The sequence below is a fragment of the Alnus glutinosa genome, chromosome 6 (assembly GCF_958979055.1).
Source record: "Alnus glutinosa chromosome 6, dhAlnGlut1.1, whole genome shotgun sequence".
In the NCBI taxonomy this organism is placed as follows: domain Eukaryota; kingdom Viridiplantae; phylum Streptophyta; class Magnoliopsida; order Fagales; family Betulaceae; genus Alnus; species Alnus glutinosa.
This window is the reverse complement of record NC_084891.1, coordinates 17,352,986-17,425,074: the sequence shown is the minus strand read 5'-3', so window position 1 is coordinate 17,425,074 and position 72,089 is coordinate 17,352,986. Positions and strand designations below refer to the sequence as shown.

Sequence of the window (72,089 nt, the reverse complement as noted above, 5' to 3'; positions counted from 1 at the left end):
GGAAATGTCATAATCTAAATGTCTGCAAAGAAATTATCCAAGTTCGTCTCCCTACCTAGAGTCCTGTCTTGGAGGATGTTGACGGTCATCGTTAGATGTGCTAGCGTGGATCGATCAGCATCCAATCTACTTTGCTCCTCTATGAAGGTGATGACTTGAGCATCCAACGTCGTTTGTACCTAAGTGAAGTCAGTACGAAATATGCCTACCTCGCTGATCACCTAATCCCTTTTGTTGATGCACTCTGCTGCCATGGGGATATATCCTGGCCTAAGAGTGGTTGCTAGGGTTCTGTCGCTCCGTCTGATGGTTGCTCAGCTGCAGCTACTGGTACCTGTTCCTTCTATTGTGCAGCTTCTTTGGATAAGTGGCCTAAGCTCATGTTGATGAAGTTCTTTGTCAAAGGTCCTTAGGGTTTCTGGACATCTCCTCCGTCTGAGGCATTCACATTGACCGTTTCTGCTAGCCACATGATCTGTCCTTCAAAAGGCAAGGTGGAGTTTGTTGTGACTCGGTGGACATGCCACATAATCCTAATAGCATGCAACGCGAAGTCGATGGGAATATGATGAAGCAATGCATGCATAAAATACGCCCTCTCAGGTGCAATTGGGTCGGTGCTGTAGATGGGGTGGAGGCTTGTTGCCACAACTCGGTAAATAAGACAGATGTCTATTGGAAGAGTCTTGAAGGCATAGCAAGTATCGACCTATATCTTTCTGGTCTCCAAGGTGATGACAACCTTATTGTGGGGTGGGATCTACTCGGAGGTCTAAGGATATGGCGAGTCACCAATCATGGGAATGTGGGTGAGCTCGCTGATCAAGGTGGGGGCGACTGTGATCTCCTTACCCTGGAGCATCGAGCGGAAAGTGTCATCCCTAAGATCGCTCATATTAGCGTAGAACTTGTGAACCAGAGTGGGGGACACCCTGACTGACGAGGAGAGCATCTTCTCCCATCCCTGCTTGGTGAAAACCTCATTGACTCTAGGGTAGGATTCTATGAAGTCACTCAACACCAGTCCCTTCTCTATGACAACGTTCCTTTCTATTATAGCTTGAAGAATGCATCGAATGTCCAAAGAGTACGACATCTGGTGTTGTCAAACCTTGGCCGTGCCTGGGGTGCTTGAGACAATTCAATTGGTGAAGACTGAGCTACTGGCGAAGTAGCTGGTGGGGTTGATCTTGACTCGGACTTTGTAACCTTTGGGTCCTTTGAGTCGTGACTGGTCTTAGTGGCTTGGGTGTCCTGAGAGGTAGAGCCCTCAGCTAAAACGTGCACTCTCTTCCTTACTCTAGTCATATCTGCATGTTACAAACAAAGGAACAATTTTAAAATTCTAACCTAGTAACCTTAAGTCTCCTATCTCTAATCAACATAGAGCGGAGTACAAGTCTTGGTTGTGATCCCCGTTTAAAGTTCGGGTGGTCTTAAAAAGTGTGGAATTTAAACATTGGTTATGATATTTGTGTGAGGAGGATCCCTTTCACGAAAAATGTTAGCCCTAACGAGGGAATCCTCGTCAAACGGTCATAACAATGACGAAATTACCCATATGGGCTTTTCCTTAGGCTTCATATGGGTTTGAGGCCCAATGATGTCAAAATAGTTAGATTGAGTCAAATGGTTTTGGGGAACTCATCGAGCTTCGAAATATTTTGGACATAATCGGTTTCAAAGTCAATAGGGTATTAAATATAACTATAAGGGTTATGATCGTGAATTGGTGATGCCATGGGCATTTTCGTCATTTTTGGACTTTTGGGCAAAAATGCCCAAAACTGAATGGTGAAGCATGGGTTTGATCACAACATTTCAATGAGGTCTAATCCATTGCTTGAGCAAAAAAAAAAAAAAATCAACTAGAAACAAAAGGGTTTTTTGTTTTTTGGTTAAAAATTCTCTACATCCGTATGGGTTGACTCTCAAGGGTGAAAAAGTGTTGAAACTAATCTACCCACGTACTAAGACTACTCAACAACAATCCTAGATCATTCATAAGCTAAGATTTAAGTAAGAAATCTAAGTAAATCAAGATATGTTTGAAATTACGAATCTTACAAAAATCATTGAAAAAATAATCGGTTAAAAAGTAGCATACCTTGTTAGATTCGTGAAATGAGCTTGGATTCTTGAAAACTTGAAAGTGGAAAATTGAAATGACTTCTAATATAAACAAGTGTGTGTGTGCGCAAAGTGTTAACAAAATATCAATGCAGAATTTAAAAGACACAAGAATTTTTGTTAACGAAGTAGAAAACTCAATATGAGAAAAACCACTCCGGGGCAGCCAAACCCAGGATATCCACTATTTAGAAGACAAGACTAGTTACAAAGTAGTAACACTCACATACCCCTGATTCAGTGGTCGTACCTTGCACTCTAACATGTAACCCAACACGAACGCCTCCCAACCAGGTCTCCTACCTAAAGGGGTCTTTAATGGAATCATTTACCTTAGAGCCAACCTCTAAGATAGACTTCAAATAAGCGCAGCAACAGCACACACAGTAACGGCTTTAGAGAGACAGCTCAGCTCAATAATCTCACAATATAACTCTCTAAGCACTAATGGAATTCAATACCGAATTCTTGATTTTCTCAAGCCTAGATGCCTTTATTTATAGGCTGAGGGCTCAAATGAGCGTCTAGCTTGATAAAACCTAGGCGCCGTCAAGACGGTAGTCATAGGGCCTCCAGACAGAAAATTGTGCGATCAGCTTTCTAAAAATTTCGCTGAAATTCTTTCCTGTTTTGAGCCGCGTCCGAACGGTGGTGTCCTGTTGTCCTGACGGTCGCACTTCCGCTGCAAGTAATTTCCATACCAAGGCTTCGCGTGTCCGGACCAAGGGAATGGTCACCCGGACAGTTGATTTGATGCACGCAATTTCCATATCTGATGCTCGGGCGTCTAGACCATGCTGACTAACATCCGAACGTCTGGATTTTGAATGCGGTACTTGCCTTATGGATGAGCGCGTCTGGACTGGAGTCCACGTCGTCCGGAAAGTGGCAGCAATCTTCCCATAACTGTGTTTTGGAAGGAAATCCTATAGCTGGTCGAACACTGAGTGTCGTCCGGACGTGCTGTTGAAACGTCCCGACGGATGCAAGCTAGAGTAGTTCAAAGCTTCTAGACACAGAGGAAGGTCCGGACAAAAAGTTCTCGTCGTCCAGACGGATGATGCTTTGGACAATTGGGCGTCCGGATGGTATGACATGTCGTCCGGACGGCTGGCAGGGAACCGAATTTTCTGACTTGTAAATTGTGCAGAATCTTCTGGAAGCACTCTGAATAGCGGAATCCCTGTTAAAAAGCATCATTACAAAGAAGTTATTTTGTCCAACAGAATGTGGCCAATTACAAACTAACAAACTCCCACTTTGGCCATTATGGGACAAAAATCACTTGATTGGTTAAGAATACAATCCTGGTCCACATAAAAATTACTCCCCCTTTTTGTCACAAAGGGACAAAGGGTAAAACATAGTAATGATAAAAACCACACAAAAATTACTCCTCCTAACAGTCTCAGAAGGACCAGGTTAAACAGAGTAATAAAATATCCAGGAGATTAAACAAATCTAGCAAAGTATCAAAAAGATAACACAAATGTCTTAAAATAAATCACAAACTACAACAAGAAAAGAAAATCAGGATGCATCTGCCATCGGTGCATCGTCCTCGTCATCACTGCTGGACGGGTGGTGGAACTTGAGACACTCCCAGAGATCAATCTAATTTTGCTCCACACGAAGGTTGATTGAGTGAACCTCCTGTTGCATGGTCGAGATGGACTACTGCATGGATGACATGGAGAGCTGCATAGAACATATTCCCTCCTGAATAAAGGCCAATGCCTCCATAATCTGAGAATAGCTGACATCCGGCTGTGGTGGCGAAACAATCTGAGAAGAGGATGCCACATCTGGTATGCCGATAGGAATAGGAGGAGGCGGGGGCACATCATCATCCTGATCATCTCTCCGCAGTTGAGCATTGGACTTCATCAGAGTTTGCTTGCTGATAGGATCCTGGATCTTCATCTTCGGCTCACCAACAATACTGATGCCTGACTGTAGAATAATCTGTGTGAGCAGGCAGCCAAATGGGAGACCGATATTGCCCTCATCACGGGCCTCTAGAATAACGCCCAAAATATGATTGAACAGGCAAAAAGGCAAGCGAAGACTAATAGCATAGACAAACTGGGCCCTCTTCAAAATTAGATCACTGAGCCTGACAACAGGCCAAAGGTTGTGCTGGACAATCTTGGCTAGCATGCGGTGTGGGGCAGATAAGGCACCGATTCTGATGGTAGTGGCACGCTCCTCTCCTTGGGGAACAACATGAAAGAATTCTCTGAGATCATCCAGAGAAGGAGGGATCACCACCTCATTATAAAGGTTGCCAGGAATCTGGAGAATAGGTACTCCTATGAACTGACTGATGATCTGGGGATCAACAGTGATAGTATGCCCGCCTACAATAGACTGAAGCACCAACCTGCGGTCATCATCCTGAACCACCTCGAGGTTGTCATCGAACAGTCGGACCAGCCTGGTGTACACAACACAGGCACAAGTGTGCAGATATCCCCAATGATAGGTCTGGATAGTGTCATGGATACTGTCCAGAGGAGCTACCATGATATCTGACCGAACAACATTCCTCTTCACAATGACTGGTCGATCCATAATCTTAGCTTTAAAGGCTGCTCGATCTCCCTTTGTCCTCTGTCGAACTCTGCGCTGTGGACTGCCTACAGACATGATTCTACAAAAGAAACCAACAAGATTTGCCAAAAAATAATCCAAAAGAAATAATCTTGTTAGTGCACATAGAAAATCCAGCATTATAACAGCAGTAAAATGGACTTTTCCAAAAATTACAAACAAGAAATATCACAATACAGTCCACAATAATACCGAACCAGATAATCCCAACACAACAGACATCTCAAATATACACAAAAGAATATTCTAACATTCTCAAAAGAAACTCAATAATATTCACAAAATTATCACTTATTCTAACAGTTTAAAAAAAAAACTGAAAAGAATAAAGTTAACTAGGAAAAAATACTTGGAATGTGGAGAGTAATGCACAAAAGGACAAACGAGGGCGAGAAAATGCAAAAACTCGCGAGAAGTCACTCACTAGAAGCCAAAAGAGATGAGAAAATTGTGGAGTAGCTTTAGAAATGCGGCGGCTAGGTTTTATAAAGGCTGTGGGGTCCCCGTCCGGACGGCTCATTAACCCCGTCCGGACGCGCGTTGCCTTGTAAACATGAGGACAGGCAGGGCGCGTCCGGACGTGGAACCTTACCATCTGGCCGTCGGAGTCGCGCGCGTCCAAACGTTTAACATAACTGTCCGGCCATCTTAGTCAAACCCTTCCGGACGCTTCACACTGAAAAGACAGAAACTGAGGAAAAAATTTGCAGAAATTATTTTTCCCAAGGTCAGCTTCAGAACACACATGTCTAATCAACAGATAAACCAATCAAATAGCATCTCAGAACCATGTAGAGATATAAGAGGGAGTTCAGAGTTCAATCAGCACAAGGATTTTCTTGTAGACAGAAAATTTAAATAGACGACTCAACTCATGCAATGCATGTGTGTGTGTGTGTGAAGACTTTTCCCAAAAGGTATGACTTTCACTTATATGACAAAAGGCAACCAGATTTTCTAGATAAGAGAGAAAATCAGTGAAAGATTAATCAAAAGTTAAACCTTATAAGTTACTAGGGCCTAGCCACCCTCATCTGATACACTCCTCCTAAGCTGCAGCATCCAATTGTTTTACTTGTACCATAAAGGATAAGGTAAATATTTTACTTGCACCATGAACGACAAAGCATATTTTAGCACATAAGCAGAAAATATACATATATAGCGCAACATTCATAAGAGTAACTGCTTGATTCTTTTGATGCTGCAACCTAGAGAAAATGCCAAAAATTTTAGGTTCTAGGTTCAACTAGCATTTTGGTCAATTTGGTCATCTTATCAAAAACCTCTCCTCTTATCCAGAATTTTTTGAAGCAAAAAGTCAGAGAAGGAAAGATGCACCTTTAGGGGAGTCTTGGATAGTGTACATTTTCATCGCATGAGGAAAGAAACTATCCAACTTTTGCATATACAGGAAAACACTTGGCAGATGAAGTCATAAACTCTCAACCATATCTAAGCAAAGTAAATTAATGCCTAAAGAATTGAGATATCAAGTGAAAACACATGCAATATCTGACATGCCAAGAACAAAAAAAAATCCTGCAAATTTCTCCCCCCCCCCCCCCCTTTTTTAAATAAACAACATGTTATATAGAAATGACATCAAATAACATGCAAGGCATTATCAAACCTGTGTAAGCTCGATGTTGACAATACAGAAAAACAGTCGCTCGACCTGCTTTTTCTGTCTTCCCCAAATAGTACTTGCAATATTCTCTCAAGAGAAAATAGGGGGCAAAACAAAACTGGTTCCTAGATTGCATAGTGAGCACAAAAATATAGCAAGTAAAAGTCAAGCAATCAAACCTAATGCCTTAGGATTAGGAACCAAATCCTAGGCATGTACACCTTCTCATACTAGGTGCGTACATTCCCCCTCTTAGGGTGAACATCTCCCTTCTTTCTGATCCAAGCCCGCCTTCCTATGGTTGGTTGCTGGCAGGACTTCATCTGTTGACCCATCCACTCCATTATGCTTTGCATCCAAATAGGTGGCTCCCTGTAGTATTGATCATCTTCCACCTTTTGCGACCTTTTAGAGTGCTTTGATTTGATCTTGGATTTGCCACTATGATTGGCAGGTTCAAATCGCTGATGAGGCCGCTGATGCTGTGATGCCTGGTGCCAAGGGGCATGAGACCAAGAAGCTTGATATTGAGGAGACTAATGCCTTGGTGCTTGCCTCCATGGAGCTTGGTAATGATCCTGATGCCATGGAGCCTAATACGGGGTCAGAGGTCTTGTGCCATAATTTACTTGCCAAGGCACTTCTTTCTTGACTTTCGCTTTCTGGGCTTTTAGAAGAAAGCACTGGGGTCGGACATGCCCACTTAGACTGCAGTGATGGCATATAGGAGATCTTCTGATGGAAGGGGGTTCTGAGTGCCCGGAACATCTCCCTTAAGCTTGTCCCTCCCTTCATCTTCAACAGTGGGGGGAGGATCTGGGATTGCAGGATTAACAGAGACAGTCCTGGAAGTAGAGGGAGTGTCAAAAGGAGGAGCTACATACCTGAGACCAGTCTTGTCGGTTGGGCTCTTCTGAATTGATAGCATATGAGTCAGTTTTTCATCAGTGACTCTCTCTAATTTGAGCTATGTCTCTAGTAACTTCTCTTCTAGCTCTTGTATTTTCCGCAGCAAAGAACTCTTCTCAGTCTGCAAACTATTCAGATCATGAATGTGCTGCTTACGTCCTTCCCTTAGTTTTTCATACTCTACATAGAGAGTTTTGTACGCCTCTTTAAGTTCTTCCCCATTATCACTGTGCTCCGAGTAATAAGAATCCTCCTCTTCTACATGTGGAGCCACAAAGGCTAGAAAATTTTCTGACTCAGGAACTTCTTCTTCTTCTGACTCATTACTAAGAGTCACATTGTATGCCTTCCCTTTGCCCTTCTGGAGGTTCCCACAATCAACTCGTATATGCCCAAATCCTGAGCACTCAAAACATTTCGGACCTCTGGAATCTTTCTTCTCTGCTTCCTCAGGTTCAGCTTCTCTGGGAGCATTCTTCATCTTTTTAGAAAACTTCTTCTTGATCCTGAAACGCTCAGGCAAAGATCTTAGAATCTTTTGGATGAGTTTCACATCCGAGATGGGTTTCCCAAGACTCACCATGGAGTTTCTTAGGTCACTCATTTTGGAGTAAAACTCTCCAAATGTCTCTTCTTCCAACATCTTAATTTCTTCAAATCTGGAAATCAACATTTGAAGTTTGGCAGATTTTACAAGTTTTGTGCATTCAATTGTTGTTTCCAAGATTTGCCACGCTTCTTGAGCAGATTCACAGTTTGAAATTTTTGCAAATTCAGACGGTGAAAGTGCTTGACATAGAGCATTGAGGGCTTTATCATTAGAAAGTCGTGCGTTTTTCTGAGGGACTAGTTCGAGTGCTGCATCCGCTGGTTTAGTCCAACCAGTTTCAACAATACTCCAACAGTCAATAGATTTTAAAAAGAACCGCATATGAGCCTTCCAATAGCCATAGTTCGTATCGTCAAAGGCAGGAATAGTATTAAAAGTTTGAGACATTTTAGATAGAAGTCAAAAAAAAAATATAACACTCAAGAATTGAATCTCAACAGAGTGTACCAAGCTCTGATACCATATGAAAAATTGAAATGACTTCTAATATAAACAAGTGTGTGTGTGTGTGTGTGTGTGTGTGCACAAAGTGTTAACAAAATATCAATGCAGAATTTAAAAGACACAAGAATTTTTGTTAACGAAGTGAAAAACTCAATATGAGAAAAACCACTCCGAGACAGCCAAACCCAGGATATCCACTATTCAGAAGACAAGACTAGTTACAAAGTAGTAGCACTCACATACTACTGATGCAGTGGTCGTACCTTGCACTCTAACGTGTAACCCAACACGAACGACTCCCAACCAAGTCTCCTACCTGAAGGGATCTTCAATGGAATCATTTACCTTAGGGCCAACCCCTAAGATAGACTTCAAATAAGCGCAGCAACAGTACACACAACAACGGCTTCAGAGAGACAACTCAGCTCATTAATCTCACAATATAACTCTCTAAGCACTAATGGAATTCAATATCAAATTCTTGTTGTTCTCAAGCCTAGGTGCCTCTATTTATAGGTTGAGGGTTCAAATGAGCGTCTGGCTTGATAAAACCTAGGCGCCGTCCGGACGGTAGTCATAGGGTGTCCGGACGGACAATTGTGTGATCGGCTTTCCAAAAATTTAGCTGAAATTCTTTCCTGTTTTGAGCCGAGTCCGAACGGTGGTGTCCTGTCATCCGGACGGTCGCACTTCCGCTGCAAGTAATTTCCATACCAAGGCTTCGCGCATCCGGACCAAGGGAATGGTCGTCTAGACAGTTGATCTAATGCACGCAATTTCTATATTTGATGCTCGCAAGTTCGGACCATGCTGATAAGCGTTTGGACGACTGGATTTTGAATGCGATACTTGCCTTATGGATGAGCGCGTCCGGACGGTTGCAGCGATCTTCCCATAACTGTGTTTTGGAAGGAAATCCCATAGCTGGTCGAACATTGAGTGTCGTTCGGACGTGCTGCTGAAACGTCCGGACGGATGCAAGCTGGAGCAGTTCGAATATTCTCGACATAGAGGAAGGTCCGGACGGAAAGTTCTCATCATCAGGACGGATAATGCTTTGGACAGTTGGGCGTCCGAATGGTATGACACGTCGTCCGAACGGCTAGCAGGGTACCAAATTTTCTGACTTGTAAATTGTGCAAAATCTTCTGGAAGCACTCTGAATAACGGAATCTCTGTTAAAAAGCATCATTACAAAGAAGTGATTTTGTCCAACAGAATGTGGCCAATTACAAACTAACAGAAAGATTTGAGGAGACATTTGGCCGAAAATCCCAGAAGAAGAGAAAGTTTGAGAAAAAGTGGGTTTTGTCGTTTGAAATTCAAACTTAACGTATTCTAGGTAAGATCGAACGCTTGAAGGTCGTAACGATCATTCTCAAGCGTTTGTTCGTTAATTCTAGGGAACGTTCGTTTACCCTCAATGCATTTTTTTTTGGGAAAAATACATTTTACACCCTCTCCCCCAAAAGTTTGACCACTTTTTTACTTTTGCCTCTCATGTTTAACAATTGCAATGTACTCCAACAAGTTCTGAATTTTTCAATGTAAGCACTCCGTTAACCATTTCCATCTTCCTTGACAAAAAATGGCTCATGTGTGCCGCAGGTGGCTTTTTTGGTACAAAATTTCAAAAACTGCCCTATATATATGTGTTAATTACCAAAATGCCTTCCTTTTAAAAATGAAAGAAAGAAAAACAAGAAAAAAAAAAAAAAAAGAAAAAAAAGAAAAGAAAAGGTGATCGTAGCCACCCAATGGGCCTGCAGCCACCCTTATGAGCTATTTAAGAGTGGTCGAGCCACCCCATCTGGCTGAAAATAGGGCTCATCAGCCTCATTCCGACCAGATGAGGGTGGCCAAAACACCCTCATGGCCATGGGGGCGGCGAGCCACCTCATTTCTAGCAAGATGGGGATGGATCGGCCACCCCCATTTGGCCCCTTGGGGGTGGCCGAGCCACTCCCTTTCTTTTTTGTTTTAATTTTTTTTTCTTCTTTTTCTTTTTTTTAAAAAAAAATATAGGCATTTATGTCTTTTCAATAATTTATGTTAAAGAAGACAAAAAATTAATGGAGTGCTTATATTGAAAAATTCTGAAACTTTGTTGGGGTACATTGCCACTTTTTAAACATCAAAAGCAAAAGTGAAAAAGTAGTCAAACTTTGACTGGGGTAAAATGTATTTTTCCTTTTTTTAAAAAAAAAAAAAAATTAATAAGAATTTCATTTTATGGAACAATTAAACTGCAAAAATGATGAAATTGGTTTTTTTTCTTAAATGAAACATCTAACTACCCACAAGACCTAGCTATAAGGTGCATATGTGTGTGAACTAGCCATTCTACTGCTAAATACTTGCTCAAGGATAATCGTGGTCTGAATCGGAATTCTCATTCGCGGATTCTTTGGACAGGTCTTCTCCCTCTTAAATCATAGCAGCATAGTCATTCTCGATACTTAACAAGATAGCTGACCTCTGGCGATGCGTCCCTTTTATGAGAACTCTTGACTTCAGTAGTTGTAGTTTTGCCGCCCCCCGACTGGGGTGAGGGCTATATCCTTCGAGGAGGTGGAAAATCTCTTGCCGCAAATATGCTACAATGCTTCCATTTTGTTGGTGTTAGGTCACTGCTGAGGTTTTCTGTTTTGCCCTCTCCTTCCGTGTGTTCCTTGGCAAATTTGGCGTTGATAACCCCTTCGAGTGCTTCCTCGGTAGGTAGTACAATTATGATTCATTTCCTTGCATTCGAACATGTGAACTGTTGAAAAAGACGTATAACCAGGGGTGTATGGTCCGTATTCTTTTGGTCACTCATGATAAACCAACGAGTTCCTGCGTCGGTTGCGCATATGCTCTAAAAGCCGAATCGTGTGTTTGTAATATGAGATTCGTGAGCTCGTAGTTAGATACTCATCCATCCTATTTCTACCAATCAATTATAGGCTGTTACTTAGCCTACACCTTAATCATATAATCCTAACTCTACCCTATACTTTCATCTTTTACATCAAACCTAGCGAAACCGTCTCTTATTTCTAAGATAATTAGTTGTGGTCGTCAAAATCTATTAGTTTATTGGCTACATTTTGTTGACAAAATCACTACCATATTAGGATACTGTTGAAATAGGAACACCGTAATTTAGAGAATTTTCCAAAGTTAATTCAGAGTATTTTCTCCAATATGGAAAGGGCCCAATTTGACAAGTCCAGTGTCACAAGTATCGGCAATTTTCGGAAGTCAAGGAAGATTATGACGCGTTTACAGCTTAGCAAAGGCGGTTTCCATTGTGACCGTCCGGACGGCCAGAGGAAGCGTCCGAACGCCTACCAGTGTTCGAAAAGCGTTCAAACACCTCATTAGACACCAATCACAGAGAGCACTTGTTCGCACAAATGTTCGGACAGCCTAGCGGACACCTAGACTCGAGATCTCCTATTCGATGAGGAGTCTGAACAGCAAACTGAAGGCTGCAAACGGTGAAGACAGCATGCAACTGTCCGAACGCTAAGGCTATGCCATCCGGAGACTTCTGAAGAAAAGCGTGTTATTTGAAGTCGGTTGCTACTTGAAGTCTGGACGTCCATTTACTCAGTTCGAACGCCACCTTGTGAAATCTGTATCAGTATTGATTTAGGGTTTCTGAAGTCTATTTATTGGACGTCTAGGCTATTGTTGAATTTTAGTGTGCTAAGAGAGGGTGTTTAGGCAGAGATTGTAATATTTGCTAGCTCTCTTAGAGTTTTTATTTGTATAATTTGATCAACCATTGAAATCTAGTTTAGGGAAGAGTCCTAAGCTAAAGGAGTCCATTGAAGAACCCTTCAAACAGGTGGTCTGGTTGGGAGGCGCTCATGTATAGATACGTGTTAGAGTTCAAGGTACAACTTCTGTATCAGGGGTATGTGAATACGACTGCTTTGTAACTAGCTATTTCTTTTGTTAATGGATGTCATGGGTTTGGCTGCCTCGGAGTGGTTTTTCTCTTGGATAAGAGTTTCCACTTCATCACCAAAATATTTGTCTTATTTACTTTTCCGCATTTATATTTTGGTGAATTGTTGATCTCACACACACACACTTAAATTAGGAGTCACTTTACATTTTTCAAAATCGAATGCTATGATAGCATAAATGTAACACCCCAAAATTAGGTAATTAATTTACTTAACTTGAAAAGTAATTGGCGATTTCTCTAGAGCAATTAATGGGTAATTGTCTAGTGGAACCACCATAACCTATTATTAGAGTGAACATAAAGAGGAAAGCGGAAAAATAAGATTCTGAGGGTCTAAGAATCTTAAACCTAATAAATAATAGACCCATAGTTTTCTAATATCATTCAAATACAAACACTTTAACCTGCTACTACAAGCCATTCACTTGGCGTCTTCATCCTAGCGAATTTCTCGATTTTAAACACTGATACCTACTAAAATCGCAAACACCAAAGTATTTGACGAGGAAAAAAGAAACTGCATAAGTCTAAGACTTAATAAATAAATCATTACAAGCTTGGTTATGTACTAAGCCTTTGATTTCATTTTCTTTTGAAACATAAACGTGAATTTTCGCAAAGGTAACGTGTGTTGCCCTCGTTATTACACCTATTAAAAATGTTTAGGTTTGGATGACTACTGAAGTATAATTCCGTATAGTTTACCAAAGATATTAACCCATTCTCGGCAAGGCTAGCGTTGTCTCGAGGGACCTGTAATACAATACCAATGCTCCAGATATGTATGCATACCGTTATATACTAACAGCAAACCCGACCTCGAGTGACCCACTCTACTAGCAAAGCTTTAACCGTGACCCCATTCAAACATGATACGTCGGTCACAAAACAACCATTGGATCTAAGGCCTATCATACATAACATAAACTTTGACCATAAAGAATAACCCATATAGTAAGCTCATCGCCGTTATCCTGGACGAGACGATGTACCATGTCAAACAATGCAATTATAGTTTGCTTACTTAACATGATAAAATAGGCAGTGCTCATCTTGGAATAGTTGTAAAAAATGTTATGGAAATTCAACAGGCTTATGACGTTTCATTTAGGAAAGTAAATCATGCTTAGTTAGATGACATATCACATTTTATAGTGAAATTGGGCTTTGTTAGTATTTACTTACCTCGTTCGCTCATCCACAAGCTCAAACATCTCAAACTTCAGCTACTGCGAAACATATCTGATAAGTGTTGAATGTTGCACATTCAATTCCCTTAACTTGCATATGTTAATTCCTTGGCATTGTTATTTGTTTGATTTTGTGTTGTTTTATTGTTTTCAGGTTTTAAATAAATATGCAATTAATTCCATTGATTTTGGGCTTAAAGCACACTTTGAGAAGACTTAGAAGATATGTTTAAGCTTAACCAATCATAATAGAACACATATATGATGTGGTTAAGTTTAATCAAATCAAGTGAAGGATTAAATCGGAATTTCTCCACTAAGAGTCAAAATCGGATTGGATTCAAATTTGAATTCTGCACATGTCTCAGTATTTTTATCATAACTTTTAACTCAGATATTGGATTGTAATGAAATTGATGGCGTTGGAAAGCTAATAGAAAATCCAATAAATATGTCATAAATAGCTTTTCCCTAATTTGGACGTTTAGTATGCCAAAATCTCCCCGTAATAAAAGACCGCAATTCTGGACGAATTTGGAATCATTTTCCTACTTGGATTGAAGTTTCAATCTCCTACTTGCAAGAAGACTCAAGAGACGATTTTTCTGGAATTTCAAGAGCTTCTAGGCCTCTCCTAATCTCTATAAATTGGCCTCTAAATATTGAAGAAAGACACACTACTACCTAGAGCAAATTCAAAGAAAAACTTCTTAAAGGCTTGAAGAGTTGAATAGAAGTAATCATGGCAGGAGGCCATTGCAGCAACGTCATGAGCAGCTAAAAACCTTTGTAGGGTATTGATGTAGTCCTATCAAAGCACAATGGTTTGATTCTATTTTAATTTAGAGAATTTTAGTTTATGCATGTTGGTTGTATAATTATGAGAATTGCTACAATTTGATATTGTTCTTCATCTTTTAATGCAATTGTTCTTCAATTCATAATCAATATTGGTAGAATTCTTCTCTTGTCTTAGAAAGATTTTTACATTTATTGAATTCAAATCATTCTTATTTTCTATGGTTATGAGAATGATGATTATACAACGGGGTTTAATTGACATATGATTAAGAGGATTAGATAGGTCATGCCTAGGGAAAACGAATCGTACTACACCCTAGTTTAGTGTAATTTAGGTAGACGATTCGTACCAACCAAAGATGGGTTATGCTTTTCCATTGATTGTATGTATCCTATTAAAGATGTAGCTACTCCATGCCTTGGGAAGACGGGTCGTACTGCATCTTAGTGATTAGGTGGACGGTCTGTGCCAACCGAAGATGGATTATACTTATTCTTTAATATGATAACTTCTTGTTTATTTATAGCATGCATAGAATGAATTTCTCTAATTAAATATGATTAACCATTGATGTGCGGATAGAGGTAAAGTCAATACTCTACTCTTTCTCTCTCTTCTATTTCAATTCTTTTTTACGTTTATTTTATGCACTTTAGTTAATTACAAATTCAAAATCTTTTATTTAATTATTTTTAATCTTCACAAACTTGATAGCAATACCCCTACAGTCCTTGAGGTTCGACACCCTCTTTATAGCCTTATCCTACAAGGATTCGTCCTATTACGAGTGGTTATTTATTATTGATATATTTTGATAAACAAAAGACCACATCAATATACCTAATAATGACCCTAACACGTAGCTGAATAAAAAATAAAAAATAAATAAATAAATAAATAAAAAAAGAACCAATAGCAGTTTATATCATAAGAATGTAAGCCTGCAAGGTTAGTTAAACTTGCCAACAAAAATCATAAAAGAATCCTCAACAAATCACTAACACAAGATTTTTGTTGACGAAGAGAAAAACCCTTGACCAAGGGAAAAACCTCTTCGAGGCAGCCAAATCTAGGATTCCACTAATAATGAAGATCACATTACAACATATACATAAACTACACTACTAGTAACTTTACCATATACCATTATAGGATGACTCGTTGTTCACACAGGTTTTATTCCAACAAGTCCCATGTTGGCCAATCTTCACCTAGCCGAATCCTTAACGATCCCTACCGGTAGATTTTGTTTGTGTAGTCGCACCACCTTACCTCTTTGTTGATGTAGTGCAATCAAAGCACTCTGTTCGCTTCTTCAACCCTCCAATTCATCCACCTGATGATCTCTTAGAGTTCCTTCTTCAAGTGACTTGTGTAGTATCACACCAAGCCCTTGGAACTCGATCTTAGAGCACCCCAACAAACTCTCCAAATTTTAGCCAAACAATCTATTTTTGTTATTTTATCTATCACTTTTAAAAAGTTTCCTTCATCAAACTCTCTAAATGTTTCTCTATTTTAACTAGATATTATTTTTTATTGGTTTTGAGAGTAACCACTATAACAATTTTGATTGTCATGAAGGAAAAATTGCACGAAGTGTTAAAACGTTGCATAAGCCATTTGGAAGCAAAAAAGAAGAAAGTCTTTATAGATAATATGGGTTTCGTCCAAAGAGGCAGAGGATGGTGAAGCTTGTGTTTACTGGTTTGAGTTTAATTTATGTGCATGATTTCATTGTTTGTTAGTTGTACAGGAAAGCGAGTCAAGATATTGTATCTGATATCTCCCTGGAACAACACATACGCGTAATCAAGAAGTAAGCAGATGTGTTCAGCATTAAATATTTTGCAGAATGCCTGTTGACGACTTTAACAAACTAGAATTCTCACAACAAAACTCATCCAACCAAATTAGAAAGAAAAAAAACCCAACCGAATTAAATGTCCATGAAAGTGTAAATGGACAAATCCTTCCAACGTAGCAACCACTTCTTGAGTCCTATTAAATTCAACCAACCAGGCAACAATGAAGACTGCATTAATTCATCTGCAGAATGGGTGTAATCCAAACCTTAATGACAGGGAAGAATTCATTGGAAGTCAGCATTGGCATAGTTGTTCCGCCGGAATGAATCCCGGTTTGGCCAAGGAATAGGCGAATTTAATGGATAATAAAGTAGACAAGACAAATACCTACACAAAATCGGTTGAATTGAACTCAATTAAACGTAACAAATAAAAAAAGACAAACAACTACCACTTTTAAACTCAACAAACAAAGGATTGCTTAAAGAGTTTTTGAACAACCTTCGTGTATCAAAGCTCTAAGCACAAAATTGCAAAACTCACCTTGACTTTCAATTTTTGTTTTCTTGTTATGACTCGTTCTTCTTTTCACAAAATGCTTCTTATGGAGTCAGACTTTGATGAAGAGTTGGATAATTTCGAATCTTGCTATGGAAGAAGAAATATCAACATCACATGGTCGTTTTAAAAAAGGTCGCACATTTATCAAGCATGATTGCTTGCAAGCCGAGAAAGATCTTTTTTGTGACTATTTTGCTGAACCACCAATATATCCTCACAAATATTTTTGAAGGAGATTTTGAATGAGTCGTGATCTTTTTTGCCATATTCAACATGTGGTTGAAGCCAACGATCAGTATTTTGTCCAAAGAAGAAATGGTTCCAAAAGGCTAGGATTTACTTCCCTTCAGAAGATTACTGCCGCACTTAGGACGCTTGCATATGGTGTTACTACTGACTTTATGGATGAATACTTGAAGATTTGAGAAGCCACTGTAATTGAGAGTCTTAAAAGGTTTGTTCAAACAGTGATTTCAATTTTTTCAGAAGAATACTCAAGGTAACCCAACAATAAAGACATCACTAGATTGCTAACGGAAGGCGAAAACTGTGGATTTCCATGCTTGTTGGAGAGCATTAATTGCATGCACTAGAAATGGAAGAACTGCCTAGTTTCATGGCAAGGTATGTATTCTAATCATTTTCACGAACCAGCTATTATTTTGGAAGTAGTGGCTTCATATGATCTTTGAATTTTGCATGTTTTTTTTTTTGTTTACTTGGGTCTCGTAATGATATAAACGTGCTGAAAAGGTCATTTGAAATTCAAAAAATATAGTTTCATCTCCACAAGGGAATAAGAGAAAACACTTTGTTGCAGCCCAAGAGTTAGTAAGGAAAGATGTGGAGGGGGTGTTTGGAGTACTTCAAGCACAATTTGCAATAGTAAGTGGACCTGCATGATTTTGGAAACTTAAAACACTCAAATACATTATGATGGCTTGTGAATTCTACATAACATGATCATTAAAGATGAGTGGACTAATAATGGAGAAGAAGACTTTGAATATGAACCACTTGAACCAGTGACTCTCAGGGCTACAAATGACTTCAGTGAGTTTATTTGACGCCATTATTTTATTAGAGACAGGAAACTCATTCTCAACTCCAGTTGGACATTGTCAAGCACTTATGACAACTACATAGCGAGGCATAGGAACTACAGATTAGTCATGGATATTTTGTATTACTTATTAATATTTTGTGCTACCTAAGAAAATTGTCTCAACTATCTTATTTTGCATAGATATTTTGCACAAGCCATTTTATCTTAGAAATAGCTCTTAAATGCTTTAAGCCCATAGAAAATTAATTCCTAAGCCCACAGCTTTTTAATTGCTTAAGCCCATAAGAAGTTAATTCCTAAGCCCAATCATCTTTAAGTAATGTGCCACATAGGAATCAAATTCTTTTGGCCCATGTTTTATTAAATAAAACAATCAAAATAAATAAATACATAACTCAGGCACATAACATTTTGTAAGTTTACATCAGCTCAAAGAGGAACCTAAAGGAAAAAAAATACAATTAGCTTTAAATAGGTCTGTAACAATATCACACGACCCTATTTAATCGCAATTGATTCCACTAAACAAACGTGACTGCACTTTAATATATTTTTAAATTAATGAATCAATCCCCGCGACTTAGTTATTTATTAAATATTACCTCTCCATGGAATTATTCCCTAGTCGAATCAAAGTCAATATACCCTTACTTAGTTCACTACCTCTTTTCCTTGATACTCTTGATTTAATTACACGATATCATTTTTGTACCTTGTTAGATTTCATCTCAACTTCCACAAGACAAATTTTCAGTAAATACCATTGAAACACTCAGGCCCGAGCTTTAGGATAATCATTCCCATTAAATCTATATCAAGGAGAATATTCCTTATCTCTTTGTTCAATGACAAAGGATTTGGATTCCTTCTTGAAGAAGGTATTCCCACAATGTTACATGCGATCACCCAACGCACTAAACAAACGTGACTGCACTTTAATGTATTTTTAAATTAATGAATCAATCCCCGCGACTTAGTTATTTATTAAATATTACCTTTCCATGGAATTATTCCCTAGTCGAATCAAAGTCAATACATCCTTACTTAGTTCACTACCTCTTTTCCTTGATACTCTTGATTTAATTACATGATATCATTTTTGTACCTTGTTAGATTTCATCTCACCTTCCACAAAACAAATTTTCAGTAAATACCATTGAAACACTCAAGCCCGAACTTTAGGATAATCATTCCCATTAAATCTATATCAATGAGAATATTTCTTATCTCTTTGTTCAATGACAAATGATTTGGATTCCTTCTTGAAGAAGGTATTCCCACAATGTTACACGCGATCACCCAACGCACATAAGTGTTGACCAGCGATTTGATGTTATAAGTCGTCGTGCACGTACATCATTCTTTATCACAGTGTTGAAAGAATGATGACTCATGTAGTCCGTTTAGTGCATGGTACTACCTTGCACTTACACCAACATATCAATCCGAAGCCTTTCCTACTTCTCCTAATCAAGATAGATCGTTAAGGTTGACATGTTATAGTCTAGATGGATTTCTTAATTCCATTTTTTACTATGAACAATTTTTTATAAATTACAATGGCCTATGATTTTGCTATTTTGTGTAATAATTTTATTACTTACACCTTAGTTAAATACAACGTAAATATGTAATTTAGAGATTTTACACGTATATCATATGAAAATATTTAAACATATATGTATATATAAAGCAATAATATATATCTATGTCCAATGTTCAATATTATACAGTTATAGAAAAGCAATATTAATATAATTGGAGTTTTAGACACCAGCCCCAACAAGTGACTATAGACGGACGTCATTAGTGGCGTACAATATGCAGGGCACCTGTATTGTATTACAGATCCCTCAAGACAACTGTTGGTACAGTTTCCGGTATGGTGACCTGTCGCTTAGTGATTTGCTGCCTGGTTCTGACCTTCAACCTTGATTCCTGCAAAATAACAAACAACTCGTCGGGGGTGCCAACTACGCTCACTCCGATGCCTAAGTCAGTTCAAATCAATTTTCTGGAGAGTATTTATAACTTCACGAGTTCAAGGAATGCGTTTGTTTATACCTGGTGTGATGGTCTTATTTATAGGCCGGTAGTTGCAGTCTTACTAGAATCCTTGAAGCCCAGTTGGATTAGGAGTTTGAGTCCTAGTCTGGTTGAACCCTGACCTTATCTTCAGGGAATTCGAATGAGGCTGCAGAGTTCAAATTGAATTGCATTCGTACCTTTTTAATCTTAATTCCGTGTCATTATCTACCTTATCCCATTAATTATGGAATAGAGGCTTATCCCTGATCTTCTGGGATGCTTGCCTTATCACATTCTAAGGCAACTGCGTCGCACTTCGACCAACCCTCGAGGTGATAACATCCGAGACATGTTCGCTTGACAAGAATAGGAGATCTCGGGATATTGCTGCACCATAACAGGGTTGTGGAAGATCCGAGATAATATTATCCGAGGTGTTATCACTCCGAGGCAATCTTCTATATCGGGTTGTAACTCAAACTTCCTGTATGGTCTTGTAGTTTCTGTCAAATCTTCGAGGCATAAATATCTGAGACATGTTCACTCCGGTTATACTTGGAGGTCTCGGTATATTCCTTGTCGTAACTGGGTTCTATAAGACCGAGGTGTCATTATACCTAAACAACATTTTCTACTGTTCTTAACAAATATCCGAGACGTAACACCGAGATGTTTCAAGATCAGAATCCACGTGTCTTCGGGGTTAATTTTATCCCCAACAACAACCCTGATAGGAATGTGTTAAAATCCTGGGTAGACCATATGGAATTGACTTATGACATGATTATCTTATTACAACATATATTATATCTACCTTGCATTCAACATATATTATATCTACCTTGCATTCAACATATATTATATCTATATTGCATCTATGATATTTTGTTAAATGAGAAACTATAAATTTACATTGCTGCATGTGATTTATAAAACCGAGTTCACCATATGATAACATGTGTATTATCACTCACTAAGTCATGGACTTACGGTTGTATCTTTTCCACTGAAGACTGATTGTAAGATTCTGAAGATCCCTAATGGTAATTAGTACTTTTGGGTAATGTTGTAGGCTTAGCATTTGATGCTCGATTGCGTATTAAGGAATTAGTTTGGATCTTTTATATCGATGGTTTTTATAGTGCGATTTCAATTATATAATGACTCTTGGTAGATGTTTTGGTTGTAATTAATGTTACTAGAACATCTTATGTTTCCGTTGCGTGTAGTATTTTTTTTTGGAGGATTAGAGATCTTTGAGTCTTATTTCTTGTGAAATGGGTGTGATGGATGAACTATAAAATTAAGGGATAATTGCACCATTGGTCCCTGTGGTATACCATAATTATTTTTCACTCCCTATGGTTTAAAAAGTTCATGGGAGGTCCTCGTGATATGCAATAATTACAAATTGATCCCTGGCGTCAAATTCTGTTAAATTTTTTAACAGATTCCGTCAAATGCCACGTCAGCGACACGTGTCGCCAATAAGATGGCGACACGTGTCCACCGTAATAAAAAAATATAATTTTTTTTTTTTAAAAATAAAAATACTTATTTTTTTAAAAATAAAAAATAAAAAAAAAACTCGAGAAAAAAAAAACAAAAAAAAAAAAAACTGAAGGGGCCGGCCACCCCTTTGGGGGTGGCGCGCGGCCACCCCTAGTGGCTGGGGGTGGCGCGGAGCCACCCCAGTGGCCTGGGGGTGGCCCGAAAGGCCACCCCTGGAAGATCCAGGGGTGGCCATCGGGCCACCCCCTGTGGCTTGGGGGTGGCCGCGCGCCACCCCCGGCCACTGGGGGTGGCCGCGCCCTCCCCTGCGGCCACTGGGGGTGGCGCGCGGCCACCCCCAAAGGGGTGGCCGGCCCCTTCAGTTTTTTTTTTTTTTTTGAATTTTTTTTTTAAAAAAATAAGTATTTTTATTTTTTTAAAATTTTTTTTATTACGGTGGACACGTGTCGCCATCTTATTGGCGACACGTGTCGCTGACGTGGCATTTGACGGAATCTGTTAAAAAATTTAACAGAATTTGACGCCAGGGATTGATTTGTAATTATTGCATATCACGAGGACCTCCCATGAACTTTTTAAACTATAGGGAGTGAAAAATAATTATGGTATACCACAGGGACCAACGGTGCAATTATCCCTAAAATCAATTATCAATTAATTAATTTTTTCGGGCGTTAAATATAACCATTGTATTTATTCAATATGTGGAGAATGAAAAAAAGACATTTCTTTATATATTTGTATTCCTCGATAACTCCAATATTTTTCCATATGCGGTTAAGTAAAAAACGACGGTCACGGACGCCTCTTTTGGACACACATTCGCATCAGATAAAATAACAATAAAAAAAAAAATCATGGTGGCGGGTCAGGTTTCGGGTGTCCGAGTCGAACGGCCAGATCAATCCGAGTCGTGGGATCCGGTAGCGGTAGGCACTGGAAAGTGGCAACAAAATAATCCCACGACAACATGGACGCGAAATTTCCCGAGAAAAAGCAGTCCACAGGCGGGGAGAGAGAGAGAGAGAGAGAGAAGAAAAGGAAAAGAAAGAAAAGAAAATAAGGGATAATGTTATAGTATAGTAGTGTGGGATTTGGGAACGAGGAGAGGAAGAAGAGCTAGTAATCTATGAGTAGCGAAAAGGCTCCCTCCGCTCCTTCCGCTTCCTCTGCGGCCGAGCTCTGCAAGGGCGTCAATGGCCTGGACAAGCTCGTCCTCCGCGAACCGCGTGGCAGCTCCGCCGAGGTCCCCATCCACTCTCTTTGTATCTTATTTTATTTATTCAGTTACTTGTTTTTCCACGATCTGCGTTCTGATCTGATGCTTGATTTCAGTTTTGGCCTGGATTTGTTGCTTTTATTCTTCGTGAATCTAGGGCTTCTGAGCCTCGTACACTTTGATCTGCGCCTCTCTATACCTATATCCGTGTTTATACATGCATTTATTCTCTTCTCCGCATAACAAGTGCTTGATTTGTTCGTATTTCTTCTCACTCAACCAATGTATCCGTGCATTCGATTATAAGAAGCTGAGGAACTGTTTTGTTGGGGGAGTATTACCTTTTCCTTATCATCTTTCAAAGTTTAAGACAAAATAATGGTGAGGATATTTTGGAGGATTCTCTTTGAAAATAAAGAAAATATGATTCCTCCGCTGCGAGGTGGTGAGGGAGGTATGAGGATGAGATAGAAATAACAAAATGGCAGCGGCCGAAGACGAGATTCACGAGAACAAAGAGAGGAGGGGAGATATGATAGAAGGAAATGAGGAGCAATTGAATACAGGGGATAAAAGTCAATGTTGACTTTAAAATTTGAGGAAGATAAAAAAAGAAATAGTGTGAGACAGAAATTGAGAAACTGGGAGGTGGCATCATCAAGTAAATGTGAAGATATTCGTATGACATAGCAGTTTGCTTTCCGATTTCACATCTCTATTCGTTAGTTTCTTGTTTCTTAGCTTGAGTTCCTTACTGGTTTTTATCTAATTCTCAACCATTAGATCTTTTTTTTTTTTTTTTTTTTTTTTTTTTTTTTTTTTTAATAATTAATCGAAATATGATTAGAAACGTAAGGCGTCCCCAAATATGAATGGAGTATACAAGAGAAGCCATCTAGAAAGTAGAGGCAAAAAGAGCAAGAGAATCATGATAACTAGTCGCTAAAGGAGGAACATAAGCAGTTGTCCAAAATGTCGAAAAATACAAAGTGTTGAAAAAAAAAGATTTCAACTCCTCCAAGGTCCTCTTGCGATCCTCAAAACACCTATCATTTCTTTCTCTCCAAAGACACCAGAACAGGCACAAAGGCACCATCTTCCAAACAACAACATTTCGAGTACTGTTGATAGTCCACCAACAAGCAAACCAATTGATTACTCGTCTAGGCATAACCCAAGATAACTCAAAATGTTTGAAGAAGACATTCCAAATGGCACAAACAACCTCATAATGAAAAAGAAGATTGTCCACAGACTCCCTATTATTTTTGCACATAATACACCAATCAACCACAATGATGTGCCGCTTTTAGAGATTGTCTTTGGAAAGAATTTTTCCTAGCGCCACCGACCACAAAAAGGGCCATCCTCAATGGAACCTTAGTCCTCTAAACACTTTTCCAAAGGAAACGAAAACCGTCATGACAACCTATGACACTGTAGAAGGATTTAACATCAAACAACCTTTTTTTGGAACTGATCCACCACAACCTGTCTTCCCCTTCTCATCTCATTCTTACTAAGTACAACAACTTGTAGAACAAGGCAAAGGCATCCACCTCCCAATCCTAAGCCGTTCTAGCAAAGCTCATGTTCTCAATGGAACCTTAGTCCTCTAAACACTTTTCTAAAGAAAACGAAAACCATCATGACAACCTATGACACTGTAGAAGGATTTAACATCAAACAACCTTCTTTTGGAATTGATCCACCACAACCTATCTTCCCCTTCCCATCTCATTCTTACTAAGTACAACAACCTGTAGAACAAGGCAAAGGCATCCACCTCCCAATCTTGAGCCGCTCTAGCAAAGCTCATGTTCTGAATGACACCTTTAGAAATTTCCATGTGATCCTTAACATGAGCATTCTTCTCCAACTATATGCTTAGCTCTTCACCAACTACATAAGTCACTTCATTCTTCTTCATTTCTTTTTTGTGTTTCCCTTTTCCCAGCTCCGTCCCCTGGCTTCTCTCATTGTTGGGTTCCTCAATCTCCTCTACTCCTTGCTCTCTGTTTGTGTCAAAATATGAAACCAATCTCCACTGATTGCTCTTCAGTGCCTTGTAGAAAGTGATTTTTTCATAAAACAATCCTGTGACACTCAGGGTTTGTTCATTTCGTGTAAGAATACCCTATCAGTAGTTATTTGAAGTTTTATTCTCTCCGTTATCTCAAAATGGAGTGAGGGTAGACTTATATGTGGGAATAAAGTTTGTGCACATGCAAGCATCGCAATATGTGGTTCTATCACCCATTGCTCCTGTTCTTGCTTCTAGTTTATGCATATTGGTCAAATATTTATTCAAAAAATATTGCTTCTTTTTGCCTGACTCTTTTTTCAGATGAGCTTGTTATGGTATCATGTGAATCTTGTGCACTGGATTTGATCCTCCTTTTAGATTGATATAGAGTCTATTTGGCTGATCTAAAAGAATAAGATTTGCACTTTTATGTACTTTAATACTTGGTAACATATTACTATGTTGTTCCTCCTGTTTAGGGGCTCTCTTGTATACTTCCCGTGTATTAGGGTTGCGCCCCTCTGCGCTTTTTTATTGATTTTAAATTACTTATCAAAAAAAAAAAAACATATTACTATGTTACCTAAACATTCAAGAAACCCTCATTCCTGTTAATGATGTGAGATAATTATGTTAACATGTATGAAATTTGTGCCCAGTGTCAGGTCCTGCTTTGCCCTTTAGGTCGGATTTTTATTTGATGAGGCATACACCATGTTCTGTAGGGACTAGTTTGACTATTGGGGTTTTCAAAAATGATATCCTGTAAACATGTTAACGTTGCTGGAGTTGTTTTGTTCTGGTTGGATGTGGAGGGCATGTTGTTCTGTTTGCAAAAGTAAGGCTAGTAGAAATCTATGCTAGGCTGACTTCATCTCAAAACTTGTGGGCTTAAAAGAGCAGGCATTCTTGGGTACATTGAAAATGATTTCTTATGGTAATAATACTTGAGTTGATTTCATTCCAACCCTTGCTATATGGATTATTCCAGGTCTCAAGTGAAAAGGAAAAGATGTTGATAAAATTGAGACATAATAGTTTTACATGGGGAAGTATTGTCTGTTTCTTTAAGAACAACAAGGTAACACATAAGGAAGAGCTGGTCGATATTCTCAGTTTTAGCATCTATTCTCATCCTTTGAAATATTTGGGTCTCCCTCTGGGTGCTTCTTTTAAATCAAAAACTATTTGGGAGGGGGTGGTGGACAAAATGGAAAAAAAGTTGTCTAGTTGGAAGAAGATCTACTTTTCTAGGGGAGGCTGCCTTACTCTCATCAAGAGGACGTTATCTAGTCTACCTACGTATTTCTTATCCCTCTCCCCATTACTAGCAGGCATTGCTAGGAGATTAGAGCGTCTTCATAGAAACTTTCTTTGGGATGAACCAGGCAGGGAGTCCAAGTTTCACTTGGTGAATTGGAAGAATATATGCTCCCCAGTCCCTAGAGGAGGGTTGAGAGTAGAAAATCTCATGCTGTTCAATAAAGCTCTTCTTGGTAAATGGCTATGGAGATTCGTGCAAGAGGAAAATTCTGTATGGAGGTGGTGATTTTTGAGAAGTATGGGGTCTAGAGAGGGGGTTAGGGTTTAGAGGAAGCTCAAAAGCCTTACAGGGTGTGTGTTTGGAGGAATATTAGAATTGGCTGGGGGTTTATCTACAACCCTTGTCTTCTTCAAGGTTTGGGATGGATTCCACATTCGCTTTTGGCATGACATGTGGTGCAGAGAAGTGGCTTTGAAGTACTCATTTTGAGAAATTTATTTAATAGCCTGTAACAAAGAGGCATGGGTGTCAGACTACTTGTATTCCTATAGTTCTTCTATCCATTGGAATCCGAATTTCATTTGGGCAGTCCATGATTGAGTACTGGAATCTCTTGACTCCTTTCTCAATTTGTAATACTCATCGAAAACTTATTCAAGGGAGGTGGATAGAATGTTGTGGACCCCAACTAGCAGTCACTATTTCGAAGTGAGGAGCTATTATAAAACATTACAGACTGGAGAACACATTCCCCTGGAAAAGTACTTGGAAGATTAAGGCTCCTCCCCACATTGCTTTCTTTTTATGGAAGACAACCGAGGTATAATACTCATGATTGACAATCTATGAAATAATGAGGAGCCTGTAAATCACCTTCATATTCATTGCGAGTACACTAGTGATCTATGGCACTTGGTTCTCAATAATTCGAGGTTTCATGGGCTATGCCTAGCAACGTCTTAGAGCTGCTTTATTGTTGGAAGATCCAAGGGTGGGAGCATCCCAAAGAGACCATCTAGAAAGTTGTTCCTACTTTCTTAATGTGGAGCATTTGGAGAGAATAATTGGTGTCTTTTTGAGGATTGCAAGGCCAATATGCATTCTTCATTATTATTTTTTATTTTATTTATTTATTTATTTTTGAGATCTCTTTTGGATTGGTCTGTAGTATATGTTCCTAACTTCTCCTTATCGGATCTTGTTGGTTTGTTTAGTTTTTTTAGATTGTAGAAGCCTATTGGGTGATTGTCTCTTTTGTATACTTTTTCGTGTAAGGGTTTTGTTTTTTCCCTTTTCTGTCAATAAAATTTATTATTCATAAAAAAGAAGAAAGATTTGAGAGAACAAATTTGGTGTTATTCAACTTTTGATGCATGTGGTAGTGGTGATGGCGCCATCTCTGTCCTGCTCGTCAAAGTTGTTAAGGACTTTCATACTCTGTCAATTATTTTTTTTTGATAAGTAAGAATTCAATAAAAAGCGCAGAGGGGCGCAACCCTAGTACACAGGAAGTATACAAAAGTGCTCCTAAACAGAGGAAATGAAAGAACACGAAAGTAAAAAGTCAGCGAACAACAAATTACCCGGGCTATGCGCTGACACCCAAAGATATAACAAATTAAGCACCTTTCTACAAATAGCCCCAACTGAAGACTCCACATCCTCAAAAAGCCTAGAATTTCTCTCACGCTACAAGCCCCACAAAACACATAAAGGAACTTGCTTCCATATACGAAAAACAGGACCACGACCCAGCAAAGTGCCCCAACCCCTCAATAAATCCACAACACTACTAGGCATAACCCACTCCACCCCAAACAAGCTATAAAAAAAACTAAACAAAACTCCAAACAACCCGAGCCACATCACAATGAAGAAGAAGGTGATCAACGGACTCTCCATGCGTTTTACACATAACACATGTATAAAAGAAAGCATTCCCTTGTACCCTATTAAGTATAAAGATTCTAGTATTATTTTGTTGAGTTTTTCTTGTGGAGAACACAATGTACTCTGTCATGATGTTGTCAATTATGTTTTTGCATGCCATTCAGTTGTTTAAATGAAAGAAATGGCTCTAAAATTTGATTGGTATGAGTTCCTGTTAACCAATTATGTTTAGTCTCATGCCATTTGATCTTAATTTTATCATATTGAGTTGCTATGCACTTGACTATCGTTATTGAATCTAGCATTGTATTATTAATTTACTGAAAACGCTATATAACGTACAGTAGTTACAAGTAACATGAGATTTTGGCTGTTATTGAATTATATGTTTTGATTGCTACCAACTTTGCGCATAAAATATATTTGGTTTTGTCATGATGCTAATTACACATTACGATTTTCATATTTATTTGTATCATTTGTTATATATTGATTTATTTATGGGTTTTCCAGGTCTATTTATATGGAGGTCATGTGACATCTTGGAAGAATGACCATGGGGAGGAGTTGCTTTTTGTCAGTAGTAAGGTGCTATTTTTTATTTCTATTTCTGTTGATTTTCTTTCATTTACTAATGGATGCCATGGACAGGAGCTGCTTTTATCAATAGGAAGATGTTATAAGTATTTAATCTAAACTCTTTTAAATATTCTGGGTGTGCCAATCTTTCTACTTAGTTGCCTCTCTGCAACCTCGTTATATAGTTTCCTTCCACCTCAGATCTAAGTGCTTAATTTTGTCTGCCCTATTAATAATAAATTATCAAAATGAATATATGTTATGTGTGCAGGCTGTATTTAAGCCTCCAAAAGCAATTCGTGGAGGAATTCCAATATGCTTTCCGCAAGTATGTTCTTCTACAGTTTCCTTTGTTGCTTGATTTTCTACAATTCTTCATTCATGGTCAGTGAAATTTGCTCTGTATATGCAGTTTAGCAATCTTGGTTCTCTTGAACAGCATGGGTTTGCAAGAAACAGGTTTTGGACAATTGACACTGACCCACCCCCTTCTCCAACAACTACTTCCAGTAAGGCTTTTGTTGATCTAATCCTTAAGCCGTCTGAAGAAGATACTAAGATCTGGCCTCACGGGTGAGTACCCCCCCCCCCCCCCCCCCCCCCCCCCCCCCCCCCCTCCTTTTATTGTTTTTAACCTGTGTTTCTGAATATAGAAGGTAGATTCTGATTAGAATCTTCATAACCTTTTTATTTTTTTGTAGGATATTGTTTTTTTTTTAAATATTTTATTTATTATTCTTAATGTCAATTTTAGTTTTGAGTTCCGTCTGAGGGTGGCACTGGGACCTGGAGGAGATCTGATGTTGACATCTCGCATCAGGAATACCAACACTGATGGAAAGCCATTCACATTCACATTTGCATATCACACCTATTTCTCTGTTTCAGATATCAGGTGATTGTCAAACTTTGTTTATGCTGGTCTACTTTAGATGCGGCTGCTAGGTGATAATTGTTCCATCAGATTGTTTATCATGCATAAATTTAACCACTTTATTCACTTATGGAAGCTGCATTTCTTTTCCCATTGCCACAGTTTGTGTTATCTATTATTAATTAGAATATAGAGATATGGTCAGTCAAGGTTATAAGTATGATTCCCTAACGAGTTGACAAGCATTGCAAAAGTTAACTGTATATTGAAGATTGGTTTCTTTGCTTTGTGGTTTATCCTAGTATTTGAAAATCCCACTATGATTGTAAGCTTGGTCTTGAGGTGTTTAGACTTCTTGAGAATGATTGTCCATTTGAATAGTCTTGAAAGTAGTATAAGTGTTCATGATGTTCTAATATCTTCAAAAGAGTTAATGCATGTCTTATTGTTTGTTGCAGTGTAATAAACTTCCATTCCATGCATAGTATTTGGATAATAATACCAAAAGGTAACCAAACAGCTTGTCACTGGTGCCTTTGTTGGTGAAAATGTTCATGTGCTCATGTTATAGAATTAATCTTTTTTCTCGGTTCCTTATGTGGCATCTGATTGGTATTCTCGGCAAGGGAAGGTCGATTAGTGCAGTTGGACGCGAATTTATTTGCAGAATTTGTGGCAGCAATGAGGTTGCCTGTCAGTTCTTCAGAGGAAGCAGCTGCAGTGCTTCCAGTGATGGATTCTACTGGAGTGGTAGATTCTGTGAAGGATATTGTTAAGCCATCTATTTCGAAGAAGGGTTTCCTTCGGAGGGTGTTTCTCAACCCGAGCCTGGCTGTGAAAATTTCTACTCTTCATTCCTCGCTTTTAGACTCGGTTGTGTCGTCATCGACTTTGGATGTCAAGGAAGATGGGGTGATAGGGTTTCCCTCCCCCTTGAGTGGCTGCGTCACTCCTATCTTTGAAAAGGGCGATGAATTCAGGGTGCATGGTTTGTCCCAATTTCAGAAGTGGCCAGTAGGTTTTGATTCGTTTAGGGAGGTAGTTGTGTGGGAGTAGGGTGATGAGATTTGGGATGGGGAGGCTGGAGATTCCCCTTACCCTTTGGGTGTGCTTCATCTCAACATGGCATTGGATTGGGAGGTGGATAGTGTTGAAGATGATCCGTCCTTGGCGATTTTGGATGCCTTTGAAGAAGACTTTCTTCGGGAAGTTAAGGTTGTGCGCCCGAAGTCCAAAGGTAGGAGGGAGATTTTGAATTTGGTAAGCTCCATCAACTACAGTAATGCAAGTGCATCCACTCGGCATAGGGAAGGCAAGGCTCATGTGCGGTAGTGGGGAATGCTTATTGAGGGTTCGGGTTTGAGGGTTTTTGGTTTTTGAGGGTTTGCCGTGTTCTTTTTTTCTTTTTGTGGGCTGCTTTGGCTGTTCCTGTGTACTTAGGGCCGCCTTACGCTTTTTGAATAAAACTTTCTTACTTATAAAAAAAAAAATAGTCATAATATATAAAGTGCTTTTAGTCAAGGTAACCCTCCCACCCTTTGACAAATGCCTTTTCTTCCATCCAGCCAAGCGACACTTTTTCTTCTCAATAATACCATCCCAAATAGATTTGGCCTTAAACAAAACTCCGAGGGGAAGACTTAGGTCATTCATAGGCAAAGAAGATACCCTACGACCTAGAATACTAGCCAGACCATTAACATTATTGACATTGCCAACTGGGGCCATTTTTGATTTAGCCTAATTAATTTTCAAACTTGAGAGAACGTCGAAGCATTAGAATAAGCATCGCAAGTAATGAAGGTGATCTGGGTTTGCCCCACGGAAAATCAAGGTGCCGTCTGAAAGATGAGAGATGCTAAGCACACAAAATCAAGGTGTGGTGTGGAGTGATGACCCTCAAGGAGGCTTTCTCAGTTTTATATGGCATTGCTTGCGATAAGAATGCGCTTGTTGCAGCTCACTTGGATTCGGAGAGTGGCTCCCTTCAGTGGGATGTTAGCTTTATTTGAGTGGCCCATGACTAGAAGGTGGACGTCTTGGCTTACTTCTTCACTTTGTTGTACTCCATTAGAGTGAGTAGTGAAGGGGGAGATCAGCCTTGGTGGGCTCCTTACAAACGGAAGTATGATGTTAGATCTTTCTATAAGGTCCTTACTTGCAAAAAGGAAGCTCTTTTCCCCTGGAAGAATATATGGCGGACCAAGGTTCCTTTGAAAGTAGCTTTTTTTGCTTGGTCGGCGGGGCTATGGAATATTCTTACCTTGGATAATCTTAGTAAGAGGAGTGTCATTGTGATTGATAGGTGTTATATGTGCAAAATAAATGGGGAGTTTGTGAATCTTCTTCTCTATTGTGAGGTTGCACGCGCCTTATGGAATGCCATCTTCAGCCGCTTCAGTTTGTCTTGGGTTATGCCTCTTTGGGTGGTTGATTTATTCGCTTGCTGGTGGTTGGGTGGTCACTAACGGAGTGCTGTTGTGTGGAAGATGGTTCCTTCTTGCCTTTTGTGGTGCTTGTGGAGGGAGTGAAATGATAGAAACTTTGAGGACAAAGAAAGGAATATTGAGGAGCTCACAACCTTCTTCTTTTATTCTTTGTTTTCTTGGACTGCTATGTTCCTAGCTCCCTTAGTAATTAGCTTTAATGAGTTTTTGGTTCTTTTTTTCTTCTCCTTCTTAGACTCTTCTTTTGTATAATCCCTGTGTACTTGATTGGGCTTTGCATTTTTTAATGATATTACTCTTATTATAAAAAAAAAAGAGTTCCTAGGCCTCACAAGAAAGCCTAATAAAAGACCCTCATTCACTATAGCAGAAATCATTTTACTTAAGCCTCTATGATGATAACAAATAGTAAGGGAGACGAAGGGTTTTCCTGTCTCAAGCCATGAGAAGTACCAAATAAAGCGTCTGGAGTGCCATTCACTAAAATAGAAAAGCGCATCGAAGAAATACAATGCGCTATCTAATTACGCCATTTCTTCCCAAAACCGCATCTCCTTAGATAGACAAAAAAAAAAAAAAATACCAATTGACATAATCATAAGCCTTTTTAGTATTCAACTTGCAAAGTACAGCTGGCTCCTAAGATCTGATCCTACTATCAAGACATTTGTTAGCTATGAGAATGGAGTCTAGAATCTGCCTACTTCTGATGAAAGCATTCTAGGCTTGGAGATGATCTTCTCCACTATCATTTTCAATCTGTTGTCTAGAACTTTAGCAACAATTTTGTAAACTCCACCCACTAAGCTAATAAGAGGAATGAAAGTAGCATTAAGACTTTCTTAAAACTTGCATTTGGCGTGAAAATGATGAAAGACATTCATGATATCTTCCCTAAGAACATCCCAACAAACTTGGAAGAAACCCATAGTAAAATCGTAGGGGCTCGGGGCCTTGTCATTGGTAACGGCTTTCACCACCCCAAAGACATCATCTTCCTCAAAAGCGCTATCCTACCAAATGGCCTCATCCTCCCTAACAGAACCAAAAGAAAGGGCATCCAACCTAGGCTGCCAATTGAACCTTTTGAACTGCACAATATGTTCTCTGATCTCAGTATGATTTGAAGAGACTGTACCATTAACCATTAGAGATTCAACATCACTAGAGTGGTAGTAGCTAGTTCAAGGAAGTAGAGCAAAGTGATTCTCTTTCTTTGATCTCAGTATGATTTGAAGAGACTGTACCATTAACCATTAGAGATTCAACAACACTAGTGTGGTAGTAGCCAGTTCAAGGAAGTGGAGCAAAGAGATTCTCCCAAGAGAACCCTTTAAGAGATTGGGGTGGAAGGGTCGTCGTTAGTGGTTACTTTACTATAAATAGTTGACAGCCCACTTTGTCAATTTTTAAAATCTCCCAATCCATAGCATTTTACTTCTTTGAATCAATTGCATATATAGTAAGGTATTGGCATTGAGAAATGGGGGCCCAATGAGCCCGCAAGCACGGTCTAGTAGGGTGAGCATGTATTGTTCATTCTATTTGAGTTGGCCACTCAATGGAAGAACTTTATGCACTTATCACCCTCTCTTAACCACAATGCTCTCGATTTTTGCCTCTTGCTTACCTCCTTCAACAGAGTTGTCCTATCCAAATCATTAATAGCGATTTCTTTCCTCACTTAAAGCTCCGTCTTTTTCCAAACCCTCAAGAACCTGTAAATAATCCATTTGAAGCTTTTTCTTTCTTTCTACATTGCCAAACACCTCCTCATTCCACATTCTTAAGTCAACTTTCAATGTCTTCAGTTTCCGTGCCAAAATGAAATTCGGAAAACCCTGAAAGTAATAAGAAGTACCCATTATTTCACCCTATCCACAAACCCCTTTGATTTTGGCTGCATATGTTTGAATTTAAAATACTTTCTATCTCCATGCAAGCCTCACATTCAAGAAGAACATGGAAATGATTCGAGGACAGCCTAGGCAACCCTATTTTGGGACAACTCAGGATACTGGTCTTCACAATCGGGAGAAACAAGAAATCTATCTATTCTAGACGAAGAAGATGGATACCTACTGTTTGACCACGTAAAAGAACCTCCTACAAAAAGAATATCCATGAGCTCCTTGTAAAAAATGCAATTTTAGAACTCCATCATAGCCGGACAGAAACGGGCTTCACCTGATCTCTCACTAGGAAAGCGAGTGACGTTGAAGCCCCCCAATACACCATGACGAGTCCCACTTGATAAGTGTTGAATATTGCACATTCAAGCCCATTAACTTATATATGTTAATTCCTTAGCATTGTTATTTGTTTGATTTTGTGTTGTTTTATTGTTTTCAGTTTGTAATAAAAGATGCAATTAATTCCATTGATTTTAGGCTTAAAGTACACTTTGAGGAGGCTTAGAAGATATGTTTAAGCTTAACCAATCATAATAGAAGGCCTATATGATGTGGTTAAGTTTAATCAAATTAATTGAATGATTAAATTGGAATTTCTCCACTAAGAGTCAAAATCGGATTGGATTCAAATTTGGATTTTGCACATGTCTCAGTATTTTGATCATAACTTTTGGGTCAGATATCGGATTACAATGAAATTGATGGCGTTGGAAAGCTAATAAAAAATTCAACAAATATGTCTGAAATATCTTTTTCCTAATTTGGACATTTACTATGCCAAAATCGCCCCGAAATAAAATACCGCAATTCTGGACGAATTTGGAATCCTTTTCCTACTTGGATTGAAGTTAGGTGGACGGTCCGTGCCATGTTCTTCTCTTCTTCAACTTGTCAAGCCTCCATGAAGAATTTTCTGTCTAAAGCTAAGCACATGCACAAGCACAAGCACACCTTCTCTTGAAGCTTAGGGGTCTATTTATAGGGAGCACACAAGTCCTAGAAGCCCTTGGAACTCTAGAAAAATCGTCTCTTGAGTCTTCTTAGTTCAAGTAAGAGATTGAAACTTCAATCCAAGTAGGAAAATGATTCCAAATTCGTCAAGAATTGCGGTCTTTTATTTCGGGGCGATTTTGGCATAGTAAATGTCCGAATTGAAAAAAAGATATTTCAGACATATTTGTTGAAGTTTTTATAAGCTTTCCAACGCCACCAATTTCATTGCAATCCGATATCTGACCCAAAAGTTATGATCAAAATACTGAGACATGTGCGGAATCCAAATTTGACTCCAATCCGATTTTGACTCTTAGTGGAGAAATTCCGATTTAATCCTTCACTTGATTTGATTACACTTAACCACATCATATGGATCTTCTATTATGATTGGTTAAACTTAAACATATCTTTTAGGTCTTCTCAAAGTGTGCTTTAAGCGCAAAATCAATGGAATTAATTGCATCTTTATTTACAACCTGAAAACAATAAAACAACACAAAATCAAACAAATAACAATACTAAGAAATTAATATATATAAGTTAAGGGGCTTGAATGTGCAACATTCAACACTTATCACTACCATCTAAGTAAACCAGCCAATTTATCTATTAGAACCTTCTATCACAATCAGCATTAGGACCATAAACATCCGCAAAAGGCCAAGTAAAGTGATCTTAAACATTTCTAAACAAATAGGCAACATTGAACTCCCCCACGCACTCTTCAATTTCTTCTACTACCCTTATATCCTACATGAGCAAAATACTACTAGAAGCCCTCTTTGAATCTAAACAACACCAATCTACGTGATGACAACCCCACAAGCTACGCACAATGCTACAAGACTTATGCTCCAACTTAGTTTACTGAAGACAAATAACGTTTGCCGTCTATTCTTTGAGCAAATTTCTAACTCTTAAGGCGCTTATCCCCTTGTTTAACCGTTTTAGATCCCAGGACAACAATTTAGGCTTTGTAAAGAATTGAGAGACCCCTCCCATTAACTCTGCTTTGACTAGAGTTGCCACCTTTAGAATCATAATTGATGGAGTATGACAACCTTATTAGTTTCCTTTTCCCTGTGTTGGCTGGTTTGGCATTGGAAGCCCATTCATCCTGGGAATTTCTCACTTCAATGGCTGTTAACAAAGCCATGAATTTCCCTTCAAACCCTTCGCATGATAATCCCACAACATGGTGGATGTCCATAACCTTTTGCAATACCCACCCTGATGCCAAAGGCCCTGTACAATCAGGATTTTCATTCACACCAGTGGGACAACTCAGAGGCTCACAAAAAATGGGTTCATCCCGAGGGTATAAATACAAATATGAGCAATGAAGGCTATTCCCCTCTACAAAATTCAAATTATGCCCAGCCAAAGAGGCAGAATCTTTAACACCCGAAGAACTGGCATCTCCTGTATTGGGAATAGGGCCACTATCCTTGCACTGATTCGAGAGTTCTATCCCCTTACCTGCATTAAACCCATCCCCTAGAGCTGTGCAGAAAAAGATGTCAATGGTGACAAATCCAAGCCCAAAATAGAAACCCTTTTCCCTCCTTTTAGCACCAATGCCCAATAAGAATACTTAGAGGTTACCTCATCACCAAAATGGCCCATGCTATGCATGTTAAAAAGATTCGGCGTTGAAGCCTCATTTACTGCAGCCAAACTGCTAAAACCCATGAGATTAGTGCGGCGACAGAGTCTGCTTCATGATCAGAAGTCATCTACGCCCGGTAATCCTCTCTTCCCCTTGCCAACCCATGCCTCCATAAACAAACTTTTAGCATCCACCTCCCCTTGCTGCCGGAACTCGAACCACCATGCTTGACAATGAATGCCCACAAAAAGCTACCCCCACATGAACTGATTTGTTACCAAAGACGAAGTTTGTCTGGAAGAACTCTAAGAACTTGCGTAATTCTAATGCAAAACCCAGCCAGCCTGTACCATCCCTATCTTCCCGTACAACCACTAGACCTCTTCGCGCCCCGCCTCCATACTCGCAACTGCAGGTAGCGCCCAAAGTTGTTTGAACATCACTGACAGCAAAAACTTTATTCCCGACCCTAGAAGGCTTCACGAGCTCTTTCGAGCCCTCTGCTTGTTGCAAAGCCTCCATGGTGGCCAACAACCAGCTCACCGTTACTCTGCCAAGGAATACTGAACGGACGGAGCCACTGCTTCTCTCATACACTCGTAGGACTGAGATCCTGACCTCAAACGCAAATTCGAAAGTCATTGCTTCAATGCAGAACCAGCTCAAATACCCCATCATAGATTACTGAAATGAAAAACTTGGACGAAGCCGTTGCTAGAAAACCCGACACCGAAGAAACTTGACTCGACGAGCCGATGTGTGAGAGGGAGGGAGGGAGGGAGGGAGGTAGGGGGGGTGGGGGGTATACTTCTCAATCGAATTTTTAGCTGCGTGTTTGCTTATGGATGATCATATGTTAAAAATGGACAGATTAGAATGTCAAGAATTAAATAAGCATGTGATTTTTATGTTGATATGAAAAATCTGCACATCACTGTTCAATCACCTATCGACTGGGATAGTTCCAGAGAGCTTTGGTCTATAACTGGTCAAAATCCATTTGACCAAACTAGACTTGACCAGAATATCTGGATATACCAAGCTTTGATCAAATAAGTGAAATTTGATAAAAAAGAACTATCATGAGAAAAAAGAACCATCATTTTCAAAGTCATCAACTTCTCTTCTGCTCGACTAACAATCTCACCCATCGTTTTTTTTTTCCCAGCCTCATATCAACACTAATAACAGTTTTGTAGTTCTTTTTTCCTGGCCAACTTACAAATATTTCTGGATAACATACAGTTGAACCTATAATATGCTGTTTTAGGTTGTATATAATAGCTTAGTTGTATATGTCCAGTGAAGTTCGGGTAGAAGGACTGGAGACATTGGATTACCTTGACAACTTGAAGAATAGGGAGCGTTTTACTGAACAAGGGGACGCTATAACTTTTGAATCAGAAGTGAGTTAAATATGTACTTTTTGTTTTGCGTATGAGAATTTGATTTTAATGCTTCCTAATGTCTTCTTGGTTAAATAGGTGGACAAGATATATCTTAGCACTCCTACAAAGATTGCAATTCTTGATCACGAAAAAAAGAGGACCTTTGTAATACGCAAGGATGGACTTCCAGATGCCGGTAAAATAAATCTTTTTTATTATTTTTTTTTTCTCATACAGTGCTCTTGCTCTTTCATACTTATATTCCGCTTAGCCCTGGGTATCTTTCCAACCTTATTCAAAGGTCTCTTTGTTTTATAACAGTAAATAAATAAAGAGATGTCTAGGATTGACTACTGGAAAAAACATCTTTATCTTTCTCCCTTTGGTCTGTATGCTTTTACTTAAATCTTGAGCCAACTTGGGCATGACTATTTTTCCATCTAAAGAAGATCCTATGAATATACTATATAGTTTATTTTAAGATGAACTATATACAAAAAAACAATCTCTTGGTAAAGATAAACTGGAAACCTTTGGAGAAAATAATTTACTAAATGAGTTTTGTTTATAAACTAAGGTGTCAATTTTTGTCTAGATATCCTAGTTTCTTGGACTTCCAATTTTTGAACTTCCTACCTATCAAAAAAATTATTTGTGATAATCTTCTCAATGTGGTCATTTACCTTTTATATGATATATTTTGTCTTTTTCTTTTCCTTGTGCAGTGGTATGGAATCCCTGGGATAAGAAGGCAAAGGCTATGGTTGATTTTGGAGACGATGAGTACAAACATATGCTGTGTGTGGAGGCTGCTGCTGTTGAAAAACCTATCACACTGAAACCTGGCGAGGAGTGGAGAGGAAGGCAGGAGCTTTCTGCTGTTCCTTCGAGTTACTGTAGTGGGCAACTTGATCCTCAGAAAGTTCTACAGGGCAGCTGAAAGATCCAACATACTGGACCATATCCTGTACAGGTACTTTTGTTTGTTAGTTCAAAGCACCTAGTCAGAAAACTAATTTATACAACACAATACTGACCTTCAATATTGCTATAATCAAGTAGGCCTCCCTCTCTCTCTCTCTCTCTCTCTCTCTCTCTCTCTCTCTCTCTCTCTCTCTCTCTCTCTCAGAGGTCGGTGCGTGTAGGCCCGTCTCAATGCTTCTCTTTTGTCTACTGTTATCACTGGCATCAGTGTCATTCTAGTTTTTTGTTTGTGGTATTCTGCAATGGGTTTTTTTTTTTTGTTTGTTGTTGAAGCCAAAGTTTTTGACTTTTAGGTAGAGGAGGGACGATAAATGCTTCGAATCGTGGAAAAAAGTAGGGGTGTTTCGAAAGCAGTTTACTTGGGTAAGGTCAGTGTGGCATGGTTGTTGACCACCGTGGCGGTGATTCAGGGTGGGGTTGATGGAGTTTGTGAGGACCTCAAAGGTAGGTAGCAGTGCTTTTGTCGCACAAAGATGCTCCAACAGTTATGGCTGGTTTTCTGCTGTGGAGGAATATGGCGGGGGTGGCAGGAGAGGCTTTATTGTCCTTTCGAAGGGACAAGAGGGGAAGGGGTGGAGAAGCTGTGTTGTAGATGTCCCTTTTCACAATTTGTGATCCGGTATGCATACCCAGTTCTCATCTCAAAATCCTAACCCTTGTTACCCAGAAGTGGGGCGTCTTGCCCTTATTAGCCATGGCCTTGAGCTCGGTGAGTTTTGGATCGCTCGCTTGCGCTTCCTTGATCCTATCTATTGTCATAGGCTGAATCAGTAGGGTCACGGCAAATGTTGACTCCTTTCTTGGCATTACATCTAGGCTGAGCTTTTCCATTTCCAGAACTAGTTGTGATTGGGTAGGTGCTACTGCTGACCCTTCCCCTCGCAGCACGTCTGCCAGCACATTGGTTTTACCAAGATGGTACTGAATGGTGCAGTGTTAGTCCTTGATGAACTCCAGTCATTTATGTTGTCTCATGTTTAGCTCTTGTTGGGTGAAGAATTATTTTAGACTCGTTGTCGGTTTAGATCGCATACTTCTCCCCATACAGGTAATGCCTCCAATTTCTTAGAGCAAACACTACCACTACCAGCTCCAAGTCAGCCTCCAATTTCTTAGAGCAAACACTACCACTACCAGCTCCAAGTCATGAGTAGGATAGTTTTTCTTGTAGTCCTTCAACTGACAAGATGCCTACCACTCTTATGTTCTCCATAAGTGCGTAGCCAACCCCTTTTTGGATGTGTCACTATATACAATGAATCCTCCCGTTTCCGTGGGAAGAGTTAGCACTGGGGTAGTGACCAATCTCCACTTCAACTCTTCAAAGCGTTACTCGCATGCTTTGGTCCACACATAATGCACGTTCTTTCTTGTCAAAGCGGCAATGGATCAGAGATCTCGGAAAATCATTCCACAAACCTCTAATAGTATTTGGCCAACCCTAAAAAGCTGCAGATCTCTTGAATGTTGGTCAATCTCTCCTACTTGACCACCGCTTCAATCTTGCTTGAATCAACTGAGACGCCTTCCTTAGACACCACTTGCCCAAGGAATGACAATTTCTCTAGCCAAAACTCACACTTCTTAAGCTTGGTGAACAACTTCTCCTAAGTATTTCCAGTACCATTAGTGGATGATCCTCATGTTCTTCACGGCTTGTTGAGTAAACAAGGATGTTGTCAATGAACACCACCACGAACCAATCCAGGTAATTCCAGAATACTTTGTTCATCAAATTCATGAAGACGGTGGGTGCGTTAGCCAACCTGAACAACATGGCTAGAAACTCGTAGTGGCCATACCAGGTCCTAAATCCCGTTTTCTGTACATCCTTGCTCCTGATCCTCGGCTGATGGTACTTCGATTGAAGATCTATCTTCAAAAATACACTGGCACCCTATAACTGATTAAACATGTTGTCGATCCTTGGTTGGGGATACTTATTCTTTAACTTGAGCCAGTTCAACCCCCGAGAAACTATGCACATTTGCATAGTACAATCTTTTTTCTTTACGAATAGCACTGATGCTCCCCTTGGAGACACACTAGGGCAGATGAAGCCTTTGTCCATAAGCTTTTGCAGATGTAGCTTCAACTCCCTTTAGCTCCACCGAAACCATTCGGTATGGTGCCTTGTGCATCGACGCGGTTCTCAATACCAACTCGATGCAGAATTTGATCCCACTCTGGAGGTACTCCTGGCAAATCCTCTGGGAACACATCTTGATATTCCCTCACTATGGAATCTCTTGCAACTGTCTTTCTATCGGGCTTTATGACGACACAGGTTAGGAAAACTTGGCCGTCATCTTCTATCCACCTTCTCACTTGCACCACAGTTAGAAAGGGCGGAAGAGCTCACACTTGTGCCTCAATGAATCTGAACTCCACGCCATTAAGGGGCTTGAATATTACTTCCTTTTGCTTGGAAGAGCATTTGGAGGAATAAGGCTCCCTTGAGAGTGGCGTTCTTTGTTTGGACGGTAGCGTTAGGGAAGATTTTGACCCTAGATAACTTGAGAAAAAGCAACGTCATTCAATGCTCCACTGCGAAGTTGCAAGAGATTTGTTGGTTTTGGTTTTTCTTCTTTTGTGGATAGAGTCTGATGTAGCAGATAGCGTGAGAGAAAAAGAATTGAATGAGCGACGTCTTCTACTCGAAAGAACAAGAAGCCAAAGTTTGAAGGAAAATGATAAAGCTCAATGTCAATTGTACTCTTGATTCAATGATGATGAACTCACCTACGTTTTGAAATACTTATTTCAAGAGGAGACACCCTAAAAGGGAACATACCAGCAAAGAAGGAAATGATAACAAGAAAAGGCATGCTAAAATCTAAAATAGGAAAATAACAACACTAACGTCAAAATAGAATCAACACTAAATGGATTCCTACATGTGGATAGCACAAAAAATCATCTTGTGTGGGATTCAGAAGTGGCCTTCCATATTCGGGCTGCAAACAAAATTCGACGAGTATTTCAAATGGATTTTCTGGATGATGCTCTGTTATTGTTAATTTGTTTTTAATTTTTTGCTGGCATCGGAAAAGGTTGGGGGCTACATTAGAATGGGTCATTCTCCAACGGGTGGTGGAGCTGTTGGCTAGTTTGAGAGGCCAGTTTGGTAGCCACCCAATGTAGAAGTCTGGCGGACGGTTCCCATGTGCTTAATGCGGAAACTAACACACTGTTATGATCTACTACTGTAAACATTAAACTCAAAAGAAAAATGATATTATACAACCTAACACACTGTTATGTTGGACGCTTGAAGATTGTTGGAATCTATAGCCACCCTACAAAATATGAATACAATATATGTTAGGCATGAGCATATTATCTTATGTTTGCTATTTGTCCAATGGGGCACAGTCCCATCAATCTTTGAAACTTGTATACTCTTATGATCACTTTTAGATTCGGGCTCTATCTGGTTATAGTTTTATGTTTGATTTGCCTCTAGGAAGTTCTGTTTCTTCTACGAGTAGTTAGATTTATTGAACTTATCTGGAGAATCACACACTTACACATGTACAAATTGGTTCTTCTTTTCTGAATCCTTAGTATTGATTCATGAAGGTTTTGGTGACACGGACCTTGTTCTGCAGGTATTTTGTTTCGACATGTAGATGGATTATGACAGCAACTTCTGTAGAGCATTCTGTTTTCCTCCTTTAAATTTTACTTGGTATTTGGTGAAACAGATGGATTTATCGGTAGATATTGCTTTGTCAAATAATTTGTTGCTTTAGTGGGAGACTTTTTTCTGGGGGGGGGGGGGGGGTAAAGGGGAAGTACATATGTATGGGAAACTACGTATCTTCCAATTGGGTTGGAAATAGGTTCCGTTTTAATTGGAGCCATTGGGTTCTGTTACGGCCTGTGATCTTCTGGTGATGTAGAAATGTTGCACAGAGCCTTGGAATTTTTATTTTGTGCGTAATATAAGATGCCAACATGAGGCCTGCCTAGTTTTTGGCTATTTGATAAGTTGAGCCTTTCCAAGTGTAGAATCTGGATCTGGCCTATTGTTTTTGTTGGAATCCATGATTGGAAAGGAACAAATATTTGCGTGCTTCATCTGCTTTAAGATTTGGTATACAAATTATAAGTGAAAACAATGTAAAATATAAATACATTACAGATTTACATCAAAATTCTGCAGAAAAACACAAGGGTTATATTTGTTAGATTATGTCTTGTTCAATATATATATAGATTTGTTAGATCGATATTGCTGAAAATTCGGTATATACTTATGCTCCGTTTGTTTCGACGTAAAATAGTTTCCGTCGTAAAATGGTTTCAGGGAAGTCATTTTTCTGGAAAATATTTTTCGCCGAAAGCATTTTTCGGTGTTTGGCGCGTACAGAAAATTACAAATATTTTTTATATTTTCATTCAAACATATTAACCTATAAAAATTAATTTTTATTCAAAACAAATAAATATAAATATAAAATAATATAAAAATCATCGATGACAAGATTCCGTCACTGACCGACAAGATTTTGACCATTTTTACTTGATTTCAGTTACTACAATCAGAATTCAAGATAATGGCCGGAATCCGGACAGTTTCGTCGGAATCTGGGATGGCCGGATTCCGGCGAAGTGGCTGGATTCCGGCACAAACGGCCGGATTCCGGCCATCCCGCCGGATTCCGGCCAGAGAGGCCGGATCTGGCCAGATCCGGCCGGGAACTGGCCAGAGCCGGCTGGGATCCGGCCAGAGCCGGCCGGCTCTCTGGCCAGACCGACCAGATCCGGCCGGTCTGGCCAGAGAGCCGGCCGGCTCTGGTCGGATCCCGGCCGGCCTTGGCCAGTTCCCGGCCGGCTCTGGCCAGAGAGGCCGGCCAGATTCCGGCGATCTGGCCGGATCTGGCCAGACCGACCGGATTCCGGCCATCTGGCCAGATCCGGCTAGATCGCCGGAATCCGGCCGGTCTGCCCAGATCCGGCCAATCTGGCCGGATTCCGGCTAGATTGGTTGCCGGAATCTGGGCTAACCGGATTCCGGCGAAGGTGGCCGGATTCCGACGACATTAATCGGATGTTGTCGGAATCCGATACCGGCAAGATTTCGATGGTGGTCGGTTGCTTAAACGTGAAGGTCGACTGCGTTGTTTAAAATAAATCGACCGCGTCAGACGTCTTCGGAAAATGATTTACGCTTTTAAAAAGCGTAAATCATTTTCCGAAATTTACTAAGCATTTTTGGTCAAACAGAAATCATTTTCCGGTTGACTATTATTTTCGCCCCTACCAAACACCGGAAAATACCGAAATCATTTTCCAGAAATCATTTTACGCCGAAACAAACGGTTAGTTTAATATATTGATTGTATATTGTTTCAATTTTAAGTCTTTTCAAGCAAAGTGTTAAACAAAAAATAGTATCATTGTTTTTGTTAGTGTTATGATAGTTTATTTTTATTTATTTATTGATGTCTCTCCTTCTCTACCCCCCTTTTTTTTTTTTTTTTTTTTTTTTTTTTTTTTTTTGGGGGGGGTGATGTTTTGGTGAGCACATGCATGTAATGCTCCGTTTGTTTCTGTGTAAAATGGTTCCGTCGTAAAATAGTTTTGGGGAAGTCATTTTTCAGAAAAATATTTTCCGTAGAAATCATTTTTCAGTGTTTGGCGCGTACGGAAAATTACAAATATTTTTTATATTTTAATTTAATCATATTAATTTAAAAAAATTAAATTTTATTCACAAAATAAAAAATATTAATATAAAAATATTTTTTTAAAATTTGGCATATACAAATTCAGGCGAAAGTTGCCGGAATCCAGCACAAAACGGCCGAATCCCGGCCACTTGACCGGAAACCGGCCGTTTTGTGCCGGATCCGGCCTCGCCGGCCAGTATCCCGGCCGGAGATCCAGCCAAAACGGCCGAATCTCAGGCGTTCTGGCCGGATCCGGCCTCTCCGGCCAGTTTGGCCGGAATCCGGCATGGTATCCCTGGAATCCGGCGACATCTGCCGGACGTCGCCGGATTCCGGCTTAATTTATCGAATTCCGGCACCGACCGAAGTCGGAATCTGACTTGTCGAAATTCGGCAATAGTCAACTACTTAAATGTAAAGGTCGACTGCGTTGTTTAAAAAAGAATCGACTGCATCTACCATTTACGAAAAGCGTAAATCATTTTCCGAAATTTATTAAGCATTTTTGGTCAAACGGAAATCATTTTTCAGTTGACCATTATTTTCGCTCCTACCAAACACCGGAAAATACTGAAACCATTTTTAAGAAATCATTTTACGTCAAAACAAACGGGGCATAATATTAAGATCTAATAATCTAATTATAGAATCAAAGAAAAAGCTAAAAAAGAAAAAGAAAAAGAGAGTAAACAATGGAACATGAAAATCCCCATTTTAATATAATTGGTAAAACATGGAATTGAATAATTTAAAATTTATTAATTGCATTATTTCTATAATACAATTTGGCATGATCAAGAACTATAATGTCAATAAGAGTTTCTATTCAGTCAAATTGGAGTATTTTGTTCGGCAAACGAGATTTTGTTTTCCAACTAGGCGCGTAATCAAGTCGAGTCGATCTTTAAGGTTTCAAGACTGGCTCGTTTATGAGTCGAGTTTAAATAGTCAAGCTCAAACTCGAGTTGAGCTATGAAATGTGTATTCAAGTTTGGCTCGTTTTAAATTCGGGCGAGTTCGATTTCAAGCTCGAGCTCGTTAAAAATGCCATTTGAGTCGAGCCGGGTTACTCAACAAGTTCGGCTCAACTAGAGTTCCAACTAGGCTATTAAATTTTTCATTGTGTTGTCAAAGCGGAGTTTAAGCCAGAGTTTGTGAACAATTTCTATACATTTATTTATGGCATAAATATATATTATGTAACTATATAAGACATATTATAAAATATAGTATATAACTATAGTCTATAAGTAATAAATTTACAATATTTTATTATATATAACTAGAGAGTATAAAATATGGTATATGTATAATGTGAGCAAATAGCAAGTCTAAAACACTCTATATAACTAAGTAACTATAATATAAATATAATCTATAACTGTTGTTAACCATGTGTGATGTGATATATGTGTGTTTTTATATATATATACACTTATATGCTAACTATACAATATAGTAATATTGTTATATACTAATTATTAATAACTTAATATGTTAGCTTAACATACAAAATACTATTATCGAAGTATTATAATTAATATGTAATACTATATTTACTTAGCTAGTACACTATATGCTTATTTAGTGTGTGTATATATATATCAAGTAACATATAGTTAATTATATTTACTTAGTATATGTTAATTAACTAGAAAATATATTAGTTTATGAACTAACTAGTTAGTATGTTAAGTAACTAATACACACATAAATATTAAGGAACATACATATATTTCTTAATTACTAATATACATGCTTTAAATTTATATAACTCATTTTTAGTAATATATTAATATATATTTGTATCTATATACAAGAAATATGAACAAGCTAATGAATTGGATTAACGAACCGATCGAGCTTTAAACGAGTTGAGTTCATCAGCTTATATCGAGTTTTGACAAGCGAGTTGAGTATATATCACTTACTAATCGAACGAGTTTCTATAGTTACGAGTAGGTTTTTACAGTATCGAGTTCGAGTTCGGATCGGGTTAAACCGAGCGGGTTATTGAACGGACTGATTTATTTACAACCCTATTAATTCTAGCTATCAATGCTTGGGCCACAACATTGATTATTGGCATTTTTGTTGTTTTGTGAGTAGTAGCTACCATTGTCACTTCTTAAAAGTGTATTTAAAATTTGATATTTTGACATTCCATCTTTTTAATTCATAAATTGACGAGGAATGCTAAAAACTATATTTTTATCCTATAATACTGACGTGACAATCTCATATAACAACTCGATCGGTTATTGTTAAAAAACAATAAATAAATAATCAAATGGTTAGTGGGGACTATCACATTTGCATGATGTAACGTTGTGAGATAGTTGTTGTAATACCCCAGTTCCATATTATGAAGAGATCAACAATTCATATAGAGTGAGTGGTTTATAAGAGATAGATGAGTGTTAAGTCTCACATTGCCTAGTTACTAGGTGAAATTGAGCTTTATAAGTGATTTTAGGAAAAATTTCAAATTAACTAGTTCTTTTGGGGTGATAGCGCAGATATGGGTAGCGCTTTTCCTTGTGTCGTTACAAATTGTATCAGAGCCACCTAGTAACGTCAAGTCATGTGGTGCTTGACCACTGCATGACGTGGTCTTGATGAGGGCGTCAGGAGTTTAAGGGGGGAGTTTGTAACACTCCGGTCCCATATTAGAAAGAGATAAATAACTCACATAGAGTGAATGGTTTATAAGAGATAGATGAGTACGAAGTCCCACATTGTCTAGTTACTAGGTGAAACTGGGCTTTATAAGTGATTTTAGGGAAAGCTTCAAATCGACTAATCATTTTAGGGTGATAGCACATATGTGGCTAACGTTTTTCCTTGGATCGTTACGGTTGTAAAATATAAATGTGGTATTATCGTTTCTCTAAATTGAATACTTGAACAATGTTTTTGGTGACAATATCATTTTTTCTTCGCATTGAATATTTGAAGGTGCAGATTTGAGATACTAATTTCTGATTCTAGGTAATGAAGAGTCTATTTTCTAGAGCTTATTAACTTAAGTTTGAAAAAGCTTCGTCCAATTCATCAATTTCTTTGTCCAATGTGCTTGTTTCTTTTGTCAAGGCTCAAATGAAATTAGTAGTGAATTACCTTGATAATTTAAATTGCTCTAATTTTTATCCTTCTTATTTTTTTAATATGATCTTTTTTTTCTTTTTTTTTTTTGGGTATTGGATCACATACATTAACATTAGAGATATGATATGTTTACAACTTCTATATAACTTTTGTACAATTCCAACAACTTGTTTTAAAATCAACCATTGGATGTGTATGACCCACATGTAGGAAAAGAGATTCGGTGATTAGTTTAAAGAAAAAAAAAAAAAAGTTATTAGAGTTATATAAAAATTATAAACGTCTCATATATCTTATCATTATTACGTGGAATGCATTACAAACTCATGACCACAAGTATGGAACCTCAAACTCGTCCAAACCAATGCCCAAAAGACAAATGTTGTAATTTCGAAGATAACCCAAAAGAATCAATTCTAATTTTCTTCCATCCAATTACGGGTGGCAATTTAGGTTCACATGTTGAGTTCGTTTCCTATCGAATCACTTTCAGATTTACATCACTCATATGTGAGACGTGTGATCATCTTAATCGTTAGGAACATCAATCGCATCATTTTCTTTTCCACTATTTTGTTTATTTATTTATTTTTATTTTTTTGCATTACATACATTTTGATTCAAATCCATCTTCTTCTTCTACCTTTTTTTTTTTTTTTTTTTTTTTTTTTTTTTTTTTTCTTTTATTTATTTATTTATTATTATTTTTTTAAAGTTTGGGGAATTGTCAAGTCAATGCACCGATATTGGCATGGGAGAGAGCATGTGAGGTGATCCCGCATCAAGTCAATGTACCAATATTCCTTAATCGCTAGCTGTTAATTAGCCGATGTATGTTCTTAACTTGATCAGCTAAAGTAATGCACTAATTAATATTTTTATTATTCTTTAGTATATATATCATAGTCGATCCATGGTTTCAAACCATATGCAATTGCGTAACGACCACGCCAACTCATTTCTCATCAATAATAAGATAAGATAGATCTCATAATAAAAAAGAATGTCGAATTCCAATTTCATTAATATTGGCCATCGATGGCCAATGCATGCCTACGAGAGAATCTATGAGCTGTTTGAAACATGACATAAACCTAGATAATTAACTCATTGACATCTCCTCAAAATAATTGTGATAAATCGTGTTGGCTTATGATGTTTCGAGGATTTAGATCAAGTCCACGGCCTTTGGCATGTTAGGCTTGCTGTTTTATTAGCTGCACATGCCTACATGCATGATTTTGTGTCTCTGCTCATATTACAAATATCTTTCATGTTTGGCTTGCAAATTAATGATCAAGTTTGGTATATTGGGTTGATAATGTGGCCACCTCTGGGGTGGCTCGAAGGCCATCCCTACATCTGGTTGGCTGCACGGCCACTCTAGATGGGCCCGGGCTTGGGGAGACGCGTGACCACCCCATGCGAGCCACCCGCTTGCTTTTTATCATATATATATATTTTTTATTATTTTATTTTTATCCTCACAATGGGGAGAATTTGGCCCAAGTGGTCCCATCCAAGTAGACCGTAACCTCAAACGGATGGGGTTAAGTTGCAACAAATTGACAGTTTAACGCGCAAGCCAAATCATGACCCTTGTCAGTTCGTGGTACCTTATAAAAAAATTGTTGTTAGTTTAGAGGGCTAAATAATATTTAACCTTTCAAATTATGTATAAATAGAAAATATTGTAATGTTATAAGACGATATAATATTTTTATCTTCAGTGTGGTAGATCTGACAAAGTTGTCTGCAAAGATTTGTTTCTTAAATGGTACTCTATAACTAATTAAGCTAGAAACTAGTTTCTTCATTTTCATTTTCTTTTCTCTTTATTATTTTTATCAAGTTTTGTTTTTAGGGTTCAATAGCTCACTGCATTTCACATGTAAATAAAAAGTTTGTCTTAATCTTCCAATAACAGTTGAATTGTTCAAAGACGACCTTTCCACTTAACCTCATCAATAACTCCAATTGCATATCCATGAAATTGATTTCAATAAAGTTAGTATTGAATTATAATTTCGTATTATTTTGTCTAATTTGTAAACTACATTTGTAAATGCATGAAAACAAATGTAGCACCCTCTTGATCACCACAAAACATAAAAATATCATCACTATGAATGTAAATTAATCCTGTCCTATACTAAGATTAAGAACACCTTAACAAATATGAGCTAGATTATTAGCAGTGACATGGGGTTGTAGCTATTAACCCATTATCAGCGGCGACATGTGAATGTCGCCGCTACTAATGCGAGATCATCAACAGTGACATGTGAGATTCGCCACTAATGATTTACATCAACGGCGACATTCACATGTTTTTCTTGATAATGGATCAATAGTGGCAACAATTGGTGTTCATGCTATTGACCCTACACAATAAAAATTATTACAAAAAAATCATAATATAGCCTATTAAGATTAAAGATTTGGGGTTTAAATCCCTGTGTAATTTATGTCCAATGTAAACTTCAGTTTTGAGGCTTGAACATATATGCTTTCTTGTATTCATATTTTTAATTGGATGTAAATCATACTTTACTCAAAAACATTGTGAAATCACTTATATGATGTAGGAGCTTAATGGCAAGTTTGGTAGATAATCATATAAATATATATATATATATATATATATATATATATATATATATTTTTAAATACATGAATGAATAATATATATTGTTAAAAATTGAATGGTATTAGCGGCGACCCAATATGTCGCTGCTATTAACTGACTAATTAATAGCGACAACATCTCGATTGTTGCTATTGATTGACCAATAGCAGCGACACATGATTTTGGTTCAAAACTCATTAAGCGTCGGCAAAAAAAAGTTAAAGTCGCCGCTGTTAAGTGATCAATAGCGGTGACTTAATTAGTGGATTGCCACTATTGATCATTAGCGTTAGACCATCAGCAGTGACCACATGAGCGTCAACAATAAGGCTGTTAGCATTTTGTCGCCGCTAATTTTTTTTTTTTTTGGTAGTGTGGCCACTTAACCTTGGGTTTGCTAATCGTATTTCCTCCTCCTAATTAACATTGGGTTTGTTATGTATATTACCCCCACTTATCACTTGGTTTGCTAGTCGTATTGCTCCTCCTCGCACTAAGTTGTTGAATTACAAAACATTTTCTCACAAAACTTTATTCTTTGTAAAACTTTTCTTTTCCTTTAATTTCTCGTAGCACTTTATTTTACAACACTAGTCTTTTCATTTCTCAAAACTCATTCATTTCTTGTAAATCGTGTAAAACACATTGTAACATATGATAATATATATGAACATACTTTAAATATCGTTGGGCTCATGATCACGAGTAAATTATGCAAATATCTCATGCCATGTATAACATATTTAATAGTCGGTCGAAAATTTCTATTTAGTACTCTCGTCCACATCCTCACTAAGGCTTCAACCTGTATCACATGCTCGCCTGAATTTATTATATCGCATTGTTAGTCGCGGTTAAATTTCTGAACCCAAAACGCTACTTCTTAGGCAATTATGAAGAAACCATGGGCAGCTTAATTAGCTTGTAAAATGAAGCCTTCCCGGAGATAGAGGGTGGCCAGCGGTGGAAGCTGGTAGTGAAATGCAATTGAGTTGGCAGGAGGTGCACATGTACGTACAGTTGTAGTAAGAAATTATTGAGAATCTTTTTATCCAACACTTGGAAAAAGAAATCAAATTGTCCGCCGAGCCCAACATTTCATGCATTGTCCTACGCACTGTTCCCAGGGATCATGCCGTTTTTCCAGCGCTTCAATCATTCGGAAAAGTCTTCCACCCATGTTGTGCGTAACTTCTTTTCTGTGGGCATGATAATATATATAATATATATATAAATATATATTATTTGTCACCTTGATCTCTTCAACCACCACTATTCTTTTCATTTTTTTATATTTTATATTTTTTTACTTTAATTCAGTTTCAATCCTCTACGTCTTCAAATTCCCATTATAAATAACTCCTCAACCCCACGTACGTAGCATGAAAAAGGACAGCAACAAAAATGGTCATGGAAACTCGCAGCCTTTTTCTTTTATCATCTTTGCTTCTTCCTCTCCTTCTAAGTAGTACTACTTCGGCCCAACTTCGCAGCGACTTCTACCAAAGCACATGCCCGAATGTTGAATCTTTAGTCCGCTCAGCTGTCACAAACAAGTTCCAGCAGACCTTCGTGACTGCTCCAGCCACTCTTCGACTCTTTTTCCATGATTGCTTTGTCCGGGTTTGTAGGCTAACCTACTTCCTTTTTTTTTTTTTTTTTATTAATGAATTTTTTTGGTTGGTGGCTTTCCAAAGATGTTACCAATTATTGAGATATATTGTTGGTTAATTTCTTCTGGTATTATAGGGTTGTGATGCTTCAGTGCTGCTTTCTTCTCCAAATAATAAAGCAGAGAAGGATCATCCTGACGACATTTCTCTTGCTGGTGATGGATTTGACACTGTAATCAAAGCTAAAGCAGCTGTTGATAGTGTTCCTCAGTGCAGAAACAAAGTTTCCTGTGCTGATATACTAGCTCTTGCCACAAGAGATGTGGTTGTATTGGTTAGTTTTTCTTTTCAATTTTGTCAATAATTTTCTGGAGGATTTGCCTGGAAAATGATACATAGTTTCTACTTCTCAACAACACTGAAACATGAGTTTAGACATAAAATCAAGTTATTAAGCATTATCACATTTAAAATTATCATATATGCTTTTACTGAATACAGGCAGGGGGTCCATCATACACAGTTGAATTGGGGAGGCGTGATGGGAGGATATCTACAATTGCCAGTGTTCAACGCCAACTTCCTCAGCCTTCTTTCAATTTAGACCAGCTCAATTCCATGTTTAGCTTACATGGTCTTTCCCAGACAGATATGATTGCATTATCAGGTACTTCAAGTCTTCAAGTGCTTTAATTCAATTAGAAGACACATGGAGTATTTTAATTAAAACATGGAATAAATGTCGGAAACAAGGTTCAATCTCATAGCAAAGGACTCATTCTATGTTAACTCACCACTTATATATCCCAAAAGCTTAATCTCATATAAAAGGATAAATTCAGTTATTTAATTAATATTTTTAATAGCTTTTAATTACTCTATTTTATCATGAGGCATCTCTACCTATAATAATATGCTTTGCCTTGCTCAAACTAATTAATGTGAGTGAGTTTAAAACATGCGATTTAAAAACGTAGTTAAATGTTTGACAGCTTGACATTCCTTTAAAATTGTGAGTTTCTTAAAACGCACTCTTTGTCTGTGATTTGAAAATACAGATATTTCTTTGTTTTAAAATCTTAATTATTTAAAAACGCATTCTCAAACGGTACCTTTTATACAATTTGATTTAAAATATATATATATATATATATATATATATATATATATATATATATTTTATACAAAATTGACTGTAACAGAAGATTAGGATATTCAAGATATTATCCAACTTATGAAGTTCTATATTTGTGTTAGGTGCGCACACACTTGGGTTCTCTCATTGCAGCCGTTTCTCCAAACGGATTTATGGATTCAGCCCCCGAAACACGATCGACCCGACACTAAATTTAGGTTATGCTCTGCAGCTTAGAAAGATGTGTCCATTAAAAGTTGACCCGAGAATCGCCATTAACATGGACCCGACCACGCCTCAGACATTTGATAATGCCTACTTTAGAAACCTTCAGCAAGGAAAGGGGCTTTTCACCTCTGATCAGGTACTGTTTACAGATACAAGATCAAGGCCAACAGTCAACTTCTTTGCATCAAACAATGGAGCTTTCGGACAGGCCTTTGTGAGTGCTATTACCAAACTAGGTCGTGTAGGGGTTAAAACTGGAAATCAAGGCGAGATTCGACTTGACTGCACAAGGGTTAACTAGATGTTCGGGATAGTGCCCTACACTCTAATTGTTTTCTATGACATTTTAGTTTTAATCGAATAAAGTTGTTTATCCACTAATTTATTTAATGAGCATTGGCCAGGCATGTAATTGTTTACATGTATACTTTTAATGAATATTATTTGTCATATATATGTAAGGTCCATAGGTTGAATTGAATATTGTTTAAGGTGTGAGTAATGACGTATTGAAGTACACAGAAGATCTTAAACTATAAACCTTGTAACTTATAAATTATTGTTCATAGTCGGTAATGGAATTGAGTATTCCATTTGATAAGACTATAATACATCAATCATGATGATCTACGTTGATGATGTGAAGTAGAGATTTCGTATTGATGTGTTGGTGCTGATACAATGCATTGAACGAACCATGTGAATTGTCATTCCTTTATGAAAATAAATTGACTTTTAACAACCAAGTGTATGTTTGTGTGCAACAAAAATATTTTTAAATGTGGAAAATAAAAGGACAAGATATTTGTTGACGAAGTGGAAACTTTGTGAAGAGAGAAACCACTCCGGGGCAGCCAAACCCAGGAAATTCACTATCCAAAGAGCCATCGTGAACGCTTCCCAACCAAGTCTCCTATTTGAAGGGGTCTTAATTTGATGGAATCCTTTACCTTAGGGCCGACCCCTAAGATAGACTTCAAACGAACAAGGAGTACACACCAGCAACGGCTAAGAGAATTCAATACTCAATTCTGTACAAAACACATGGCCAGAGACCTCTATTTATAGACTTAAAAAAACCTAATTCTATTAAAAATTGGAGTCCTCTGGGCGGCGTCCGACTGGCAAGCAAAGGGTGTCCGGACGGTCAACTGTTTCCGTGTCTGAAAAGGAATTCCGAAAATTCTCGAATTTCTGGTGGCAGTTCCAACGACACCAAGTTGTAAGGCAACACCGAAAATTTTGAAAATTCAAGTTGTAGGATTTTTTCTTAACTTTCCAACAACACAAATTTCGTCTCAATTTGATACTCGAGCAGAGAGTTATGATAAAAACATTGAGACGTGTGCGGAAATCTTCCTGGAAACCTGAAAAGCGTCCGGACGGTGTTGCCCTTCCGTCCGGATGGTTGCTGTTTCACGATTCGTATCTGAACATGAAATCCAATTTCTTCTCGGATTCTGAATAGCTTGACCTAGCGTTCGAACGGTGTTGCCCTAACGTCTGGACGTTCTTCAACGCTGAAGCTTCTAGACACTGCGGGGCGTCCGGACTCATTCAAAGGTCCGTCTGAACGGTTGCACAGGAACCAGCTGTTCTGACTTGGAAATTGCATGAAATCTTCATGGACATCTTTTTAGAAACTTGTGACCATACTCATGGCATGAAATGAGACACTGCCCATATTACTTGAAGACTCTGAATAGAACTGATAATCCTATTAAAAAGCAACCGTTACATAAAGTGTTTTTGTCAACCAGAATGTTGCCAATATAAAATACTAACACTTTATAACACCGTCAAAAGAATGATGTGAAACTCACGATTAATTATAATATTGATTCTAAATCATGAGAGGATCATGAACTCAAATGTGAAATGGAGGTCACCATGCATATGATACACTGATCAAGAGTGAGATCTTCGACAATTAAAATCTCGGTGTGTTGGGCGATCGCATGTAGTATTGTGGGAACACCACTCCTAGAAGGAATTCAAATCCTTTGATTAAATTAAAGAGATAAGAAATATCCTGTTAATGTATATTTAACAAATTTAATTATTCTTAGTCTCTAACCGGAGTAAGAATTGCAAAAATTATTATGTACATGGTGAAATGAGATTTCGCAACTTTGAAAATAATTAAGAGATTAAATTTGGTAATAAAGTATAAAGGTATTGAATTAAAGTGAGAGTCATTTTTTGGCGTTAATTCGACTATAAAATATTTCATGGAAGAGTCAGATGTAAAATATAAGTATATCCATTAGGATTAATTGAATAATCAAATGTTTAAAGTACTGTAATTACAATTGTTTAGAGGAATAAATTGTAATTACTAGTAATGTATGATAAGTCATGAGATGACATGTGTCATAAGCCTCTTGGAGTTAGTTTTTTACATTCCCTTTAGGTCACTCTTCAAAATGATTTAATTTAACTTAATGACATAAGCATTCTAGAAGCCCTAGCCATTTTTCCCAGGAGAATAGGAGTCTAGGGCTAGCCGTATGTAAAGATCAAGAAAAATAAATAGGGAATTTAGTTTTAATAAATTATATTTATTTAAAAGGATGAGACTAATAAAATTTCTTAGTAGATAAATTTATATGATTGAAATAAAAATGAGTTTTAGTAAATAAATAATAATGATGGTGTAATGTTCGAGAAATTATTTAATAATTAAAGTATAAATTTGAGTAAATAATTGATTAAACTTAATTAGGTGTATTTTAAAATGCAAGAGAATATTTTTAAAAGACCAAAGTTTATAAATGGGTTTATCAGGATTAAATAAAAATAAATTTATTTAGTGTTGTAAAAATAAAATAAAGTGTTTTATTACTATTCTATAGACTTGTAAATAGTGGGTAAGAAAATAAAATGCAAGAGAATATTGTGATAGTTCAAAGAAAATAAATTAGAAATGAAAAATAAAATATAAAAGAAATTAATGAATAAAATAAAATAAAGAAAAGAAAGAAATAAAGAATTTTAAATAGAAAGAAAAAAAGAAAAAAGGAAAATGAAGGTGTGGGGCGCACACCTGCGCCCCACAATTGTTAAAAAAGAAAGAAAGTGAAGGGCCACATCACATGAGAAATGAAGGAAGGGCCATCTGGCCCTTTCCAGTGAAAAAAAATAATAATAATAAGAGGCAACGCCTCTTTTTCTCTCAGAACCGAGAGAAGAAAAGAAAAGAAGAAAAAGAAAAGATGGAGAAACTTTTTCCATTTTCGCGATCTACGGAGATCCAACGGCTTGATCTTCAATCCGTCTTCGGAAACGTGATCCATGTACTCGGATCTACGTTTTCACCGATTGTTTTGAGGTAAAACACTAAATTTATGATTTCGTAATTTTGGATTAAAATATTGAAATGTGAGTTTAATCTAGTGTTTTCTTTAAGTAATGGGTTACTTGGAACTTGCTTGAGACTACCCAAACCATAGGTTTTGGTTTGGTGAAATTTTGTAAGTTTTTTAAAACCCTAACTTTTAGGTATTTAATTTTAATTGAGTTTTACGTGATTAACTCTTAGTAAATGCTATTGGGTTAATAATATTGTGTTTGGGTAGTGTTCTATAAATTATGATTTAAAGTTTAGAAACCTTAATTTTATGGGTTAAATTAATTTGGGGGTTTTAGTGTTTAAAATCTAGATTATTAATTTGTGAATTAATTGTAGTTATTGTGATGATTAATCCCAAATTAGTTATGGGATTTGTAAAAATTAAGTATTTATGAGTTAGGTTCTAATATTAGTAAAGATAAATAATTATGGGTATTTAGTTTAAATAGTATTTGCGAGGTTAAAACTAAGATTTTCTTATGGGTTAATGTCATTTTAAATACGGTAGTGTTTTATGTAAAAGTTTAATGAGTATAATTTGAAGGTTAATGTTATAGAGAAAATGTTAGTGAGAAATAATTTAGAGATTAGTGAATATAATTTTATGGCTAATATTATTATAAAAGTGTTAGTGAAAATAATATAAGGGTTAGTGATTAATGTTATAGGTAAATAATTAAATGGTGATTTTAATATCTAACCCTTAGTGAATACTTTGGGTTAGTGTTAATTGAGTTTAGCTAGTGTTTAGGACTATGGGTAAATATTTGGGAACCCTTAAAATATTATGGGTTTTCCAAGGGTTAGCTTTTAAGTAATTTAAGAGCTAAATGTCTGTCTAATGTTAGAAAAGTCAAATAATGTGCAATGTGTATTTTCACAGTGACGCATTGCAATGTGGTGTCTAGGAGACCCAGTGCCTAATATCCACGCAACCAAGGTGAGTATTCTACTCATTGAGAAGTTTTATTTTCATATATGATTAATTGCAAAATGTATATTGTTTTACAAACCTGAACCAACTGTATCTTGATTATGATCTGTTTTGGATGATTTGAGTACTTTTGAGTATATTGAAATTATGATGATGTTTTGAAGTATGAATATGATATGTGATTTTAGAGTGAGTTAAGTTATGCAAATTGTTTAAGAAATGACACGTTGAATGGTTTATGTTTTTATAAAGAAAGCATGTGTTAAAGGCATGATTCATGAAATGAAATGTATATTGTTTTAAGGCATGATGCATATGCATATGAACGCTAAAGTGCATCGAAGTGGGGTTTATAACCCACGGGAAACAATACTTGGGGTAATTCCCATGATGCTTGGATTAATTTCCATGATGCTTGGGGTAACCCATGATGCTTGGATTAATTTCCATGATGTGCATTGCATAATCATTTATAGCATGGTTTTGATGAGTGATGTTTTTATACTATGAGTAGTTTTGCTATACGTATTGGTATGCATATGAGTTTCAATGAAAAAGAGCTTATGTATATTCTATCGGATAGTTAGATGATTTAAATGCCATTGATTTCTAACGTAAGGATTATGTAAACCTAAGCAAACAAACCTTAAAGTATTATCGTAGGTGAGGTCGTACGTAGTTGTTTCTACAACAGAACTTCTACGTATAATCTTAGCTGCCAAGTATGTTCAAATGTTTTCTATTGGCCGGTGTGTGCTATATCAGCTATGGGGGTTTTCAAACAAAAGTTTATAAAATTGGTGACTGTTATAGTGTACGCATGACTAGAAAAGAAAAGTTGGTTCTTTGTGAAAACTCAGTGAATAGTATACCTCTGAGGTCTTAGTGTATTTATTTATGCTAAGACGGTGGGCTCATAATTCTACCTGTACGGATGCGGCGACCCCCGCAACCGTGCAGACGTTTATGCTTTGGTTGCAGGTTTTGCGGATATAGTTATTGACTCGTTCACCGAGTGTATGTGATGCTATGATTGGAGCATATCGCGACAGTCATAAGTCACGGACTCATGGGTAGTCCGCATTTTGGGTATTTTATTTATGGCTCGTGTTCTACATGACACATGTATTTGTTGAGTCTATATTTGGTATGTAATTAGTGTAATATTTTTATAAGCCTTAAATAGATAGACTTGTAAATGGCTCTTGTTGTAATTAATTGTTATGTATTATATGTATTTCCGCTTATGATATGTGTTCCGTTGCACATTGATTATTATATTCCGCTGTTAGATGTAACTCTGATTATCAAGTGCATGTTATGGTGCATGTGTCATATGTTGGCTGAGTGACATATAGTCGTGCCACTGTGAAGATTCGTTTGTATGTTGTAAAAAAAAAAAAAAAAAAAAAAAACAGGTCGTCACAGATGGTGAGTCCTAGTAGAATAAATAATTAATTATAAGGGTTAAACTGTAATGTGATTGAATAAGGGGCCAAATATTAATTTACAGAAGATAGATTTAATATAAGGTGGGGTAATGTTATAATTTAGAAAATATGGGGGTTTCAAACAAAAAGAAATGTTATTCATTGCCACATGTGTGGCTATGAATCACTCTTAGCTAATAGAAAAGCAAATAAAATAAAATAAAACATTAGGGCAAAGGGCATTTTGGTATTTTCCCTTTTATCATCTCACGCCCTCTTCTCCCTTTTTCCCACTTCATGCAGCCCACCCCTCTTCCCCTTTCTTTTCGTTCCCTTGTTCTTTCTCCCCCTTTCTCCGTTCTCATGCACGCTAGACTGGGAGTAGTGATTGAGAGAGACACAGAGATTAGGCCGTGAGAGATGCAATTTTTGAGAGGGATATTTAGAGCATGACGCAGAGAAGAAAAGAAGTAGAAGAGAAGAAGAAGGAGGAGTTCGGCCATGGGGGAGAAACCAACGAAAATCAACAAGGTAAATTCTATTTCTTTAGCTTTTGGGTATTTGATTTTGGGGATAAATTCGAGTGATTTCCCTTTGGGTGATTTTCGGTTATGGGTAGCCAATTAGTTAGGGTTTTTAGTTGCAAAAATTTGAATGGGTCATTGGTGTTTGATTTTTGTAATTTTGGTAGTTCCTTGTCTTGAGTTGATTACGATTATTGCTGTGACATAGGGGCTCGAATTTATGGTATGGGTTTTCTGTTTAGGTGATTTTTGAATTGGTGTAGTTTGTGGTAGCCGAATGGGTTGGTACTCTTGAAGTTGAGTTTTGAATGGTTTAAATTTCTGATCGTGATTTGGGTTTGATTCTCTTGAGTATTTCGATTCATGACTGAATGGGTGTGAATTAATCCTATTGCAAATTTTCAGTTTAGGTTTATTGGTTGGTTGATTCTCGGTTTTGGATTGTTTATGAACTTGAAGTTTAATTCTATGGATGTCAGTAGAAACACCAAGTGGGTATCATAGAGTTGGGTTGTTTTGGGTTTTATTTTCTATTTGATATTGAGGTGCTAAGTATTGTCCCTTGAGCGATTCAAATGCTATTTGGGTTGTTTTAAAGTTCAAATGCTAAGTATGTGGTCCAATGTTATAATTTCAGATTGTGTATTGCTAGTGTGGTCTAGAGAACCTTGTCGTATCCAGCATCCACAAGTAGCCAAAGGTGAGTATTTTACTCACTGAGAAAAATACTACATTTTAAGTAATTTATAAAATGAAATAATATGTGATTTTCTTACCGAACCGACGATATTTTAAAACATAAGTTTTGGATGATTTGAGTAGTTTCGAGTATGTTAAAATTATGCCAATGATGTTATAGCAAATTGTAATGTGTGTGAAGTATGATTTGAATTATGTTTTAAATGTTTGACTTCCTACTTGCTGAGGGTGGGAATTAAATTTGTGTATTTTATGCCTGCTACAGTTGGAAATTGAAGTTATGCAAATTGTTTGAAAAAATGACACGTTGAACTGTTTATATTTTATGAAGAAAGCATATGTTAAATGTATGATCATGAAATTAAATGTATAGTATTTGAGCATGAGCATTGAGCATGAAACGTGAACAGACAAACCTTAAGTTGGGGAATCAAGCCCCACAGTACCTGGCATATACTATTGGGGGACTCAAGCCCCATGGTATTTGATAGGAAATCATGAACAACTTAATGGGGGAATCAAGCCCCACGGTACCTAACAGATATTAATGGTGGACTTAAACCTCATGGTATTTGTCTAGGAGGCATAAATTAATTATTGGGAGACTCAAGCTCCAAGGTACTACCAATGGAGAACAACAACAAGCATGCATAGCATTGTCTTTATAAGTGTTATGTTTTTATGATATGTTAGTAGTTTTATGCTAGACGTATTAGTATGCATGAGTCTTAGTGGGCAAGAGCATATGTATATTTCTATCGACTGGATTGCATTGATCTAAGGGCATTGAACCTTAATATACTTAGATGTTTATGCTACTAGATTAGGTAATGCAAGTGTCCTGTAGTAGGTAGGCGGACTATCGTTCATTCAGCACAAAATTGTAATGCACTTGACACGGAGTTACCCATATTTGGAAACGCTGGATCTTTGTATTCTTGAGCAAGATGCCATTGTTTTGAGCTTCAATATACTTAGATGTTTACGCTACCAGATTGGGTAATGCAAGTGTCCTGTAGTAGGTAGGCAGATTGTCGTCCATTCAACACGAAGCTGTAATGCACTTGACATGAAGTTACCTACATTCGGAAACGCTGGATCTCGGTAAAGCGGAGCTACCAAATATGAAAGTAATATATTGTAGATGGGTCTATTTGTAGAAGCTTCGAAAGTGGGATGACTGGAACTTCTATATATGTTCACAGCTACATAGTATGCTTTCATGTATTTTTGATATATCGGTGTTGACTTTACTAACTACATTATTGTTTCTATGGGACGGAATTTCATAACTCAAAACGGTAGCAGTATAGTAAACGTATGATAGAAAAGAAACTCAGTTCTTTGTGAAAACTTAGTGATTTTTATACTACTGAGGTCTCGGTATGTTTTATTGTCACGACCCATTTTTTTTTTAAAAAACATACATAAATGGATATTTACAGTGGCACGACTACTTGTCGCTCAGCGAACATAACGTACATGTTTCATAGATCATAATTTTTTTATGAAAAACCTTAAGAGAAAAATCCTCTCATTCTATTTCTTTTTCTCTCGGGTCAGATGACCCTTTTCTATTTTTCTTTTCTTCAAACAGCATAGGCGCACGGTCTCTGCTTTGGAAAGGCCAAATGGCCTTTCCAATTATTTGAGAAGGAAGGTGGACGTGCGCCTCTCTTCTATTTTTTTTTTCTTTTACTTTTTTTACTTTTGACTTCGTTTTTTTTTTTCTTTTTCTTTTTTATTATTATTCTTTAATTCTTTTCTTTTCACTTTTATCTTTTGTTTTTTTTTTCTTTCACTTTCATATTCTTCTTTTCTATTTCATTCTTTTCTTATTTTATTTTTTTATTTCATTTTCTCTTTAGACTTTAAAAATATTCTCTTGCATTTTTAATAACACTAAATTAACTTAACTAATTATTTACTTAAATTTTATACTTTAATTATTAAATAATGACCTGAACATTACATCTTTCCCTCCTTATAAAAATTTTGTCCTCGAAATTTGAACACTAAATCATTTTGCGCACATACGAGCGTGCATTTTATATTAGAAACACCATACAAGTATGCGTTTTACATGGGGTACTTACACGAAAATTGTATAACATAACAATCATACCCGCATTTATTCGGTAAAATGAGGGATCATTCCCGCATTTAACGACTACACACCCATGTGGCTTCCTCAACATTGTGATTTCACCACAGAGTCCTCACTAACGAAATGAATTTAGTGTTTTCTTACAAACCATCACTCGCTTTGCAACCTTTCACATGTCAATTTCTATTGAATATGAAGAAGCGCATCACAAGTAAATGATCGCAAACACGTTCGCAACGAAGAAATATTGGAAATGTCATGAATGCCTGCTAAAACTAGGATACATCATGACCGATTACATGACGAACTCACGTTTAACACTAGGGACAACTCAACATACCTAAAATTGAGCACATCCATATTGCCCAAAGCGTTACATGTTTCACATTGGCGACACCTTGCATTTCACCAAATCACCAATTTGAAATACAGAATTGCGGCGATATTTATCCACATAGCTTACCATCACTATGTAGTGAATATCCACTTTGAACGAGTGCAATCTTCCCTAGAATTATGCACCACTTCAAAGTTCACTGATTATTTCACACCAACTTCATACCAAATGAAGTGGCATTCATCGTTCACGTCCATACGACGTTACGTGTGATACAATGTTTACAACTACTGACAGATATCATGACCAACTCTATGGAATCCTACACGCACAACTTAGGCGTATCCTCAAGTGTCTAAATAGATCTATCGGATTAGCCGTCCGCTTGCGGAGGGTATGATACGCTAACGCTCCAAATACACTTAGAGCCAATCTCTCCAGCATGAGATTTCATACACAGTGTATTAGCCGTGATATTGGCTTCAGCTGCATGACAAGACATCTTGTCATTAAGATCTCCTAGCACTATAAGCCATCATAGTTGCCCCATATGTTAGTCTCTCAATCACAATAGTGCATTAAGGCATGGGTGATTAATGTGAATTCAACACACTTCACCATAAAGGCATTGTCCACAAAATGGTAGAGCATAGATAATAGTTACCATCTGCAAACCATGAGGAGAACAACGCTACTACAGATCCACAGTTGATAAGTAGCATAGGCTATATCCTTGTTATTACACAAGGGTGCATCCCTACATATTGTGATGTATCTGTGCAAGCCACATACCCAATAATTTTTCTTTGGTAGTTTAAGCACAGGTGCAACTGTGTTTTCTTGTTCTAACATATTGACTACAAGTCCATTCTTGTTCATTACATAAACCAAGAATGGCACCTCCTCAACCTAAGCTCACCTCTCATGAGCTTGGCGAAGAATCCCTTTTACTATGCACTTCCAACACTTATACCAAGTGTCTTCCATGCTCAACACAATTAGTCACATAGACTAACCTGTCGACGTCACACTCAACCAATCACCTATCAAGGCATTCATGGAACACTTGACCCATCAAGTCCATAAATATCAATGGTGTACACAACAATCCGAATGGTGTCACCAAAAACTCATAATGGCCATACTATATATGGATCGCTAACTTTGGCACATTTTCTCACGCACCAAAAGTCAATGGTATCTCGGAAGAAAGTCAATCTCAGAGAATACCGAAGCTCTCAAGAGTTGACTAAACAAGTTGTCAGTTTTCTTTATGGAACACACATCCTCAATCGTCGCTAGGTTTAGCACATGGTAATCTATGCATGACTACATAGACTCGTGACTAAAGTGGAAACATCTGCACTATTCGGATGTTCCCAACTCGGACACTCTATACTATGGGGTAGGAATACAACTACCCACTCGTGATTATCTACGTTCACTTATATTCTTTGATCGTCAATTCATTCCAAATTGACACCAAAGCCCTAACGAGTTAATATCGTAGTTCAACATGGTAAGCTTTATTGTTTAGCATGTTGAACACTGAAATCCTATTGAAACTCTACACGTATAACACTGCTAGCTTCTCTGGTAGAGTCTTTTCTCTAATACCGATGACACACTTGTCCACATGCTACTTATAAGCAAAGGTGTCATCAACATGAGTGGCCACGCATAAGTTCTAATCTAAGGGTTCATTGCTCAATTTGCATAGCTTACAAATGCAAACGAGACAAGGGTGGACAACTTAACATATCAAACTAAATGAGTTAGACGCCGTAGCTCATCACGTCAAACACTAGAGCTAGCAATGTCACCACCCATATAGTGCTAAGGCAATGACCTCCATGTTTACTATGGACAAATGCGTCACCAATAAAAATGGTCACGCACATTGATTTTAAAGGTTTGGTACCCATTATATAATTATGCATATTGAGACACATGAATGGATAATGGATAATACTCAAACACGCCAAATGTGCACAAATGCTACAACATAAAGGTATAATACCTGTGGCAGCATCGACAACATTTGAGGTGGTTGGACGGACTTCAGCATTGCTTGGTGTAAGTAGTCACACCATACATGAGCAAACTGTCTCAACTGTTAGTTGCCCGCTAAAGTTACTTGACTTTGGCGGCAACAAGTTGGCGACCTTACGCAAAATGGCCTCCTCAACCATATTTACAATGTGTCCTAGATCTTCCTCGACATACATCCTGTGTAGCTCCCCACACACTACACTGGACAACGCTAGAGCTGCTTTGAGTCAAAGCGACTAATGAGGAACATAGCTTTACGAGGTGGCCAAGTCTACCACATCAAAAGCATACCCGTGATTCTACACGACACATCCACCAAAGTATGGCTTCCCACAATTGGTGCACCGCGTGACATTGAAGTGGCTCGCAAAGGCATCCTCTTCTCCAAGGAACATAGAGCCACAACTAATAAGTTGCTTCTTCAGCGGTAAGGAAGCATGAGCTCCCAATGACATTGACCATTTTCTACTCAAATGATTCGTAATCGAGAGTCCATCAATGAGGAATGCCTAAAACCACTACTAACGAACAATTTCCTCGACAGAGGGGAGGAGGAGGTAGAGGCACCTAAAATCACTTCCACCTCAATCACCCACTAAGGAATCCTCTTCCTCATTTAGTATCGACAATGCTTGTCTAGGTGACATGACTTTTATGTACAATGAAATGCCACATAGACAATACTGTGTAAAGAAGATTACATGCATCACAATGCTCATGCAATGCACCTATGAAACTTAATCTAAACTGTTCCCCGTCTAAGCGATATACTCCACACAATCACATTGAAGTTAACCTACAATGTGAAAGTGAGAGGTAAGTTAACTATACGTAAATCAAATGATATGCATCACAAAATCATGTAATGCATATGGAGTATTACATTTTAATTCCCTATCTTTGTTGAAGCTTTTAAGATTTCCTATGGCTCTTTTGTTATTCTTAGACTCTGACACAACCCTAAGTTTCCGCTTTCCGCTTTTCCTAACCAACCCTAGAGCTAACCTGATACCATCTGCAGTGATGACCCATTTTTTTTTTTAAAAAAAAACATACATAAATGGATCTTCACAGCGGCACGACTATTTGTCGCTCAGCCAACATAACGTACACGTTTCAAACATGTACCTGATATTCAGAGTTACATCTAACACAGCGGAATATAAATATCAATGTGCAGCGGAAAACATATCATAAGCGAAAATACATCTAATACATAATAGTTAATTATAACAATAAGAGCCATTTACAAGTCTATCTATTTAAGGCTTATAAAACATATTACACTAATTACATACTAAAATACAGGTTCAATAAATACATATGCCACGTAGGACACGAGCCATAAATAAAATACCCAAAATGCGGAATACCCATGAGTTCGTGACTTATGACTGTCACGATGTGCTCCAATCATAGCATCCCATACGCTAGGTGGACGAGTCAATATCTGTATCCGCAGAACCTGCAACCAAAGCATCAATGTCTGCACGGTTGTAGGGGTTGCCGCATCCGCACAAGTGGAATTATGAGCCCACCGTCTTAGCATAAATAATTACACTAAGACCTCAGAGGTATACTATTCATTGAGTTTTCGTAAAGAACTAACTTTTTTCCTTTTTAGTCTCGCATACACTATAACAGCTACCAATTTATAAACTTTTGTTTGAAAATCCCCATAGTTGATATAGCAAACACCGACTAATAGAAAACATTTAAAACATACTATGTAGCTGCGAACCTATATAGAAGTTCCAGTTATCCCATCTTGGAAGCAACTACATACCTTCTCACCTGCTATAATACTTTTGTATTTGGTGGCTCAAATGTACAAAGAAATAGCATTGCCAGATGTAGGTAATTTCATGTCAAAAGACACTTACATTACCCAATCCAGTTGCGTACAATTTAGGTACATCAAGCATAAAACAATGGTGGCTCAAATGTACAAAGAAACAGCATTGCCAGATGTAGGTAACTTCATATCAAAAGACACTTACATTACCCAATCCAGTAGCGTACAATCTAGGTACATCAAGCATAAAACAATAGCGACTCAAATGTACAAAGAAACAACATTGCCAGATGTAGGTAACTTCATGTCAAAAGACACTTACATTACCCAATCTAGTAGCGTACAATCTAGGTACATCAAGCATAAAACAATGGCATCTTACTCATTAATACAAAGAAACAGCATTGCCAGATGTAGGTAACTTCGTGTCGTAAGACACTTACATCACCCAATCCAATAGCGTAGAATCTAGGTATACTAAAGCTCGATACCTTTAAATCATGCAACAAGAAATATATATCATAAAAACAGCACACACAAACACACCATGATATATGTATGCATATGCAATGTCCTCAGAGCCCCTAGCTCAAGAAACTGAGTTCTAAACTCAAATCACCGAGTCCTAGGCTCAAATCGCCGGGTCCCAGACTCATATCATCGAGTCCCAGACTCAAATCACCGAGTTCCAGACTCATATCACCGAGTCCCGGACTCAAATCACTAAGTCCAAAGTTGTGTTGTTAAGCACGAAATGCATCATGTCCCCACTTTATAACTCACACTAAAAATCCTAATCATTTACAATGCAACCCTAATCTACAAAATTCCCAACCACCACGTATAATCACACAATTCGTTCGAACTCCGCATGTCATATACATCCTTCAACATCATCATAATTTCAAGATACTCGAAAGTACTCAAATCATCCAAAATAGATATATTCAACATACAGTTGGTTCAGATTCATAAAACAACATATATATATATATTTTGCAATTCATTAATATATGAAAATAATAGTTTCTCAGTGAGTAGAATACTTACCTTGGCTGCCCAGATATTAAACATTAGGTCTCCTAGACACCACCATGCAATGCATTACTGTAAAAACAATACATTGCACGTTATTGATAACTTCTGATATTGGACTCACATGTAGCTCTTAAATTGCTCAAGAGCTATCCCATGGAAAACCTATAATGTTTTAAAGGTTCCAAATATCTACCATAAAATCCTAGGCACTAACTAAAACTCAAACAATACTAACCTAAAGTATTTACTAAGGATTAGATATTAAAATAACTATTTAATTATTTACTCATAATATTAATTACTAACCCGTAATTAATTTCACTAACCATAATTATTTTCACTAACACTTTTATAATAATATAAGCCATAAAATTATTTTCGCTAATCTCTAAATTATTTCTTACTAACATTTTCTCAATATCGTTAACTCTAATATTATGTTCATTAATCTTTTTACAACAATTACTAACTGATTAACATAATTTAACAATCTAAATTTTAATCACTTTAAAACCCTCAAATTAATTTAACCCATCAAATTAAGGTTTCTAAACTTTAAATGATAATTTATAAAACACTACCTAAAACACAATATTATTACCGCAATAGCTTTTACTAAGGGTTAATAACATAAAAACTCAATTAAAATTAAATACTCAAAAGTTAGGGTTTGAGAAAACTCACCAACACTTGGAGAGTGTTTAGCAAGCTTCTCACAACAAATCCTAAGAACACATAAAATCAAACTCATATATCTTTAGATTTAATCTAAAATCTCAAAGACCAAGAGTTTGTGAAAATACCTTAAACCAATCGGTAGAAACGTAGATCGGGCTTCGTAGATCACGTTTCTGAAATCGGATTTGAGTTTGAACGGTTGGATCTTCGTAGATCATGATTTTTGTATGAAAAATCCTCTCCTATTTCTTTTTCTCTTGGGTCAAATGACCCTTTTCTATTTTTTTTTTTTCTTGAAACAGCAACGGCACACAACGTTTGCTTTGGAAAGGCCAAATGGCCTTTCCAATTTTTTGAGAAGGGAGGCGAATTCTCTTCTATTTTTTTTTTCTTTTACTTTTTTGACTTTTGACTTTTCTTTCTTTCTTTTTTTTTTTTTTTTTTTTTTTTTTTTTTTTTTTTATATATATATATATATATATATTCTTTAATTCTTTTCTTTTCACTTTTATCTTTTATATTTTTTTTTTTCTCTCACTTTCTGATTCTTCTTTTCTATTTCATTCTTTTCTTATTTTATTTTTTTTATTTCATTTTCTTTTTTGTTTTCTTTTTCAATTTTCTTTTATATATTTTTTTTCTTTAGACTTTAAAAATATTCTCTTGCATTTTTAATAACACTAAATTAACTTAAATAATTATTTACTTAAATTTCATACTTTAATTATTAAATAATGCCCCGAACATTACTTTTATACTTAGATGATGAACTCATTCTTTCACCTATATGGATATGGCTACCACCACAATCGTATAGATGCTACTCTTTTGGCTGCAGGTACTATTAAGGTGGATGACGATCCAGTAGCTTTGTATTTGAGGTGTTACAACTGAAGCCTAACGCAACAGTTGTAATGTGTTGGACTATAGTGTCCACTCCTTTGTGCATTTTGTATATGGCTTGTGACTTACGTGTCACTTATTCTTTTTGTGCAGCCATTCTTTTGTTATACGATGTAAATGTTATTAAGCCTTAAACATATAAACTCATGAGTCATGATGACTCTTTTGTGTAAACAACAGGTTTATTATAGATATGCTTTTCCGTTGAGATTATGATCGTATCATTATGTTTTCTGTTGTTAGATGTAACTCTGATATTCAGGTACATGTTATGGGACATGTGCCATACGTTGGCTGAGCAACAAATAGTTGTGCCACAATGATGATCCATTTTATTATATATATATATATATATATATATATATATATATATATATATATATATATAAATGGGTCGTCATTATAGGCTCCAAAGCAACACGTTAACCGAACCATAGGCTCCACAAATGAGAGGAGTGAAAGCAAAAAATAATTAAGACTGTTCACACAAACTATCATCATATCATCGCTTTATATATATATTCAATCTATGACTATGACTCATGACCATAGACCATGAATTGCATATACATGTAGACATAAAGTTATATTATACATTGTGTATTTTCTTTAAATAAATAAATATGTAAGCATAATATTATTGAAAATAGTGGACTCACTTATGGGTATATGGGATTGTAGTTCTATCCACAATATTGTAGATGACTATGTAGGAATTGAGGACGAAGAATACATATATTTTCCGCTATAATATCGCATCTCTGATGTCGTACTGTCACGTAATTATTTAGATATAATTACTTATGCCTTTTTGTAAAAGGTGGGGCGTTACATTGCTGTTGCACTCAGGTGTACTGATAGTCAAAAGGTCGACTATACGAGGCTGAAGCTAGATGGAGAAGCCCATTACTAGTGGAAGGCCAGAAAAGAACTTATAGCTGAAGAGTTAGGATATGGGGTCCCCATCCCTTGGGACCGATTCAAAAGAGAGTTCAATGACCGATTCTTTCCTCGTGCACAGTGACAGCAATGTGCTCGAAATTTCCAAGACCTGAAGCAGAGGAATATGTCAGATGAGCAATACTCAGCTGATTTTCTTAAGTTGTTAAGGTATGCACCACACCTCATTCCTAATGAAGAGACTAAACCCGAAAGGTTTCTTGACGGCTTGTCGACACAAATTCGTGAGAGGATTGCTTTCCTTGAAATCACCGCCTACTTTAAGATGGTGCACACTGTCACCATTGTTGAGAAGGAAATTCGAAAGGTGACTGTGGACTATGTAAATAGGAAGTCGCCGATGTCAATAGGAGCGCCTCCTCCCCCACCTCCATCAAAGTGGTATTCTGAAGGCAGTAGTTTGGAATCTTTTGGGAAAAGGAATACTTCTGCAAGTCAAGCTAGCAATAGTGTCCCACAGTGCAATAATTGCCGGAGGCTGTATGCAGGAGAATGCAAAATGGGATCAGGGTCTTGTTTTCGATGTGGCAAAGCATGCCACTTCATTAAAGATTGTCCTCGAGCAAGTGCTACTTGAGGTCAAGGGACTCAAGCGAGCATCAATCAGCAAGAGTGTACGCACTTACACCTGTCAATGTTGAAGCTAAAGAGAATGCCACAGATGTAGTCATAGGTACTATACCACTATTTGGTAGTGTTGTTTGCGCCTTATTCGATTTGGGTGCTATGCACTCTTTCATTTCATCTACCTATGTGAAGTTGTGCAAGTTGAGCACTAAGCCCTTAGATCAGAATATATGCGTGGCCACTCCAGTTGGTGAAACAATTACTTGAAGGAAGTGTGTGGACGGTTGTCCCTGCAGTATTTAGTATGCTGGGCTTCAATGTCATTCTGGGAATGGATTGGCTTTCGAAGAATGGGGTTAACATAGATTGTCGCAAGAAGGAAGTGATATTCAGTGTGACGACCCGTTTTTTTTTTTTTTTTTCTATACAAACATAAAACGAGTCATCGCAGTGGCACGACTACGTGTCGCTCAGCCAACATATGGCACATGCCCCATAACATGTACCTGATAATCAGAGTATAACATATATCTATCTATGCAGCGGAAAACATAAATCTGAATAGCGGAAATTTCAACTTATACATCTATCACAACATAATTACAACATTGAGCCATTTAACGTCTATCTGTTTGAGTCTTTATTAACACAATCATTACATAACAATAATGGCTTAACAAAGAATAAGTGACACAAACGTCACAAGCCATACCAAACCTATAAATAGTGGACAACCCGTGGTCCGACAATTACAATTGTCGCGGCGAGCTTCAATCATAATATCCCAAGTACACTGCTACCAACCCATCAACTATACCGAAGTACCTGCAGCCAAAGAAACATCATCTACACGGTTGTGGTGGTATCCACATCCGCATAGGTGAAAGAATGAGTTCACCGCCTTAGCATGAAACACACTAAGATCTCAATGGTATAAGACTAACTGAGTTTTCACAAAGAACCAACCTTTATTTTATTTTTAGTCGTGCGAGCACTATATTAGCCACAATTTACCAATAGCTAATGCAGCAAACACCGACTATTTAGAAAATATTTAAAACATACTATATAGCTGTGAACATATGTAGAAGTTCCAATCTACCGCTTGGAAGATTTTACATATAGACCCCTCTATAATAATACTTTTCATAGGTCGCTTGGACATATGTGCACACGATCACTCCATCACAGATATCACGTATACACATAAGTCTTAAGCAAGGAACATGGCATCTTACTCTTCCATACTAGGACAACATCCGTCAACAAAACACTCGCAACACCATCTCTAATCGTATTTCAGCTTCGTGCCTTGAACGTAAGTAGATCATGAGAGCACTAGAGCTAAACTCAATCATGCTAACACGTCTTTCCTGAAGAACAAGAATAGTCAACCTTTCTACTCATAGACATGCCATTACTCGCACCCGGGCAATCATGTATCCATGTACTTTCAAGTTCAATGTATGATCTTAACACATGACTATCCGATAGAAATATACATAAGCGCTTTTCATTTAAGACACTTATGCATACCAACACGTCTAGTAAAATCTACTCATAACATAAAAACATCACTCATTAAACAATGTTATACATGATATGCATGACTGGGTCTACTGGGGCTTCGGTCCCCCACGATGCTGATAACTACTGTTTAACTGTGTATCCTGCTCCTTTACTGCTGTACTACTGTTGATGTATGCTCTATACTACATGCTCTATGTTCCGTGCTTGACCAGTATAAATTTCACTACTGTATCATGCTCAAATCATGCAGTTGTTAGATCACGTCCTCTTAACACTAAACAAATCCAACATTTTATCCAACACTTTGAAATCATTCAAAACATATTCTCTTCAAAAACT

General features: G+C 37.6%; 2 protein-coding genes and 2 long non-coding RNA genes across 4 annotated transcripts; 3 read left to right on the top strand and 1 right to left on the bottom strand.

Annotated features, from left to right (window-relative positions):
* Positions 1 to 22,237: 22,237 nt before the first annotated feature.
* LOC133870714 (putative glucose-6-phosphate 1-epimerase) lies at positions 22,238 to 42,446 on the top strand. Its single transcript, XM_062307912.1, has 9 exons — positions 22,238 to 22,510; positions 28,177 to 28,251; positions 28,514 to 28,570; positions 28,655 to 28,815; positions 28,997 to 29,137; positions 37,385 to 37,487; positions 37,566 to 37,665; positions 38,195 to 38,442; positions 42,065 to 42,446. The coding sequence occupies exons 1-8, from the start codon at positions 22,394 to 22,396 to the stop codon at positions 38,407 to 38,409; spliced, it is 969 nt and encodes a 322-aa protein (XP_062163896.1). The 5' UTR covers positions 22,238 to 22,393; the 3' UTR covers positions 38,410 to 38,442; positions 42,065 to 42,446.
* Positions 42,447 to 51,258: 8,812 nt separating this feature from the next.
* Positions 51,259 to 53,296, top strand: LOC133870966 (peroxidase 16-like). The gene is made up of 4 exons (XM_062308279.1): positions 51,259 to 51,491; positions 51,618 to 51,815; positions 51,983 to 52,148; positions 52,739 to 53,296. The coding sequence occupies exons 1-4, from the start codon at positions 51,273 to 51,275 to the stop codon at positions 53,143 to 53,145; spliced, it is 990 nt and encodes a 329-aa protein (XP_062164263.1). The 5' UTR covers positions 51,259 to 51,272; the 3' UTR covers positions 53,146 to 53,296.
* A 226-nt stretch (positions 53,297 to 53,522) lies between these two features.
* On the bottom strand, positions 53,523 to 68,056 carry LOC133870133 (uncharacterized). Its single transcript, XR_009900641.1, has 4 exons — positions 67,916 to 68,056; positions 67,797 to 67,837; positions 67,125 to 67,181; positions 53,523 to 54,561 (listed from the first exon to the last, which is right to left on the bottom strand). It is a non-coding gene; the product is annotated as an uncharacterized LOC133870133 (long non-coding RNA).
* Positions 55,990 to 58,382, top strand: LOC133870067 (uncharacterized). The gene is made up of 3 exons (XR_009900632.1): positions 55,990 to 56,175; positions 57,080 to 57,136; positions 58,091 to 58,382. It is a non-coding gene; the product is annotated as an uncharacterized LOC133870067 (long non-coding RNA).
* Positions 68,057 to 72,089: the final 4,033 nt, after the last annotated feature.

Bases quoted from the DNA above. Each gene is read 5' to 3' on its own strand.
- LOC133870714 (XM_062307912.1), top strand. From the start codon at position 22,394: ATGAGTAGCGAAAAGGCTCCCTCCGCTCCTTCCGCTTCCTCTGCGGCC. The intron at 28,252-28,513 runs GTGCTATTTTTT...TTATGTGTGCAG, and splicing joins TGCTTTTTGTCAGTAGTAAG to GCTGTATTTAAGCCTCCAAA. The intron at 28,816-28,996 runs GTGAGTACCCCC...TGTCAATTTTAG, and splicing joins ACTAAGATCTGGCCTCACGG to TTTTGAGTTCCGTCTGAGGG.
- LOC133870966 (XM_062308279.1), top strand. From the start codon at position 51,273: ATGGTCATGGAAACTCGCAGCCTTTTTCTTTTATCATCTTTGCTTCTT. The intron at 51,492-51,617 runs GTTTGTAGGCTA...CTGGTATTATAG, and splicing joins TCCATGATTGCTTTGTCCGG to GGTTGTGATGCTTCAGTGCT. The intron at 51,816-51,982 runs GTTAGTTTTTCT...TACTGAATACAG, and splicing joins CAAGAGATGTGGTTGTATTG to GCAGGGGGTCCATCATACAC.